Source organism: Abramis brama, assembly GCF_963993115.1.
Source record: "Abramis brama genome assembly, chromosome: 3".
Taxonomy (NCBI): Eukaryota; Metazoa; Chordata; class Actinopteri; order Cypriniformes; family Leuciscidae; genus Abramis; species Abramis brama.
In genome coordinates this window covers 11,549,766-11,613,974 of record NC_139965.1, presented here as the reverse complement: position 1 = coordinate 11,613,974, position 64,209 = coordinate 11,549,766, and the positions used below count along the sequence as shown (strand labels likewise).

At 38.7% G+C, this 64,209-nt stretch overlaps 3 protein-coding genes across 3 annotated transcripts; 2 read left to right on the top strand and 1 right to left on the bottom strand.

Moving 5' to 3' along the window:
* Nucleotides 1-3,502: 3,502 nt before the first annotated feature.
* On the top strand, nucleotides 3,503-11,676 carry six7 (SIX homeobox 7). The gene is made up of 3 exons (XM_084108605.1): nucleotides 3,503-4,144; nucleotides 8,748-8,911; nucleotides 10,156-11,676. The coding sequence occupies exons 1-3, from the start codon at nucleotides 3,737-3,739 to the stop codon at nucleotides 10,358-10,360; spliced, it is 777 nt and encodes a 258-aa protein (XP_083964731.1). The 5' UTR covers nucleotides 3,503-3,736; the 3' UTR covers nucleotides 10,361-11,676.
* Nucleotides 11,677-14,577: 2,901 nt separating this feature from the next.
* On the top strand, nucleotides 14,578-23,919 carry LOC311079580 (actin-related protein 2-A). The gene is made up of 8 exons (XM_084109142.1): nucleotides 14,578-14,777; nucleotides 15,389-15,499; nucleotides 17,337-17,625; nucleotides 18,846-18,982; nucleotides 19,674-19,823; nucleotides 20,801-20,946; nucleotides 21,720-21,852; nucleotides 22,179-23,919. Exons 1-8 carry the CDS (start codon nucleotides 14,730-14,732, stop codon nucleotides 22,347-22,349), a joined length of 1,185 nt encoding a protein of 394 aa, XP_083965268.1. The 5' UTR covers nucleotides 14,578-14,729; the 3' UTR covers nucleotides 22,350-23,919.
* rin1b (Ras and Rab interactor 1b) lies at nucleotides 23,446-53,738 on the bottom strand. The gene is made up of 11 exons (XM_084109134.1): nucleotides 53,373-53,738; nucleotides 38,767-38,892; nucleotides 38,159-38,261; nucleotides 37,130-37,202; nucleotides 36,936-37,027; nucleotides 35,562-35,932; nucleotides 33,628-34,129; nucleotides 30,547-30,852; nucleotides 30,326-30,457; nucleotides 28,292-28,458; nucleotides 23,446-27,828 (listed from the first exon to the last, which is right to left on the bottom strand). The coding sequence occupies exons 2-11, from the start codon at nucleotides 38,890-38,892 to the stop codon at nucleotides 27,511-27,513; spliced, it is 2,190 nt and encodes a 729-aa protein (XP_083965260.1). The 5' UTR covers nucleotides 53,373-53,738; the 3' UTR covers nucleotides 23,446-27,510.
* Nucleotides 53,739-64,209: the final 10,471 nt, after the last annotated feature.

Below are 64,209 nucleotides of genomic sequence, written 5' to 3'. Positions count from 1 at the left end.
AACAGCAGCCAATGGCAATCTGTGGAAAGAAAACTGGCATCAGTAGGCTGTTCCAATTCATTAAATGACAATCTTATATTCATGTTTGAAAAGTTACATCAAAAACAGCTTTACCTTGTAAAGTACCCATGTACCCATCAAACGAATAGTGCGACTACAGCTGTGGCGCTAGCACACTAGATCAACATGCAGCGCTCTGATTATAGCTTTAACTTTTACACATGACAGCGATGTCACTCATGTTTCAGCCCTGGTCGCGCATTTGTTTTGCATGAGTTGGTCTTCCGCGGTGGCGCCGTTCAGCTATAGCTTTCCAAGCAGACGATAGCTGCGACATACATGTAAACAAAAAAGGTCAAATGTGAGACTGCAGACGTTTTCCTATTTGTACAGTAATAATTTGATATGAATACAATGTTATACAAACCTTAATTTCATTTTATTTACATTCAATTTAGTTTCTCCTCAGGACGTTTTCTCTCAGAACAGAAAACAAAATGACCGTTGACAAATGTATCCAGTTCTAACCGGTTTGGCACAGAAGACCCAACATTGGGCTAAATTGACCCAGCGCTGGGTATGTGAAGGGGGTTTGCCATAACTGGTATAAACAGTAAAAATGACCCAGCAGCTTAGTTACAGAAAAACTACCCAGCACCTGGGTAAAACTATTAATAATAACCCAATAAAATTAGCCAGCAGGCTGAACCCAGCATTTGGGTAAAAAAAAAAAAAAGAAAAAAAAAAAGAAAAAAAAAAGCATTTTTCAGAGTCACCCAGCACATGGGTACAAATAATAAAAAATAACACAATAAAAGGCTGAACCCAGCATTTGGGTTAAAAAAATAACCCACCATTATATATTTTAACATATATATATATAACATAATAACAATTAACATAAATATATATATTCATATTTTTATAGCCAAAAAATTAAGAATTTATTGAATTTAAAAAATATATATTAATTTTATATGTATATGTAAATGTGAAGAAAAAAATTAACTGCTGAAAAATGCAATTCAATATTACATAGTATTACTTAGTAATACTAATAGGACTTTTTGAGTAGCCTATTATCATTAAAGCATTATTAATTAGGGGAACAGTCTTGTAAAAGTGTATTAGCTGTGATGACTGTTGCTGATTTACTACAGGTAACAGATGTTAATGGACGTCTCACTGAAAGGCATAACAAAGGCCATGACAACAAACACTCATAACTTTCAGAATACACAAATCCCCCCGAACCCCCCCTCCCCATAATGACAGATCAATGTAAATCTAGACAGATCATTTTGTCCTCAGATAAAACCCTCTAAATCTTGACATTCACCTGACTGCAACCTTTATTAAACAGTCTGTATGAAGATTTAACATCGTTTGCCCTGAGAGCACATTTTAAGTCAGCCATATGCAGTCTGCAGCAACGGCTCAAGTGGACAAAAGCTGACTGAAAAAAAGCTGTGACCTCGTCCATACCATAAAGATTTTTTTGGTTTTTTTACAGCACAGAATATTTCAAGGTTCTGCAAAAATCTGCAGTGTGTTTCATAGGTAACGTCAGAAAAAGAGTGTTATAAATGCATAAATTGTGTCACAAAAATGTTAAAATATGTTGATTACAAAACAAAATATATGACAAAGGCACAAAATAAAATATCATTGGTCCTTGAAGAGTTCACGTCAGAATGACATAAGACATTTATTCTATTATAATTTATGGAAATGTACATCATTTTAATTGGGGAAGTGTTATGATGATAACAGGCTAAGTGTTTTTAATAAAATATGTCCACTAAAATCTTTTTTTTTTTGCATATATAAAATTTTAAAGTATGTGCATATTTGTTTGTTTGTATGTATGTATGTGTGTGTGTGTGTGTGTGTGTGTATATATATATATATATATTGTTTTTAAATATTCTTGCCACAGCTTTATTTTTAAGAACAGCACGTCTATAATCAGCCTCAGCCAGGCATATTTCCAAAATAAGGGTAGTTACCCATTTGTTTAACCAATTTGTTGACAGATGCTTATTTTAAAGCGGATTAATAGTAAAATTGTCTCCCGGAGGACTGATTAATGTCCAGAAGATCTCAGGGATGAATAGAGAGAGGGGCTATTATTGTACTACAGTGGGGCATCAGGCGCTCAGACCTGCTCCAAGGTCACAGAGGATACGGTATAAACGTGTCCAGATTAATTAAGGAGGTATTAGTCAGTCGGGATTCTGAAGCGATTTAGGCAACATGCATCTCAAAACGTCTCCTCGGACCGGCATGCGATAGTGATTTCCATGGCCTAAGCTCCTCGTTCAGATCAAATCCCAATTAAAGGCGGTACGACAACACCGGAGACCTTTGGTCCATTTACCGCCTGACTACATGAGCCCGTTCATCACGACAGCGCCTGATCGACGACTCAGATGTCAAAGAGATTCTGAAAAGACAAGGATAAATGCAGATAAAAATTGTGTCAAACTGACTCAACTAGTCAGAGGAAAGTGAGAAAATCTACGATCAGTGTGAAGTGTAGACACTCAAGTTTTGGTAAAGGAGGCCACTATTATATCTTTTATAACCGTTTTGATTTTCAAATGAAGTTTCTACTGACTTTCCACCCAAAAGCTGCAGGTTTTTAGGGATTACAAACAATAGATAGATCAAATATTACTCCTAAATATTGTTTGTAATCCCCAAAAACCTGCAGCTTTTGGGTATTACAAACAGATAGATCAAATATTACTACTAAATAGTGATAGATTTTTTTTTATTTAAATTGTTAATATTCTTATTTGACCTAGACACAAGTAAGCGATATGATCAAAAATGATGGATAGTTAGATGATATGCAGAGAGACAGATGATGAATGGATGGACGGACGGACACAGACAAACAGATAGATAGATAGATATGCAGACAGATAATTAAATATTAAATCATTATTATGCAACTGTTTTCTTCTTAGTTTTTTCTGCATTATGTTTATCAATGTCATCATATCTTTATACCAGCGGACATTTTTAAGTCGCAATTTTAATCTAGTCAGATGTGAATCTGCAAAATGAATGTATTTCTGCATTCTACATGATAGTTTCATCTAGCATAAGAGTGAGTTTATATCAATATGAAATGTAAATGTTGCATAAACTATTAACCCCGTCTTGATGACATTTCATTATCTTATAGCCTACTAGTAGCCTAGTTAATATATAACTTCAAACTCGCATCACTTGGCAGATAAAACTCTCTCACATATGCATTAAACCACGACTGTTTTCACTGACAGCATCATGACTCGATCTCCCAGTATTTATCCAGCAGAATGAATTAAAGTCGCTGTCCTGACAGTTAGTTAGTCTAACAACCAGTCCCTCCGCGATCAGCAACCCCCCGCTAAGTGGCTAATGACCGAGGCGTATAATCCTCCTCAAAACAAGCACAAAGATGCTAATTGAATCTCTCTATAAATAGGCTTGACTTCTGCTGCTCCTCCTTTACTAGAAGCGGCACCGAAAACGCCGGTGTTCCGCGAGATCACGCAGATCCTACCGAGAAATCAGTCGGTCAAGAGCTACATTACACAGGTGTCTCCTCAAGTCAGTGGGAGTTTATATCGCTTTACTCGAACTGAATCAGAGAGACGCGTTTAGTGGATCCAGCGCGCAATGGTGAGATAAGGAGGCGCGCAAACTTTTAAATCACAATCCCTGACAGACAAACCTAGTCATGTTTCCTCTGCCGATGTTCACGGCTGAGCAGGTGGCTCGAGTCTGCGAGAATCTGGAGGAGACTGGAGATATCGAGCGCTTGGGCCGGTTCCTCTGGTCTCTGCCCGCCGCCGTGCCCGGCTCGACCGGGGAACTTCTCAACCGTCAAGAGTCGGTGATGCGTGCGCGCGCGATCGTGGCTTTCCACGGCGGGAATTTCGAGGCTCTCTATCAGATCCTGCAGAGTCACCGGTTCACGCGCGAGTCCCACGCGAAGCTGCAGGACCTGTGGCTGGACGCGCACTACCGCGAGGCGGAGCGGCTGCGGGGGAGACCGCTGGGCCCGGTGGAGAAGTACCGAATCCGGAAGAAGTTTCCCCTTCCTCGAACCATCTGGGATGGCGAGCAGAAGACGCACTGCTTTAAGGTGAGAGCCTTTTTCAAAAGACTGCGATGATGACGTGTTTTAACGGTCATCAGCATCGTAAATCCTGCAAAGTTTTTTTATATTGTCCTTTTAAAAAAAAATGTTTGTAGCCTACATTTATAATACTAAACTTAGTATTATATTACATTTGCACCCTAAATAATAATAATAATAATAATAAACTAGTTAACTATTAACTGACGTGTTTTGACGGTCATCAGCTTCAGTTTTTTATAGTTAATTGTTTTTTGTTTTTTTTTGAATGTATGTACATTTATAACACTAAACTTAGTATTATATTAGCCTATTTGCAACCAATTAAAAATAAACTAAAAAAAGTTAACGCTGCTGGATGAGTGATGTATAGTTCATCTTTCATCTATTCTTTGTTGTGAAAACACTACTGTGGCGTTTTTCTTTTGCTATTTGTGCAAATGGGAACACAAAAAAATATATATATTTAATGTAGTCTCCCTTTAGAAGTTTACCCAACTATGACGACTTCCGGTTCTGAGAATCCCGGAAATGTGAAAAGGGTCTATTGTAACGTTATTGATGACTGAAGGAAGGATAGTAAAAGTGACACACCCACTAATGCCGCCTTGGCACAGTAATATTTGTACGAAAACCTTGAAATGACACAAATAGAAAGATGAGAGTTATGTAGTGGCCATAGATTTTAACCCCTTAACTGCTTTGTTAAAGGTTGAATTGAAATCAATTACTGCCAAACGTCACTGAATAGGATGTCTACTTCATAAATAGTATGAACATTGTGGAAATATAGATCACTCAAACCATATTTGAAAATGGAAGATTCCTTTTATGGTCACCAATGGAGTCTGGTTGTCATTTAGTGGAATATAGTTTGGTACTGCGCCTAAACAAAATCTTACTGAAAGCTCATTTTTTTGAGAAATCAATCTCAGATTTGTTTAGATTTATGGCTTTGGTTTTCTTGCCGTTTTAGAGTAAAATGTGTTTTATAAAATATACTATTTTATATAGAGTAAAAATAATTATATTTTCACATTTTACATTTTCATAAACAAAGTTTTTGTTTACTTCACTTTCATATATTTTAAGCTACCAAGTGTCTCCTTTAAAAAGTAACCACACTTAAGTCTGTGCTTCAAAGTATCCAAGATTTATAACAATTGTTAAGTCAGTTTAGAAGCACAAAATATATCTACAAATCTAATTTCAAGCACTGACTCATAAACATTTGAAAGATTTTTAAGATTATAAGAAACAAATTCAGTAAAGTGTGTCCAACATTTGACTGAAAGAATCAAGTGATACTGTATCTAGATACTATTAATTTAGTAAGTTCAGACAACCTATAGTTAATGGATAATGCACAATTTCTGTTTTCAAATATGACTTTCTATGAATATAATAATTTTTGTAATATAGTGAATTTTGTGTAAATATTATGTAAAATATGCCACCCTTCTCTCGTTATCAACCACTGAAAATTACATATCAGTAGACCAAATCCATATATATATATATATATATATATATATATATATATATATATATATATATATATATAACACACACACACAAATACATGCATATATATAAAACACTAATTTATCTGTTTAAAAATGTAGCATGTATTCATTAAAAACTCAGTTAAATATTAATTAGAATGCATTAATCAAAGCCTTAAAGTCTAAAAAACAAAAGCCTGCTAAGAGTGCAATACTGAAAGGAAATCAGGATTTGTATCTGATTCACTAAATGTTTTTGGTCTTGTTGTAACATTGTAGATGAATTGGTTAATTCAAGCAAAAAATATAACTGGTTGCACTTTATTTTAGGCCTAAAGTATGTGTACTTACAGTGTACTTACCTGAGAAAGTACTGGTTATATAAGGTAACTACATGGGTAAAGAGGGTAGGTTTTGGGTTAGTACTTAGCTATTACCCAGTTATTGCAATTCACAAGTACACTTGTACATGGGGAACAGGACTCTAAAATAAAGTGCTCCCATATAATTCATTTCTACTGAATCAGCCTGACTACATTAAGTAACAACAAAGTCATTTGAAGGGTCTGAAAACAGATCTTTGGGTCACAACTGCATTTTCACTTTTAAAAGTGCAAACAAACAGGGACTTAATTACGCTGCATTCTCAATGCGACAATGTAAACACATCATTAAGCTCCTGCACCTATGATCTCATGCCGAGCGTCTCCACGCGTCAGGATGCTTGTATAGAGCGCACGGCGCATTGAGACGTCGCTGTCGGTCTGTGTGCAGCTTGTTTTAAGCCTCTTGAGCCGAGGACCACCTGTGGCAATTAAGCTCTCTTTCCGCACAGATGACTTTCTACCTTTTCACCCCGCTCCAGACACTAGTGCTCAGATTAACTAACAGCTAAACAAAGCTCTCATAACGAGTCCCTCATTGTTTTTGCAGACTGGCCGAATGTGAATTGCAATGGAAAGTGGATTTTAATACGTGCAGCGTGGCGGCTCGGGTGCTGGGTCACTTTACAGTAGTTACTACCGCAAGGAAATGAACCTTAATCACTGGCCAGTCGACAGATTACTCCAGCAGACGGTAAATGAGATCTGATGGCTAGCTCTTTAACACACAAACTAGGATTGACTTCACAAGCCCTGATCCAGGAACAGTGCTTTAAGCCTAATGCCAACTTCTGTCCTTCTTAGCTCGGGTTTCCAAGGACATTATGATGGAAATATCTACTATTGCGTGACTACAAATGCATCTAGTGAAGCTAATTGCAGTGAGTCAACACTATAAGCAGTGGATTTGATTTCTGACTTGAATACAACCAGTTTTTTGGGGGTCAGACAAAACATTTTTGCAGTGAAATGAGCTGCAGGATTGATCCTCATTAGCAGACAAATAAAAATGTGATATATAAATACATCCCACCCAGCAGTTTTGAAAAGTCCCACTTTTATTTGAAAGTCCCACTGTAGTGAATCATTTTATCCCTTAAAACTCATCTTTGATCACCAACATTACACATTTAAGCGTTTTTTCTTCATGCCCTTGCCTCATTTAGTATACGCGGTTCTATGAATATGCAAATGAGCCCCGCCTCCACTCACTCACTCAGCTCAGAGATCCACTCGTTGACGATCACACTTTGATCTGATTGGTTACAAGGTAGTTTGTGACGTCAGAAACACCAGCGATTTCAAAGCGTGTCTTTGGTTCACTGCAGTTTTAAGCAGAAAATACTCAGCAATGGTGTCGACTCATAGCCTGGTAATACCAAACTCTGCTACTTCGCTTTGCTTCGTAGACAGAGTCTGGCATGGCATAATTGAAAAGCGTTTTATTTCTCGCGGGGGGGGCTTGTCTGAAGTTTAAAATCATTGGTTACCCGTAAGCCAATCACATAACGTTTGGTTATGGCGTGTGTTAAGCGCATGCTCAGCCGCATCTAACTTCCACTGTAAACACATGTATGATGCGAAAACAAAACCATCGAGCGAAATACCGGAGTGAACATGCCTGTGAACGACTTTTGCAGATTATGTGAAGTAAATCTACGCATCCACGGTACAATCAGCGTCTACGTCACGGCTCTCAGCCCGCCCTCTGTTCGTTGATTGGCCGGCTGTTTTCAGGCCGGAGGAAAACGGAAAGCTCTGACTCTGTCTCAGACTGAGTACAGAAGCGAAATGAAATTGAGCGGAAGAACGAAGTCTGACGTAGTCAGGCTAGTCGACTCATGGTTTGTCCAGACACTTGGTTTGTCTTAAAACGTATTAAAAACAGCACATAGACATATAAAGAACATTAAAAGCCTGATTTTCACCACAGGGGGACTTTAAATGTGCTATAATAAGATATAATGCTATTATCCTTCTTGAGCCTTTTAAAGGACTCCAGTGAAACTCGCAAGGTTGGCCAGAAAGGTTATTATAGGTCAGTGTTTCTTGGAAACGTGAGACGTTATTTCTGGATACGTTATTTCTGGATACCCACAAAATAGCCTTAAACTAATTGGAAAAATTAGCTGAAAAAAAAGGAAGATGATGACTTTATGATTCAACGTATGCACTACGACTTCTTTAAAGTTTGGGTTAAAGAAAATTACTTTTACTTAGTAAAGTTGCATTAAACTGATCGAAAGTGACAGTAAAGACATTTGTAATGTTACTAAAGTTTTACTTATAATGTTACTAATCATCATAGATTACTGAAAAAATAAATGTTTCACGGTTTCCCCAAACATACAGCAGCACAACTATTCAACATTGATAATAATAATAATCAGAAATGTTTCGTGAGCAGCAAATCAGAATGATTTCTGAAGGATCATGTGACACTTAAGGCTGGAGTAACGATGCTGAAAATACAGCTTTGATCACAGGAATAAATTTACATTCAGATAGAAAACTGTTATTTTAAATAATAATAATAATAATAATAATAATAATATTACCCAATTTACTGTATCCTTGATCAAATAAATGCAGCCTTGGTGAGCAAAAACATAGAAAATTGTACTGACCCTTAATTTGTAAATGTTAGTGTAACTGTGAAGTTAGCAAGAAAAATTATCTTTTTGGACTGAGTAATAATGGTGTTGATTCTGTGTTTTCCAGGAGCGAACCCGTAGTCTCCTAAGGGAATGGTACCTGCAGGATCCCTATCCTAACCCCTCCAGAAAGCGTCATCTGGCTCAGGCCACCGGTCTCACTCCCACACAGGTGGGCAACTGGTTCAAGAACAGACGACAGCGGGACAGAGCGGCATCTGCTAAAAACAGGTACACAAACTAACATACAGTATCACAGGTACACTGGAGAAATGAATCGCTGCACGATTAATCGTTAAAACATGGCGATCTCGATTCAAACACACACCATCTTATTCCTAAATGACAACGATTCGCCTGTGTCTAGCGAACAGTCAGATCTGTGTTCATGCTGCCCCTGAGACAGCTTCACAAACTCTTTTCAGTCACGCAGCATCATTATTTCTGTGTTATACATATAGAAGAACTGGGATAAAAGTGTAGTGCGGATATAAACACTGATGTCTACGGTAGTGATCAAAATAGACCTTTTGAAAGTAACTTGACGCTTCAAAAAAAGACTGTATCGATTACATCGTTACACCAGTAGGTGGCGACAAGCGACTGTTAAACATGTGTTTGTCATTGAATCATTCATTCAAGAGATTCGCTCAAAAATGCCGATTCATCCAGTAGTATTTTATGAGCGAGTCATTGAATCATTCATTCACTATTTAAAATTAGAGATATTTTTTAAATAGACTGCAGCAATTAACATTTTGCCTGAACCTCTGGTAAATTACATTTATTTTGTTCAGTTGTCTGTTCAGATTCCTGGGAGAATTGAAGAACGATTCTTTAGACGTTTCTTTCGCCTAGGAAACTAACTGAAATAAAGAAGTTTAAGTTGAATTAAGCTGAATAAATTGAAATTGTTGAAATTGAAGCTATATAGATTTTTTTTTTAAAACTAATAAAAATGACAAAAGCACATAACAAAATTCCTAAAACTTAAACTAAAATGAAATATTAAAAAAACTGATTTAAAATATTAATAAATACTATAATATTATACACATAATATGAAAATAACTTTTTTAATTAACTAAAATCAAATATATTTATGTTGACTCGAGCATAGAGTTGCATTTACTTTAATATTCATCAATATTATTGTTCTGCCTGCACTGACACCATTATATGAGAACTGAACTGAGCTGGACGATGACAACACGCTTTTCCCCAGAGCGGCTATATATATATATATAAATTAACTAAATGAATAGCTTTTTTACAACAAAAATGATCCATCACTGAACTTACTTAAGCTGGACGATGATGCTATTTTCTTCTGGAAACAAACTTTGTTGCATTATTTTCCTGTTATCTCTGTAAAGCTCCTTTGAAACAACAATCAGTATTGTAAAAAGCGCTATATAAATAAATGTGACTTGCCTTGACTAGAGTGAACATTCTTCTCTTGTTTTTCTCCCCAGACTACAGCAGGATTCCTCACTCCTTCCCTCCGGTAGCTCTCCCGAATGTTCCTCCTCGGATCACCACACGCTCCTCCAGGGCTCGTCCCCGCGGCGTCCCGGGAGCCCGGAGAACAGCGACTGCAGCTCGGGCACGGGGCCGAGGGGGACCGGGGCCTCCACGCCCGACATCTCCGTCAGCAGCGACAGCGAGTTCGAGTCGTGAGGAACGCCTCGTCTGGATCCCGGCAAAGCGTATAGATGCACTTAAAAGAAAGACTGAGAAATCAGCTTGTGAATGGACTTCCAGATTTGACAAAAAAACGCTCCCTCGTTCATGCTTGGTCTGTCCCTGACCGAAGAGGAACTACGATTTCAAGACTTGAAATTGAACAGACTGCACCTCTTAAAAGGCATGTGCCAAATAAATCTCTTCGGGATCATTGGCTTTTTTTTAACCATTCAGATACTCAGGTGGCACAAAATATGAGATGTATCAAACACAGGAAATATTATGCAAATTTTGTACATGAAGTCTAGTCTAGGTCCTCCCTTTCGTAGCACTACACACGTCTGTCGAAACCGCGAAAGAGAAACGGTCCGATCTGCATGTCCATTGAGAACGGAAGGTAGAAATAACTTGCTGCTCTATGTTTTCATTAGAATATAGCGTAGAGTTACTTGCGCTAACATTGCGTTGTTTTGGTTTTTTTGCTGTTAAATGAGGATATAAAACACTGGAATATAACGATGTCACTCTTAGAAGAAAAGGTTCTATATGGAACCTTAAACAAGGGATCTGTCAGGCGTTACATATTTAGAACCTTTGAATATGGGATCATTCATTTTCTTCTCATCCTTTTTTAATTTAAATTAAATGTTATGAATTAAACAGTTTGTACACGTACTTTATCACTGAAAAAAAATTAAATAACCCATTAAACATAGAAGTATTATGCAATCATTTAATACATTTCTCCTTATATATAAAACCTTTTTGGCATTTAGTGTTCTTTAAAATTAAGTCCGATGTAGAATCCCAGACAGCAACATAGTGTCGGCCCAGATCCAGCCCACATCTGGGACAAGCGGATTCCACACATACCAGATGTGGGCCGACAGTTGCATTCTGGGTATTGAACCTTTTTTTCTAAGAGTGTAGTCTGAACGAACATAGATTAACTGGCATGTCATGGAATATTAATGCTGCTGAACTTGAAATATGCTATGACTTCTGCGCCAGCAAAACTGCGAGGTTTTCCTCGACACTAAGAGAAAGTGTTTTAGTATCGTAGAAATGACACACATCACCTTTGAATTAACCTATGCATACTTTCTGTACGTTTTCATTTCAACGAATGGCATTACTTGTCTCGGTCATTTTATGTGCCTACACTTTGAGGACGACGTCAGACTGTATGATCGTCCGCTGTTTTTCATTTTCGCACTCATACTCACCGAAGTTACAAGAGCGGGATTGTTTTGTTTTCATTTGTCTGTTGTTTGCAATTTTTAAATAAATGAAATTATTTTTTAAGCAAAGAGCTGTGTGTTCAAAACCTCCTTTGTGCCCTTTACGGCACTTACTAACATCAACTAAATGAGCCATTGATGAAATCATAATGTCTTTACAAAACCTCAATCAACATTTCAAGAAATAATTTAACAATAAAAGAAAATGTGTCATTACAAACATGTACAACCTGCTTTTTCTGTAGAACACAAAAGCAGAAAATCTGACCTCTAAAAAAATCATTTCAACTATATTTTATTCTAAAATTATATGTTTTGCACTGTTAAATATATTTTCTTCTGTAAATGATAAGGAAACTCATAGCATATATTTTACTGTAAAAGGTAGGTATTAATTTGTTAAAAAGGCTATACATTTTCTCAATTATGAAGCAATTCATTCTTTTATTACCTCATTTTCAACATATTTTACAGTAGAAAAGTCCCCCTGCAGTCAATAATTTTGTACCTTAAAACTCATCGTTGATAATCAAAATTACATAGGCTATTTAAATATTTTCATATTTTCAAAATTATTATTTTTTTTCCTGTGAATATAATTTCTTCCTGCCTTAAAATAGCTTAAATGTTACTCTAGTCTACACCCTTGCTTCATGAATATGCAAACTAGCCCCGTCTCCGCCAATCACGGCAGCCCAGATTACCTGATCCACTCGGTAGTAAACACTACACTTTAAGTAGAAATATTGGTTTAATTCAGATATGTTAGAACCAGAAACAGATTTAAAAGAAGTCAGTAAATTACTGTACATTTTTGCCATTATTCCATTAAAACTAATATTTTCGGAGTGTAACAGTAATATTAGTGCAGTCAACGTTAACGCGAACATGCAAATCATTATTTCCAGTTCAATGTGTTAAAACATTTTACGCTATTAACGCAGCATCCGTTTTTTTCTGTCATCCTTTAAGGTAGCGTTACATTAGCTATATGATCACGCTCTTATTCATGCAAATGCTTTTAAACCATCCAAGCGCGATAAGACAAAAGATACCGCGCTGTCTGTGAATGTCCTGTCACAGAAAGACGCGCACTAGTAACTTATGGAGTTCTCTTTTGTGCTTGAACAAACAATAAAACAGTCCCCCCCCCCCCCCCCCCCCCCAAAAAAATTTTTTTTTTTCTGACTCGTTAGTTTAGATCGTATTTAGATATAAAATGTATGACAAATAAGGGCGTGGTTAACTTTGATTGACAGCTTGATTGACAGCTTAGGCTGCGCCAAGGAGAATGACAACATAAGAAGCGCCATTTTTTAACACAGTTGAAATATAATACTACTGTTTCTGTATCATGAAATGTAGTTTTAAGAGTTTTTCAGGCGAGAATGTAGTTGTTTAAAGCTCAAATCTGTGGTTTATTTAAAGATTTATGAAAATTTTATCCAATTGTGAGATCCAGCGATGACCGGAAGCTCGGCGTCATGTACCCCGCCTGGAACAGCCTTTCCTCGGCTAGTCGTTCTGAGGTTTGCCGCTGACTCTGGCGTCTCTGTAGTGGTTAAACGAGATATAATTCGTCTTGTCTATATCTAATGGGCGATTTTTGGTCTTGTGAATCTATAATTTGTTCTCTGGCCAATCGTTTTGGCTGAGGGGAAGTTTCATAACTTTATAAGCTATTTAACTTTACCGTTGTATGGTTAGACTAGAGCGCTGACTTTGTATGTTTGACTGAATTGTTTGCTTTATTTGTATAGCTTCTTTTACCTTTTACTTATACTTTTATAATGGCTAATATTGATAAAAGTGAAATTTAACAAAAAGAGACCGGTTTGAGTTTTGTCATTTTAAATTTTAATACAACGAAGATGATCTGTAAAGTTGTTTACTGCAAAATCTGTTGTTTAGTACAAATGCACATATTGCCTGGACCATATTAAAATGTTTAATATTTTTATATTATATTTAAAACGAAAAGAGGCAGGTTTGTGTTTTATATTTTGTTTTTTATAAATAGGCAAACGTTATATGCAGTGAATATAATCAATACGCATTGCCTGAACCACATTTGTGTGGCTATAATGTTTTTTAAATGAAAACGAAAAGAGTTAGTATGGTGTTTTATAACATATTTCGTTGCCTAAAATATACACAGAGATAACCGGAGTAGCAGAGCGAGCTGAGTGACGCGCGCTGCGTCAGAAGGTGGGCGGGGTTAGGATTTCCCAAGATTTTCCAAGATGGCGCCGCCCATACCCCCCATAAACGGCTTCAAAACCGTTCTTCAGAAAGTCTATGGGTGACGTCACAGATGCTTTGTCCATTTTTTTAAAATTTAATTAATCAAAGAACAAAGGGAACAGAGAAAATTACTCACTGCTCTTGACTAAAGAACTTTTGTAGCTTCAATAAGGATTAATCTATATTTAATTAATAACTTACGCAGTGCAGACTGTTTGATAACTCAATGTCTGTATATTTCCTGCCTGTTACAGAAGGGGAACAGGTAAATATGACATTTATTATGGGGTTATGTGAGTATCGTTTTAAGTTCACTTAAATGAAAAGTTTTTTGAAGCCTAATAAATGTTAAAAATTGATAGCTTTCAATAATACTGTAATGTTGAATAGCTATAATGTTTAAAAATAGGGGAAAAAAATCATTTTCATTTACACATCAGCAGCAGTGATACCGGCCTTTGGAATTCCACTTTTTATTTTACTATAAAATTATATGCATTGCTTTATTAAATAGGATGTACATATTCTCAATTGTAGGGTAAGCAATTATTTTTATGCATAAAATTTCACCATATTTACAGTTATTTAAATAGCATGTATTGCCTTTTAAAATGTAACTGTATGATATAAGGTGACATATAATGAACAGTTTTTTACTGTAAAAATGTTTGCTTTATTACATTAATTGATATATTTTAGTAGTGTAGCTCTGTTTTTTTGTTTTGGGATTCCTCTCCTCTCAGTGAACAAGGCGGAGTCCCTCTGTTCCTCCTCAGGGAAACCGGCCCCTTTGTTTCTGACCTCACTTCAGCAGAACAGCCCAAGTGTGTGTGTGTGTGTGTGTATGTGTGTGTGCACAGCATCTGAAACACTGCGGCATGGACAGCGACGGGAGGAAAGTTGTCGTGTGTGACAATGGCACTGGGGTAAGACATTCACAAAGTATTCTGGAAACGTCATTCATAAGAGGGCTAAAACTGTATATAAAATTGCTGATTGAACATTTATGGAAGAACACCATTTGTGGTTAAATGAATGATAAAGGGAAGATGTTTTGATTCGAAAACTGTTTTAATCGATTTGAACTCCATTTTTTAAAAGTTAAAAGAGATCTAAGAAATCAGTCTTGCGTCTGCAGGCGCTGAATGCCTGACTTGCGCTCGTGCAAAGACCTGTTGCATTGCTTCAATGCTTCAATCTGTCTGAACACGTCTGGCCAGGAACAACACTTACTTCACCTTAAAAGGTGGCAGGGCAAAAGATACACGGTTATTGGTCACAAATGAGGAAGTGCTTTAAACTCGCAAACTGCAAAAAAGCAAACTGATGGTGTGCTTTAGTGTGAAGGTTCCTGACCTGAAATGAAATAGGGAAGTTGAGAGGGAGTTGGGGAAGATGCAGTTCTTCAAAACGGCTTCTCTCAAATAATTCAGTGCAGTCATCAAATAAATGTCCTTATAAACCTGAAATGTAAAGCAGAGCTGAGTTTGATCTTTTCTTGCTACTCACTCGTCATCTTCTCACACACTGTCTGCAGTTTGTCAAGTGTGGTTTCGCTGGCTCCAATTTCCCCGACCACATCTTCCCAGCCCTGGTGGGACGTCCCATCATTCGGTCAGATATAAAAGTTGGGAATATAGAGATCAAGGTGAGTTATCCGGTCAAAACAAAAAACAATATAGGTTCTGTATATATGTACACACACACACACACACACACACACACACACACACACACAGTACGTATATACACACATGAAAAACGTAATATTAAATGAAATGTTGTGTTACTAACTAGCTGAAATAAATTTATGTTAAATAAAAAAGACTAAAACTGAAATAACACACACACACACACTCACACTCTTACACACAACCACACACACTCACACAATATATATATATATATATATATATATATATATATATATATATATATAAACCTAAAAGACAAACATGAAATAAAAATATGAAAAGCACATAAAATAACTGAAACTTCAACTAAAAATTAAAATCTAAAATAAAATAGTATGTAAGTAAGTAAGTAGTAGTTAGTAAGTAGTTTATTTCAGGAATACATGGCCTCTCAGCCCATAGTTCCAAAGTTACAATAGCATGACAGATGCTCTTTTTTTCATTCCATGATATATGTACAATGCTAATCTCCATGCATGCTTTGACTCACAAACCTGTGACACATCAACACAAACATCACCAACAAGTGTGAGATCACTCAGATATTTCTTACGCAGATCCAAAGAACAGTCATACAAAAAATGCTTCTCATCTTCAATCGCAGAGATATTAGTTAGTTTACAATAACTACAAATTCTTTCTGTCATTGGTGTATTACTCCATCTACCCGTTTCAATAGCCAAACAGTGTCCTGAGCATCTGAATAACAACAAAGATCGTAACAACTGTATGTTATATACATGCAATGTAGCTCTCCTGTACCACCACTGATTTGCATTGTGAATATATTTTCAACTTATTATTATCTAAGACTGATGTGTACCATGCATTCTGTGCTTTCTGAAAAAAATAAAATAATATAGTATAAAATAGTATATAAATAAGAAAATAACACTGACAAACACTTTCATTTAACAAGAAACCTGTAAAAACATCTCTCATTTATTTATTAATATTTTCAAATGATTATTTAAGTTATTTCTATCCCTCAGTTGTATCTTTTATTTAAGTTCCTTACTCTAAATAATCTAATATATATATAGCAGTATAATATAATTAAAATAAATAAATAATATTAAATATAAAAATATAAACACTGCCATTATGAACTACTCTAATATAGATTTATAGTTCCCAAATATATAACATAAAACTTTAAATTCTTTAAGATTGTTGATAGCTGTACAGTTTGATCCGAGTAAGATTCATTATTTTTGCTGCAGAAACTGTACTCAGTCTCAGAATATACAATTAATGGAATTCACAGATGAATTCTGTTTTTAAAGTAAATGTTTAAAGTCCCCCTGCGGTGAAAATCAAGCTTTTAATGTTGTTTATATGTGGTGTTTTTAATATGCTTAAAGACAAACCATGTGTAAATTCATAAGTCGACACCATTGCTGAGTATTTTCTCTTTAAAACTGCAGTGAACCAAAGACAGTCTCAAAAACACGCTTTGAAATCGCTGGTGTTTCTGACGTCACAAACTACCTTGTAACCAATCAGATCAACGTGTGATCGTCAACGAGTGGATCTCTGAGCTGAGTGAGTGAGTGGAGGCGGGGCTCATTTGCATATTAATACAACCACGAATACTAAATGAGGCAAGGGTGTCGTGTTACATTCAAGCCGTTTTAAGGCATGAGGACATTTTTCAGAAGGAAAAAACGCAAAAAAAAAAATGATTTTGGTGATCAAAGATCAGTTTTAAGGGATAAACTGATTGACCTCAGGGGGACTTTAATATAATTTGTTCTTGTTTAACACTGAAGTCGCCCCTTTGCCTCTCAGGACCTGATGGTGGGCGACGAGGCGAGCGAGTGCCGCTCCATGCTGGAGATCTCGTACCCCATGGAGAACGGGATGGTGCGCAGCTGGGAGGACATGCTGCACCTGTGGGACCACACGTTCGGCCCGCAGCGGCTCAACATCAGCCCCCCCGATAGCAAGGTCCTGCTGACGGAGCCGCCCCTGAACCCGGTGAAGAACCGGCAGAAGATCGCAGAGGTCATGTTCGAGACCTACCAGTTCCACGGCATCTACATCGCCATCCAGGCCGTGCTGACGCTCTACGCTCAGGGTAACGCTCAGGGTTACGGGCCCTGTTTAAACCATCTAAGCGCATGGTCTAAAGCGCAGGGCGCATATTAAAAAAAAAAAAGTCCAGCAAAATGCACTACCAGTTTAGCTACAGCGATGTTTTTGTTAATCAATAATTGAACAGCTATCCACATTCATAATGCCACCTCCACATTTATTCTTAATTTAGACAGTATTATTATTATTATTATATCTCGCAGTTATATTGTGTCTATGAAAGGAGCAAATGTCAAACGTTGAGTCTGCCTCATAACATTTTTTTGAAACTTTCCCCTCCAAGCGATTGTGTGGAAGGCATTGACACAGGCTGATCATTTACGCTCTCTTCAATTGCAATAACACTGTTTAGATAGAAGAAATTAATCTGATCGGATTCCAGTTGGATTTGCATAAAAATCGGATTTGGACTGACAGTGGTCAGAATCCACTTTTGCTAGTTTAACGATGGGAAAAATGGTCGGTGCTCCCGGCGCATGGTCTAAAAGTGTTGTCCCTATTCTCCTAATGAGTAATGGGTGTGTTTTGGGATTTACGTGCAATAAACCAATCAGAGTCTCATCTCACATTCCCTTAAAAGCCAGGTCGCTATTTACATGGCGGAATTTGATAGTGGAAAGACTGAACGCGTCTCCGGAGAGGAAATGGATCAGCTCGTGTGCGAGGTTAAAGCGCGCAAGCAAACCATCTACGGGACAATCCGGAATCCACCATATCTTTATGTACACAATAATAATCTTTTACATTGTAATCCTTTTATTTTTGATAGGCTATTTGGCTAGTTTGTGTGCTACTGCACGTCCCAGTGTGTGTAATAAGCAGAGTGTATGCGCGTTGTGGACCCGCCTATAGGCGCACATTACTAACGCGCTCTTTAAATAACAAAAAAAAAAATACTGTTCCATTGACTTTAGACCAGGTTTCAGTCAGTCAATGGCTCAGTTTATTTCAGTTGCCTCAAAATAGCAACGCGCCAACAATGCGCCAGAACACACCTCGTTTTCAGACCAGCACCAACAGATGGCGCAAATGCATTTGCTATTTAAACGACGTGGCGCAGGAATTGAAAATGATAACTGTGTCGGGCTGAAACTATCAAAAAACACTTGCGTCACCCCTGACGCTGTATTGCGCGGGTGTATGATAGGGCCCTCAGTGTTGAAGATGAACATGTGGTTGACTTGCGCTGTGTTCCTGCGGCAGGTTTGTTAACCGGTGTGGTGATCGACTCAGGAGACGGTGTGACTCACATCTGTCCCGTGTACGAGGGCTTCTCTCTGCCTCACCTTACGCGCCGGCTCGACATCGCAGGACGGGACATCACGCGCTATCTGATTAAGGTGACATTCTCCTTCTGTTATCACCATGGAAACTGAGGAATGAGCAATGTAACAGATTCAGCACTTAGTTCATTCCAAAAATGACATCATTTTTTCACCCTCATGAAACCTGTTTGATTTTTTATACTTTGAAAAATGGCCATACAATGAAAGTCAATGGGGTCCGATGTTATTTTGGACACCTGTGCTTTTCAAAATATATTTTTAAGTAAAAGCAATAATATTGTGAAATATTATTACAGTTCTAAATAGCTGTTTTCAATTTGAATATATTGTAAAATGTAATTTATTCCTGTGATCAAAGCTGAATTTTTAGCATCATTACTCCAGTCACATGATCCTTCAGAAATCAGTCTGATATGATCATTTGATGCTCAGGACACATTTCTGATTATTATCAGTGTTATCAAAGTTAATATTTTTGTGGAAACTGTGATACTGTCATTTTTGGGTGAACTAACCATTTCAACTTGGCTAACATTTTGTTAAACTGTCTATTTTGCAGACTCATTTCTTAAAATGGATCAAAAGCTAGATATAGAATTATTGTATTACTTAAGAATAAATAAAAAGATCAATCAAGAGCAAGTTGTAGCAATTATCAGCTGTGGTCTGGTAAAAAAAAAAAAAAAAAAAAAGACCAAAAAGAGTAATCTAGAATTGTTGAAATGCCGATATTCTGTTTATTCAGCTTTTGCTTATGCGAGGCTACGTCTTCAACCACACGGCAGACTTCGAGACGGTGCGGATGATGAAGGAGAAACTGTGTTTTGTCGGCTACAACATCGAGCAGGAACAGAAACTGGCCAACGAGACCACCGTCCTGGTGGAGTCCTACACGGTAATGCACTTACAGCTCATGAAAATTAAGCCAGAAATAAGTCACACAAAGTACACCTATAGACAGGTTGCATGAACAAAACTATGCAAAGTTTGGTATTCTGTGTTTCCATTTAAAAGTATTGAGGCAAAACAAGCTGACAACCGTTTTCTATTGCATGTGCATTACATTTTTTCTATTGTCAATCAATGTATCCTCCTACTAGTGATGGGAGAAACGAAGCTTTTCGAAACACTGAATCAATTGAACCGATTGCTTTGCAAAATGATTCACTGATTCGAAGCACTCGAAACGCCACACGCCGGCGACACCTGCTGGTCAAAACTGTGTAAATGCAGGAAAAACAGCCTCATAAAAACACCTTTTACAAACCAATCGCAAATGTTTTCTTGAAAGATCTATCAAGTGGAATATACAAATCATCAAATACCATTAAATATGAAGTGTCTGTATTAAATGTGTTTTTGTGTGTGTTTTATAGAGGTTAGTCAGGCCAATAAAAGACAATCAACTCTACTCTTCTTTTTTATCACACAATGTGTCATTCCTCATTACAAATGTCTACAACTTTATATAAAACTGATCAGAGATCAGATAAAAACCTTATAGTCGAACCATTAAAATGTAGAAACTTTCGAAGCAGTTATGAATTAATGAAGCCTCGTTTACTACCTTGTAACCAATCAACGAGTGGATCTCTGAGCTGGTGTGAGTGAGTGGAGGCGGGGCTCATTTGCATATTCATAGAACCACGTTTACTAAATGTAGAGTTACATTCAAGCTATTTTAAGGCATGAAGAATTTTTTTTCAAGGAAAAAACTTTTAAATGTCATTTTGGTGATCAAAGATGAGTTTTAAGAGATAAAATGATTGAATAAAGGTGGACTTTAACAGATTATGGAGAAAATGTGGACTTAAAACTTGACTGCCTTCCTCACAGCATATAAAAGATTTTACTGACCTTTCCCGCACGCAGTTACCAGATGGACGGATGATAATGGTGGGAGGCGAGAGGTTTGGAGCGGCGGAGGCTCTTTTCCAGCCTCATCTCATTAATGTGGAGGGAGTCGGTGTGGCCGAGCTGCTCTTCAACACCATCCAGGCTGCAGACATCGACCTCAGGTCAGAACAACTCAACACCGTCACTAGTGTCAATTAGGAGATGTTTAATGCCTGAGCTCTGAGCAAACCTTATAGCCAGTAATTGGCCAGATTTTTTCTGCAAATGTTTTTCAACTAAAAAGTTAGGAGACATTTTTATGGAAGCTTGTTTCTGCTACATTCTGACTTTTTTCCTCACAATTGAGAGTTTACATCCGAATTGTGCGCTATAAACTCGTTGCTGCTAGTTATAAAGTCAGAATTGCGAGATATAAACTCAAGATTGCGAGAAAAAAACGTCAGTCTTTTTTCCTTTAAATCTCGCTTCTGTGAATTAAGATCTCGGAATTCTGAGAAAAGAATTGGGAGTTAGTCTGAAGTCAGAATTGTGAGCAAAAAAAGTCTGAATTGCGACATAAAATTTGCAATTATCTTTTAAACTGTTATATACAAAATATTAAATAAAAAACATTATCAGACTAAAATATAGTACAATCATTTCGTAAAAAATAAAAAAATTAAATTACTCAAAGTTAAGAATGTTTCGATACTTGTTCTGGAAAATAAGACAAAAACAGTACGGATTTTTTTTTTTTTTCTGTGCAAGACCTTTTGGAGAGACTTTACTCAGCACAGTTATATTTTTATTACAGGAATATTCCAGGTTAAAGTCATTTCTTCTGAGGTCACCTACGGCATGTCACAGTTGTTTCTGATAGAAATTAAATTGGTTTCCACCTGAAATGTTCCTTCAAGGGTGTCTGTGAGCTTCATGTCTTAATGTCCGTCTGCAGGTCGGACTTCTACAAGCACATCGTCCTGTCCGGAGGAACCACCATGTACCCGGGGCTCCCGTCCCGTCTGGAGCGAGAGATCAAGCAGCTGTATCTGGAGAGAGTGCTGAAGGGAGACACTGACAAACTCTCCGTAAGCCCTTACGCTAATGCTAACTCCTATGCTAGGATTTCTGTTCCATAATTGGTTGACCTCTAGCGAAGGCACTTTTCCAAAACTCATTTTTGTGTACAAAACATTCCTACATGAGGCTCCAGGTGACCAGTTTTACATCACAAAGGCCTTTGAAAAGCAAGAGAGTGCTGGTACTAACATGTAAAGGAACTGGCACACATTAAAGTAACCTTTAAATATTGTGTATTCAAAATAGATACATGTTACATGTCAGAAATGCAACTCTTGAATTAGTTTTAAATGATTTTTTCTTCAGTCAAGCTGCTTCTTCTCTCCCACCACAGAAATTTAAAATCCGCATCGAAGACCCTCCGCGCCGCAAACACATGGTGTTCATGGGTGGTGCAGTGCTGGCCAACATCATGAAAGATAAAGAGTCTTTCTGGCTGTCGCGAGCCGAGTACGAGGAGAAAGGCCTGAAGGCGCTGGACAAACTGGGAGCAGTGCTGCGATGAGCGTCGGCACCACAACCAGTCACACTAACCTCTTCATGCATGTTCCCTTTCATATATATTGCTATTAATAAAATAAATAAAAAAAACATTTTAATTACTACATCTAATCCTAAAAAAGACTCACACACTTAGCTGCTGCATCTAAATAAGGCCATATCATAGTAGTCTGATGCGTTTATATAAGGCTTATTATAGGTTTGGAGACCTTTAGTGACGTTTATTCCAGCAATTTAGCCCCCAATGTACAGATAAGTAACTAAAGTCGACATGAAACGCAAGTTGCGACAGTCTTTTCTTCCCTATTGTGACGTATATCCGAGTGAAAACGCTTAACAAACAAGAACAAATGTGGGCAGGGCTTGATTTTGTCTGTGGGGAATTGAATGGATGGGTGTGGTTTGCTATTGGTGGATCTCATGTGATTGACAGGTTGCCCCACCCTCATCATCAGAGAAGAGATAAATCATATTATATCATAATATACGGCAATTAAAAGATTAAGTATTGTCAATTTTGATTTCATGGTGACTTTAACTAGCTATATCTAAATGGAAATAGATACTAAGATGACATACTATAGACTTGATATCATATCTATTATTTTAAATAAGTTTGAACATTATTTACTAGTCTCACCTTCGCTATTTATGAACTATTAATCCCTCCGAACAAGTTTCCCAGGAAGTTTTGTTTCCCAGGAACTAAATTCTGGGGACTTTTATACAAAGCAAATTTCTCCTCCATGTATAAACTTTGAAACGCATCATCTGCACACACAAATACAAATATATATGAAATAAATTGAATAAATTTAAACTATAGAAATCAAGATATTTGACTTGGCTTATTTTACAGATCTTTTTTTTACCTGTTAACAGACTAAACTGAATACAAATCATGTGTTGATAATGAATATTTCTACTATTTATTAATTTAACTGTTGATCCAAAGCAAGAAAAGAGCCTCAAATCAACATTACATTTCATTACTAAGTTGCTGCTGCCATCAAGGACTACAAACTTACTAATGTTCAGGTCAATGTGAGTGTGTTGACACGCCAAAAAACAAAATAATAATCCATAATCGCCAGATAGCATAGCATTCATATAGGAGTTTAATTCTGCATGTCAGTGAACAAGCGTACAGCACCGTTCCGTAGGCAGTAAACATTCAGAGAAATTAATCTGAGCGTGATGTCATATGAAGCATATCGTTCATTCATGCATCACAATGAAGCGCATCACAAACGAAGGCATGCATCGGTCAAGAGTTCAACTGATCCAGCAATAAAAAGCATCAAAACTCAACTGAAGTCATAATCAGAGCCCCATGTAGAATAAGCATTACATTTATAGTTATACAATTCACTGTAGAAAGAAAATAGTTCAATGTCACATTCAGAGTCAAAGTGAAACCGGTGAAATAGCATTTGATGGAACAGTCGTTTGGCGGGACATTCGCAGGAAACGCTGCCATGTGAGTCTTTTACCACAGGAACCTGTTATATGGGTTATAATTACTTTTATTTAATTATTCATTAGTATTAATTATACATCGGACACTTGTGCACTTGTGCACCTGTGACATATACATATATACATATATATATATATATATATATATATGTGTGTGTGTGTGTGTGTGTGTATCATTTCTATGTTGTAAGGCACACAAAACTAGTGATAATACCAACATTTACCAGAATTATCTATATTATCTATTCATTTTAAAAGTATAGATACTCCGTGTAACATGGCCCAATTAATGTAGCCTTTTACGGTTACAGTTGGTAACAATAAATAACATTTGTACTTTGGAAAGCTGTAACCACATATTTTACATTGGGGTAATAGTTTAAAGTGCCCCTATTATGCTAAAGACTTTGTTTCCGAGGTCTCCTACAATAATTTTCTCATAATATACAGAGTAGCATCAGTTCTCTCCTCACAGTGTCTGAAACGCTTCGATCGAAGATTCGGTCTCTCTAAACCCCGCCTTCCCGAGAGCTTCCTCTGCTCTGATTGGTCAGATCTGTTGTGATTGATTGACTGCTCACAGTGTGTGTCGGACACCATCAACAGTGCAACAGTCCGGTTCTGGAAGTAAAAACGGCATTCGTTTTCTTCATAAGGAAACAGATTTTTAACTTCTAAACCTTAAAACCCCTACTGTGAGCTACGAGTATTTGCTTCTGCTGTATTATTTCAACTTAGTTTTAAAATAATCGTGTTTAACAGCACAATTTGTGGTGAAAAACTACATGGGATTGATACACTTCTGATACGAACAGTAATATGGCAGTGCTTTTACCGCGAGCCTTAAAGTGCCCCTGTTTATGGTCAATATATTATGGTATTTTGTTTTGGAGTCTCCTACAATAGATCCTACATCCAAGGTCAAAAAACACAAATTTTCTCGTAATATATATTGCATTATCACCACTTTCTCACAGTGTCTGAAACAGTTCGATCAAAGATTCAGTCTCTCTAAACCCCGCCTTTCGAGAGCTTCCTCTGCTCTGATTGGTCAGACGGCTCAGTACGTTGTGATTGGTCGACTTCTTAAAGCACATCTGAATTTCAGATCTTCCTCAGCACTTGACACACAGTGAAATGAACAGTAAATTATGGCGTCGTTTTACCGTATCATTCTCATCTTTTGGAATCGCGTCTTCTCGACATGAACAACACGAACCAAACTCTTCCAGTCTCCGCTGCAACTACAGTGTTTGAGGGCGGGGCAAACGAGACGACGTTCTCCGGCAGCCAATGAAAACCATCCCATAGTATTATGCAATTTTTATTACAAACCTATGTAGGTTCAAACAGGAAGTAAGAAATTACGATTCGTTTCAGACACTTCAGAATCAGTTTTTTTCTTTTAGAGAAAATAAACTTTGCTGAACTTTTACATTCACAAACAGCTAACCATAATACGGGCACTTTAATAAAAAAATCCTGAATTTATCGGGCACAAATGGCAGCGTTTTCCTGCTTGAAACTAAAACCTCTCAATGAAATACTCAAGTCTGACACTTGATGGCCATTTTGAGAATCACCCTCCTCTCTTCAATCCAAGAGGGAAATTTTTTCCGACTTAACAAAATTTGCTTTCCAGTATGAGTTGAATTGTGGGCAGCCATAACTCAAGCTCCTGACAGTGTTTATGTGCTTATCTGCCCACCGCGAGGAGAAAGCAGAGCTGTACATCCAGCGAGCGTGACATGATACACTTCTGCAAAACACAACCAGCTTGTTTCTTTGGAGTCTATTTACATGAAGTATTCACAAATGATTATGATGGCACATGTTCACTACATTCTTCAAACACTGAAATAGTCTGCTTTCTGAAGGATATTAAGGAATAAATCAAATAAACACAAATATCAGGCCAGTGGTGATTCAATGATGAAGTCCACGATGTTCATTCAGTTAATGTTCAGCTAACGAAATAGCCAGTGCAGTTCAAGTAAAACTCATAAGAGTACCACAAGCAGACTGTAGTACAGCAGTGTTACCGCAAAACTCACAATATACTCAAACCTTCACACCCCATACTTACACTGTGTTTACACCGGAAGCGCGTCTGTTGTCTACACTGGAAATGTCAAAGCTGCACATCGGCTCATAACGAAATAAGCTACAGTATATTTGCATTTTGTTACATTTTTTGTTTATTAAATACACACTAGCGTTCAAAAGTTCGGGGGTCAGGAAGATTTTTTGGAAAAAGGACGCATTAAATTGATCAAAAGTGGCAGTAAAGACGTTTACGATGTTAAAAAATATTTCTATTATAAATAAATGCTTTTTTGAGCTTTCTATTCATCAAAGAATCCTGAAAAAAATGTATCATATTAGCTGTTAACTCAATTTTTTTTTTTTTACTGTTTTGTGTTTTTAAAATTAATAAAAATAAGAAATGATTATTTATGTTTTTACTGTGTTTTTGGTCAAATAAACGCCACCTCTGTGAGCTTCAGAAACTTCTTTCAAAAACATTAAAATGCCAGAAGAAAACATTAAAAACCCTAATCCGACCCTCAACTTTTGAACTGTAGTGTATACAACAAAAATTCACTGCTGTAAAATGTACTAATATATATTTACATAGATGATATGTGCCTATTTTTCTTTATTAAAAATATATTAATCAGCATTACAATGAAGTTTTGCATGTTATCAAGCACAATTTAAGTTGTAATAGAGCTTTACGGCGCTTCACATGCACTAATGTGCTCATTTTGCTGATTAGTGGCTTAGAAAATGGATAAAATCTTTTTTTATTTTTTTTATTTTACATCATAACCTTACATATATATGTATGTATATGTGATGTTTTTTACATTTATATTTATTTAAATATATTTTTAATTGTCGGCATGATGTGTCGGAAGCGGGACTTTTATTTTGACAGCGCTACGAACGTGCCACAGAGCTCCCATTTCCTTCTTCATTAGTTTACGGTCTCGGTTTAACAGTTCTGTCTAATACTTTATTATTATTATCGGCTTCACCCTGCATCGGCCATCAAAAAAAATCAATATCAGTCGAGCACTACTTTTGGATCCTACTGTAAAATTAAATAAAATGAACAGCAACCAATTCAAATACGACATTTATATATCTAAAAAAATAAATAAAATTCAGATGAACAAAAGAAATAAAGTGGCTGCAGTAACGTGTCAAAAACAGAAGGTGCATCGCGACACACTTCCAGTGCAAACGGCTCCAGTGATTATAATAGGAGCAATTTAATGCAACACATCCAGTGTAGATACAGTGTCAATACTCAGAGCATGTGTACATATATGATTGTTTAAACATATATATTTTTATTAGGTTTTTTGTATTATGTTCAACACTTTGGTATTACTCTGCAACACACACCTCTGCAAGCCAATCAATAATTGATAGCTGAATCCCAGCGTTTCCAGATCTCCTGTTTGGCAGATATTGCTTTTTGCATTATTACCAAGTATCTCCCTTCTCGCTTCAATTAATTGGAAATACTATTGTGCTTTCTGTTTACACCCAACACAAACGAAAATAATCACCATCATCCATAGAACTGAACACATATACAGCATTCAAATACTGTGTGACATCGAGCCACGATTGTGACAAAAAATTCTAAAGTCATATTGTGCACCTGCTTCTCCTCACTCCTCACACACAGACTCTCCCAGATCCACAGCGCCTCCTCTGGTGAGTCTGCGCATCTTGCTGAAGTCGTGATCGCAGCGCAGGAAGGACAGGGACGCTCCCTCGTGCGAGCCCAGCTGATGGGGCTGAGCGTGGGCCGGCAGAGGACACATCTCCCCTTCACTCCTCCAGAACAGACAGTAGTGCTGCGGCTCGCTCACGCCGAACACACCGGCGCAGGACTGGGTCAAAGCCTCGACGCTTTCCCCCGCTTTCCAGAGGAGAGTCCGCACTGCACTGCGACTCTCACCCTGGAACAACACACGGATGAACCTCTGCACACACACAGGGAACAAGAAGACACACAAACATAGTTGGGGCTGGATTTGGTTTCATTAAATAAACAATAATTTGATTTAAATAGATAGATAGATAGATAGATAGATAGATAGATAGATAGATAGATAGATAGATAGATAGACAAGTGGATGGATGGATGGATGGATGGATGGATGGATGGATGGATGGATGGATGGATGGATGGATAGATAGATAGATAGACAAGTGGATGGATGGATGGATGGATAGATAGATAGATGATAGAAGATAAATCTGTGCATACCATTCAAAATGATTTTTAAAAAAATAAAATAATTAAATTCTTAATGTTTCTGCTTATGTAAACAAACAGAAAAAATATTAATTTACAATACGTAACTTGACATGTTTTAGCCGTTCATTGTACACACACATATTCACAGTAAAACAATCTGTGTGTGTTTGCATGTTGTCTTCAACCTGTTTCTGCTGACTGTCCTTCTGGGTCTGGGCTTCTTGGCCCCGCCTCCTGCTCCACTCCCGCAAGTACTCTTGAGCCTCATTGGTCAGAGTGCAGGTGGGCGTGGTCCCAGGCTTGTTCTGGATCAGGCATAGGCTAGCATACACGCTCGTCAAATAGTATCCACCTACAAACAAACAACCATGAAAACTCCTCAGTTTGGGGACGTACAAACAGCCTGTACATCCCGTCTCTCTTATACTTATAAACTCAATTTTACAAAATCTGCAAAAAGACAATGTACTTAAATTACTCATCCCATAAACCATTAAGAATGATACTATACATGATATATATATTATACATATATATATAAAATATCCAAAACAATTGACCTTTTTATTATAATGTGACAAATATATATTGTATGTATAAATCTGTATATAAATAGTTTTAGAGTGTAGGTAGATCAACTCGATTACATAATTCATAAAACTGTGTGGGTTTCCATGGTAACAGCAACTTCAGATTGCTGTTGCTCTGTTCAGGTAGTGTAGTTCTTCACTGGGAATGTGGCTGTTGAAGTTAATGAAGATAAATGATAAATGAAGTGGAAATCACACTCACTTGTGGCTCAGAGCTCATGGTAGATCTTCTCGCAAGATTTGTATATTATTGCTAAAAGTCAAGATTAATTTTTTTTGGTTAAAAGGTTGATTTTTCAATTAAACCATTTTGATTTACAAATGAATAAAATATTTGTCATTTATAATAGCATAGGAATTTTCCTCCCAGTCTTGTCTGCGATTCTCATATCTGTGAAGGATACATGTGATACCTTTTATCTGACAAGTTATCTTACACAGTAGCATAAATGTGCCACCTAGTTTTTGACACAACCTTCACGTTAAAAGTAACTAGAGTTTTAAAAGAGGCCATATTATGCCCTTTTACAAAGTCTTGATGTTGTTTTTGAACTCTACTAGAAGAGGTTTTCATGTTTGAATGTTCAAAAAAACACTATATTTGAGATTGTTGCAGCACCTCTTTTCCCAGTCTGTCAGTAACGCCCTGTTTAGTTCCAGTCACTATGAAGCCCCTCCTTCTAAAAAGCACAGTGTGCTCTGATTGGTCGGCTGGACCAGTGTGTTATGATTGGTCGGCTGGACCAGTGTGATGTGATTGGTCGGAAGACCAGTGTGTTGTGATTGGTCGGCTGGACCAGTGTGTTGTGATTGGTCGGCTGGACCATTGTGTTGTGATTGGTCGGAAGGCCAGTGTGTTGTGATTGGTCGGCTGGACCAGTGTGTTGTAATTGGTCGGCTAGACCAGTGTGTTGTGATTGGTCGGCTGGACCAGTGTGTTGTGATTGGTCGGCTGGACCAGTGTGTTGTGATTGGTCGGAAGGCCAGTGTGATGTGATTGGTCGGCTGGACCAGTGTGTTGTGATTGGTCGGCTAGACCAGTGTGTTGTGATTGGTCGGCTGGACCACTGTGTTGTGATTGGTCGGAAGGCCAGTGTGATGTGATTGGTCGGCTGGACCAGTGTGTTGTAATTGGTCGGCTAGACCAGTGTGTTGTGATTGGTCGGCTGGACCAGTGTGTTGTGATTGGTCGGCTGGACCAGTGTGTTGTGATTGGTCGGCTGGACCAGTGTGTTGTGATTGGTCGGCTGGACCAGTGTGTTGTGATTGGTCAAGAGCATTGAGAGTGTTTGGGAAATGCCCCGCCTCTTACCATAATCGCGAGTTTCCACACACTACGAGTTTCAACACACTAACTCAACCAGGCCCCACCCCTTTATTTTGCGTATGAATTATTTAAATGATGAATATTGTCCGGAAGAAAACTCAAGACTACAATGGAGGCGTTTCAGGGAGTTGAAACAGTGACACTGATGAAGAGAGTAACTCCCGCTGGAGGGACTTTGTATTTGTTTCATGCTTAAACAGCAACATAACACACTAAAGAAAGATGAACATGTAAAAAAGCATAATAGGTCCTCTTTAAACGGAGTCTGTGTGTTTTTGTTTTTGAGGAGAATTCTCCTTTACCCTCTCCGGTCAGCCATGACGGCTCAAGCAGCTCCATCATGTACTCCGTCTCCAGCAGCAGTTGTGGGACATTACACTGAACAAGCACGTAGGACAGTGCCGGTAGGAAGTCCTCAGACCCCACTTCCTGATCTGCAGAGGAAATGAGGAAAAGTCTTAACTTTAACGTCTTAAAGTTGCTCTATACCTAATGACAATCCATTTTCTGAATCTTTTCTCACCCGGTTGCGTCTCCATAGCCTTGTACACACTCTTGCACACCTGCAGCAAAAGCAACACCTTGTCAATGGGCGAATGGCTGCGCTGCATCAGCGTGAGCTTAGCCTTCGCTCGGTCTATACCGCGGACGTCCAGGACTCCCACTCGCACAGCCAGGCGCTCCAGCGCCCCCTCCTGGTAGGCCAGCATGCTGTCTGTGATCCTCTGTAAAGAGCCGTCCCGAGTGTGGAGAGATACGAGCGTCTGGTACAGCTGAACCTTCAACGGCTTCAACACACAGCCAAACAGAGCCTTTTCCAGGGCTAGATCTGTGGGTCACATGACAGGAAAGGAAAGTGCACTTTAAAATCTGATATAATATTTCTAAATCAACCCTGTGAATGGTTTTTCAGGCTCTTTTTGGTGTCCTTGTGCAATTTACAGTGTTGAATTCAATTCAATTCACATTTATTTGTATAGCGCTTTCCACAATACACATCATTTCAAAGCAGCTTTACAGAAAATGCATGAGTCCACATTACAATTTAGAGTGATCTGTTATCAGAGGGAACTGTCTAAGTTATGTATTTCAGAAATGTACATATACAAAATCACAGTTAGCGAAAAAAAAGTATTCATTTAAACAATGTAATAACTGAATGCAGAAACAATAAGCTCATTGAAGTAATGAATACTTGTTTGTTAACAAATTATATGACATTTAGAAAAATGTTGTATTGGTGCATGTTGATTCAGATTTTATTACTGGCTTTATATATATGGCCTTGAATTGAAATATTGCTTTGTAATGTAACTTTTTATAGTCAAGGTTGGTGATTTTAAATGATTCCCACACAAAGTGTGTCTGTGGAAGTGAACATACAGCCACTGAGCAGCTTGGCGAAAATAAACAAGCTCTGTTCAATGGCAAATTAATGTTTTGTACAGTAGAAGAAAGAGCCAGACACATTGTAGCAAAACAGGAAAATTTGTGCACTGTGCAAAATCACCTCCCCATCCCTCCTTCTATCTCTTCTCTCTCTCTCCACACGCTTCCTAAAGTATGCGTGGGAATGTGCAATGTGCTAATGATAAATGCAAAGTGGAAAATGCGAATGCCTCCACCAACATCTGAAACGGCATCCATCCCCAGGGATGTGGTCGGATTTCTTGCTTTGATTTGGGGGAGATATCTCATAATTAGCTCATAATCCCAGCTATGCAGGGTTATGAAAGATTGGATGTTTTTATTTGAGTGACGTGATTGTTCTGCAGTGTAAAAACAGATCTACGGTAACTTAAACTTGTGTCTTAACCAACGCCGCACTGCATGTGCTGCATACACGTGAACATATTTTTTAAGGAACATATTTGGTAATATATAAGACTTTATCTTATAAAGTGCATCAGAGAATGGGAGTTATACTTTTACAGCAAAACTGCTTTACATCGGTGTTAATAAAAGCTGTATGTACTGTAACAGGACAATTCAAACATAAACACTATTTTACAGAAATTCAATATATCAAAGGATTCTAGGAAACCAATCACATCTTTTATCCACTCTAAAGGTTTTAGAGTTTATAAAAAACAACTGATTGGATTCAGTGATGCAATCCACAGCGTTGAGTCATTTCCTTCCTGTAAAATCCTTAGTGGTGTTTGCCAAGTCAAGCATCAATATTAATATTGCTCAAACTTAGGGTTTAATAAACTTAGTTTAATAACTCCTAGTGTATTCTGTTGTATTAAACTCTTCTTGTTTGTTTGTACTGTAAACAAGACCTGAATTATGATTATCAAAATCAGACTTCCTACATTTATTAAAAGGAGGACCCGAGTCAAATGAAAAGACTAGGCTATCTTAGGCCGCCTTTAAACACTGCAGGTCTTAATGCCAAATTCTGATTTGTTGACTATATCCAATTTTTTTGACATCACGCCCATATCTGATATCTGCATTTACACTATAAACTTGGCGAAACAACCCAAGGTAGACGTACTGACCCTGAAAAGGCCGATAAGGAAGTAAAAACAGCACGATTTACAATGGATGCAGACGAAATAATACAAGCTTTTGCTTTCGGCACCGTCTTTAAAGGTCAGCAAAACATTGGGTGGAGTCTTTATCCTCCATTGTGCCACTGAAAAGAGTCATGTGATCACGGTTGGTGTCCACCTGAGTTGACGTCATTCGCCACAATCGCTTTTTCAATGACACACGACTCGCATTTACAGGGAAACATCCGATCTGTCCGCTTACATGGCAGATGCACGTATCTGATTCATATTTTATTTCCACATATGTATGAGGCCTGAAACCGAACAGAGAATATCCGAATCCATGTGCTTTTTTCCCGCTTACACGTTCGTAGGTTATATCGGATCTGTGCCACATGGGAGGAAAAATTATGTAAATGCGTCCATAGAGGGCAATCATCTACAAACCACCCAGGGAATCCTAGCAATGTTCTGCCAACCACTCACAAAACCTTAGCATTGTGGTGCTAACTTGTGTAATTACCAGTAACATTTTCTTCAACAAAAATAAAAAAAAGGTCTATTTTCATTAATGGTGCTCTAAGCGATGTTGGGTGACGTCACTTCTTTTGACGTTCAAAGTATTGTCAAACAAAACGGAGGCTAGCTCGACCCTCCCTCCTCCTCTGGAACACTGTTTGCTATGTTTCGTGGTCCAGGCTGGGCCAGTTTGTTTTTCTTGCCGTTTGTGGAGCCTGGGCTGTCTACAGAGACCACATTTTTTTACAGTGTGTTCAGGGGACAGGCAGCTAGCGGATAGTGAGGAGATGTTTGCTGTATGTGACAAAAAATGTTTTGGCCTAAAAAACGTGTGACATCGCTTAGAGCACCTTTAATATTTACTTCTATATTACTGGTTAAAAATGGGGGCGTTGTGGCCTAGTGGCTGCTGTGCTGGAGGCCAAAAGTTTGGAGGTTTGACTTGCACTGCATGCAAGATATACACTTTATAATTTCATACACTGAACTTAATAACCTTGGCGTTGCTAGTGTCTGCACTACTGTTTGAGCTAAAGGAACTACTGTATCAGCAATGTGCCATTGATCAAGTGATGCCTTTTTACCTTTCTCGTTCTCAGGCACCAGTGTCTCAATTGGAGGTTCTATTTCTCCTGCTTCCAGAAGGAGATTTTTGGCTTGGGACAGAAATATCCTCACGCCCTGAAGCAGCTCCACAGCAGAACTATACGTCGAGGCCTCCATCTCCTGCCTCTGTTTCTCTAAGAAGTCCTGCACCAATGACCCAAACGTGGAGCGTTTTTCATGGGAGAGTTCGTCCACCAGTCGGGCAACCCGGCGCTCAGGAGCAAACACGCATACAAAGGCAGCGGTCATGCGGCGTAGAGTCGAGGTCGGGTTCGCCGAGGGGAAACGGGTCCCACGTGCCGCAGGCGGCCATTGGTGGGCGAAGTCCTGGGCTTCCTCCTCCTCCAGGCTGCTGAACGAACTATTGCTGTCCAGTTCAGCGAGGGAAGGAGCTCGGGTTCTTTCCAAAGCGAGACACACCTCACCATCTTCAGTGTCTTTGTCGAGTTCAGCGTTGTCTCTTTGGGGTAAGGAGTTACTCTAGAGAACCACATGATGTGGAAGGGGGTAAGGTAAAAATAAAATTAAAAAAAATGTTAATTTTAGAACATGGCACTACTGAAATATTTTCAAACAGGCATCACGATCACGACCTTCCAGAACCACAGTGCAGTGTAGGCACAGTATGTGGAATATCATTATATTGCTTGTAGGAGGCAGTTAACTAGTAAAGGTTATATTTGTGCTGACCTCTCTCCACCCGCGCTAACTTCAGCACAGTTGTGTGGAGACCATGATTTAGCCAAGTAGGATGTGCTCCTGTTACATTTTTTGTTGGCCCCCTGAAATGTTATTGTACATCGAAGACACTCATAACCCTTCCCATATGCCTAGAACTATTACCTAGCCTTAACCTGACAGGGAAATGAGGGGTTGATAAGAATTTTGTTCGACCCCATATGCCAGGGGTAGCCAACGGTGCTCCAGGAGGGCTACCATCCGGTAGTTTAGCACCAACCCAAATCAAACACACCTGAACCAGCTAATCATGCTGTTCAGGATTACTTGAAAATTAACAGATAGAACTGAAGTCTGCAGAAAAGTAGCCCTCCAGGAGCATGATTGACTAATGTCATATCCCATCCCAAAGCCTAAATGAGGCATGTCCAATCCTGCTCCTGGAGGGCCACTTTCCTGCAGAGTTTAGCTCTAACACACTTGTCTGAAAGTTTCTAGTGATCCTGAAGACCTTGATTAAGTGGTTCAGGTGTGTTTAATTAGGTCTAGAGCTAAATTCTGCAGGAATGAAGCCCTCCAGGAGCAGGATTGGACACCTCTTGTATAACCTCTTACAAATACCTAAAATCTAACTGGATGATTGGTCCAGTACGAACAAGAACACTGATCCAGAAATGTGTCCTACTATCAAAAAGCATGGAAAGTCACATGGGTATGGTGACTGATTTAGCCAATTAAATGTGCCAACCCTAAGCTCAACCCCAACTTTAACCATCAACAAGACCAAAAGTCAGAGGGAAATCTTAAATTGATTATGTTGTTTAGAGCAATGGTTCCCAAACCTGTCCTGGAGTACCCCCCAACACTGCGCGTTTTCTTTGTCTCCCTAATCAAACACACCTGATTCGGTACTCCAGGACAGGTTTGGGAACCACTGGTTTAGAGATCCCAATCCAGCTGTGTCCAATCCTGCTTCTGGAGGTCCACCTTCTAGCAGAGTTTAGCTCTAACTCTAATTAGACACACCTAAACAAGCTAATCAAGAGCACTAAAACTTCCAGGCAGGTTTATTGGAGCTAAATTCCCTTCCAGGAGCAGGACTGGACACGCCTGTCCTAATCTCCACCTTTAGCCAAAACCTAAACCTAATGTTTTCCAGGACCAGCAAGTATGTTGGTTCAGAAGTATGCCCTACTAGAAATAAACTCAGTCAGCCAAGGGTCCACATACTTACGGGTGGTATCTGTCCCAACATCTGTTCGTCCTCCTCTACTGAAGTGGGAGTGAGTGCCGGAGTCCTCCTGAGCACGCTCAATCCTCCTGTGCGTTTTGGGCCGCCCTGGTTGGCAATTTGTACGTGTGCCTCTCCCTGGGTTAGCTCCGACTCTCCACCTGACAGGCTGAGAGAGGTTTCATTGGACACACGGACCCTGAGGCTGCGTTTGAAGCGGTGGCGTTTGTGTGAGGCGGTTCTGCTGGGTTGGGGAGGCTGAAGGAACAGGGGATTGACAAAACATGGGCTGATCAATCTGGATGTCCGGTGGGGCGCTGAGGGCGGAGGGGGACCGTTAGGAAGGCCAGGGGACATCTGAGAGCTCCAGAACTCTGAAAGAGCCATGGAAGGTTGCAAAGAGTGAAAATTAAGTGGAAAACACAATTGCACATGAACCTTTTAGAGCTAAGAATTGTAGAGTAGTCATAGCTTTTAGATCTATTGAAATGAAAGCTTTCAATGTAACATGAAAACATAACATCACAACTTTTACAACTTCCTGAAACAACATCTATTTGGTGACTTGGCCTGGCCAGTTATGGTTTGATAAGGATGCTATTTGGCATGCTAGCTGATTTTGCTTAGCCAGCTGGTATATGCTAGTTGGAATTTAACTAATAATCAGAGTAAGATGTTGGGAAAGTCTGTCACTCTTGTTTCCAGCACCAATAATATATATTTATTGATTACGCATCCTCTGAATGAGTACAGAATATCTGGATCAAAACACAGACAAAAAAAAAGGAGCAGAAACAAGCGATAAAGGCATTGCTTATGCAAGTTTTAGTCTTTGTGGAAAAAAACACACAAGTTTCTCAGCCTTTTGTTCAAAATGTTGCATTTTTATGAAACTTACACACATTCAAGTGTTGATAAAAAAAAAAAAAGAATGCATGAAGGTAAAAAAAAACAAAAAAACCCAAATTATTATATATTGCATGTTCAGATTCTAGGGGCTATGACGTTTTTGTGAAAGTTATCAAAACACTGGTGGTGGCTGGCAGATGTTGGTGGGAAAACAGTTAAACAATATCCCTGAGTTTTAGCAGCACATTTCAGTGCTAACTGATTTTGTGATCCAGTCACAAGGACATGCTAACTTTGTAAAGGGGCTGTTATAGAAGGAAAGGACAATTAAATACTAAAGTGGATAAAACCGCAAACCTGCAGGTTGGTGTAAGCATTGAAAAGCGCTGCATCTGAATATAAGAGGGTGTTAAGGATACTAAGTGGGTGTTTACATATAACTGTTAAAGGTACAGTAGCAAAAAGGCTAGTTTAGTTTGAAGGGTCGGTAAGGGGGTGGAAATGGTCGTGAAAAACAAGTATTCTTGCCTAAGCCCAGATGCGAAATGCTTTCCAGCTGGGTGTGTGTTGTGGCCTGTATAATTGCTTCTGGGAGATCCAGTGGGAAAGGTAATACATCTCTGTTGAACACATACACAATTAGCATAAATTACATAATACATTATAGATAAAACACTTGTTTAATGTACATGAATCCTATAATGTTTGTTGGTTTGACATACCTGCTAATAGTGTAAAATGCCACTAGTCTGCAGAGATCAGGGAAGCTCAAGGCAGAACTTTCTAGAGAAAACGCTAAATGGTGACAAAGCAGATGTAAGAATTTAAGATATAAAAATGTTACCAGACATAAAACCAGGTTTACCAGCCTTAGCTGTTTATTAATCATGAAACTGTGTGAGCTGGTCTCATTTAGGAGTAGGCCAGTTAGACATTGTTTTGTTCTAGTAAAGTTTTCAGCGGCAGGTTTTGTTTTCGTTCCCAGAACGTTTTCCAAAAAGGTAGAATAACATTCAGAACTAAAATCTTTAGTGATAAAATTGTTTGTTGATCATATTTTCTCTTGTCTTTTTCACCATAACAACTGTTTTATAAACACACATTTACAACAGCCAGAGAAAAACTAATGTTAAAAAGTCAAGGGTCAATAGCCCAACTAAAGCAAACACTGATCACCACAATGGTGAATTCAAATGAAACATTTTCAATAAATCATCAACATCTAAACCTCTGTTAACTCTCAATAAGAACTTCTGTAGACGTATGACAGAAATAAAGTCAAACTGGTTAGTAATAAGTGAAGCAGGTAATGTTTGTGAAGCTGACCATGTCCAGTGCCGGCTGGGAAACTTCCCGCTTAAACCTTCATAAGAATGTTAGGGGATAATGTTCTATCACTAAACATTTTCAAATATAAAACTTTATTTATTTACTGAAAACATAACTAGAGCAAAAAAAACAAATTAGCTGGGAGGCTACCATATAAAATGCATGTCAAGTTTTGCTATAATACCGGTGACTAAAAATATGAAGAACCAAAAATAGACTAAATAAGATACCAGTTAAATACCAGTTGTTATGGATTTGCATTAATCTATAGTAACCATAATTGACTTACTAGCACAATATGACAACAAATATATGTTGTGGGGACCCAAGGTTAATGTGTTAGGCTTAATGGATAAAAAATAGCATAAGCTCAGTCTTAAAACTAAGCTAAAGTGTGTGTATGCGTGACGTGTTAAACTCACTGGAGTCTTCCTCACGGATGGGATACTGTGACACACCTCCCTCCTGCACTCGCACACACAGAACCTTCCTGTGGGAGGCGCTACACTTACACACCAGAAACGTCTATGGACAAAGAGGGAAGATACAGAGTTCATTAACCCCTTTATTAGATAGATATGATAAAATATAAAATGAAATTGTACAATATTATACATATGTCCAATTATTATATACAACAATAAAGTTGAATATGTATAATAAAATGAAACCATTATTGAGAAGTCAGAATCAAGTACACAGTATTGTGGCGAGGGGTGATTGCAAAATAAAAATAAAAAGTTGTTCAAAAGTGCTTCTTCTAAGAAAATTGACAAAATTTATAAAAAGAAAAAATTGATCCAATAAAGTAAGAACCATATGAATGTAATGCAACAGACTGCCTCTGTGTTTATTTGAAGTGTAATTGGTTGATTAGCTGCTAATTACATCAGTCTTACTGGCTATTGTTACGCAGGCAAAGTTATACAGAGATACATCACTGCATGATAACTGTAATTACGACTTATATTGTGAGCAATAGTGAAAAACATGATGATTTGATTTCAAGTGGCGGTTGGGATTCTCTCACCCCGACTATCTCTCGCTGCAGGATCTGGTGGGCGGAGTCAGGGTTGATTGACAGCTGCAACCATATGGAGTGTGTGAGGAGAAGACGATCCAAAACACTTAAACTCCTCTGGAGAGACGCGTCCATCTACGACGCAGAGGACAGGGGTCAACAAACACAAAACCAGGCCAACAAGGTATCTGAGCTCACAGAAAGTCTGACATTCGCAAATTTCTATGCTTATTAAATATATTGGTAAGACTTTACAGTACGGTTCCATTTGTTAACATTAGCGAGTGACACACAAACCAGCCTCTCCTCACTCACTCGCTTCATTTGCTCCGGATAAATATTGTTGGTTACAGGGCTTGAATTTCAGCGTGGGATTGTGCAAATTGCACATAATTTTACTCATTCCCGCAGATTTTGTGCTTAAACACCCAAAGTACACTCACATAAAGCTGCCTCTCATTACTAAACTGAGAACGGAATTCAAATACACACAAAAAAAGACCAAAAAGAGTATTCACATAAACACAGTTATGTTTTAAGTGAACGTAAACAGTTGAGAAAGAAAACGCACGTGTATCAGTATATTGAGTCGGTGCATTAGCGCTTGAAGTGACAGAAGCCTAATATACCGGTTGTCAAATTATGAGATAATATTAAAAATATCTATATGCCATTTTTTCCCCATGGTATCGATGTCAAAATTGTGGCCAGTGAAAATGCTGAGTGGCTTGTACTTTGGAAAACCACTAGTCACAGTCAAGCTTTTAATGTCAAGCATCTCTAATTTTATTCTAAACTGTTCCCAATATATTATATTTATTAAACACTTGTGATACTGCTTTCAGTTACCTACAGTTCTCTCCACTCAGTTTAACATGTTTTACCCTGTTTGCAGATTCTGTCTGGGCCTACATGAAACACGCAGACAATGAACCGTGCGGCAGTCACTGCTTCAAACGCTCGCTCGCTCTCGATCTCGCTGCGATGACACTGTGTGGGCAGCCCGAGAGGATGCTTATGCATAACAGCAGATGGTTGTCATGGCAACAGATGCCTACACGTCCTACCAGGCAGTCCCACTCATCCACGGACACCTACTCACCGAAACACACGCACACACACAAGGCAGACTGCGCTTAAAAAGGCAAGGAACTGTTGGCAAAGTAGAGAGGATGTTTTTTAATTCCTGGTTCTCGTGCCCTTTCTCTCTCTAGCGGTGTCAGAGAGCTCTCCGGCACAATCAGGGCTCTTTGCGATATTTTTATCTAGTTTTTGAAGCCCACATCCCCTACTCACACCGTTCTCATCGTCAGACAGGTGGATTCAGCTGTGTTTTACACGCTTCACAATGAAGAAAGCCCATTGATGACATGAAAGTAACCACGTAGCTGCTGAAACTGTGCTAGAGCTGATTGAGGGTTGGTTTTAGTGATGGGCTTTCACCCTTTTGTCACAAGCACAATCTACACTCACTGGTTTTGTAGATAAGCAGCTTCCAAAAAACATAAATGTGCATGTAATTGCATTCTTGTGTCGAGTGTCTCTACAGAATTTACAGAGCAAGTACAGAGAGGTTTGCCAAGCACACACACACACACACACAGACACAAACACTCACACATGCACATTCACTCACTCACTCACTCGCAGACACTCACTCACTCACTCGCACAGACACTCACTCACTCACTCGCACACTCACTCACTCGCACAGACACTCACTCACTCGCTCACTCACTCACTCGCAGACACTCACTCACTCACTCACTCGCACAGACACTCACTCACTCACTCACTCGCAGACACTCACTCACTCACTCACTCACTCACTCACTCGCTCACTCACTCACTCACTCACTCGCACAGACACTCACTCACTCGCACAGACACTCACTCACTCACTCGCAGACACTCACTCACTCACTCGCAGACACTCACTCACTCACTCACTCACTCGCTCACTCACTCACTCACTCGCACAGACACTCACTCACTCACTCACTCACTCGCAGACACTCACTCACTCACTCACTCACTCGCTCACTCACTCACTCACTCGCACAGACACTCACTCACTCACTCGCAGACACTCACTCACTCACTCACTCGCTCACTCACTCACTCACTCGCACAGACACTCACTCACTCACTCACTCGCACAGACACTCACTCACTCGCACAGACACTCACTCACTCGCACAGACACTCACTCACTCATATAGACACACACACACACACACACAATCAGAGTTTGTTAGTGTTAACATACATCAATAGATGAATTGTGTTGGCCATGCATGTTTTCTTTATTGGTAATTCCCAGAAGACCTAAAAATGCCAGGAATTAATTAGCACATCAAATTATAATTTCTGGGTGACTCGCTCAGTATGTGTGCCTTGTGAATAAAATGATAAATGAACAGAATTGAACTCTATTACAGTAAAAATGTTTTGTGGTTAAATGTCCTGGCAGGAACATCTGATGGCTGAGCAAAAAAAAAAAAAAAAGAAAAAAAAAAAAATGTTCTTTAATATATATATATTTTTTCCTATATTTATCACCCATAGAAATACAGACTTAAAGAACTTGTACATAGGACTTATAATACATAGATAATACTTATAATACATATATAATACTTGAAAATAATCAGAAATGTTTCTTGAGCAGAAAATCATCATATTAGAATGATTTTGGATCATGTGACTCTGAAGACTGGAGTAATGATGCTGAAAATTCAGCTTTGATCACAGGAATAAATTACATTTTACAATATATTCAAATAGAAAACAGTTATTTTAAGTTGTAATAATATTTCACAATATTACTGTTTTATTGATCAAATAAATGCAGCCTTGGTGAGCATAAAAGGCTTCTTTCAAAAACACACACTGAGTCATAAACCTTGACATTTCCATCCTGCTATGCTGCTTTTTCCCCTCAAAAACGTTGAGATACAATAATAAAAAATAAAAAAAACATTCTTGACCTTCAGACATTGAGTGTGAGGAAACTGAGGAAAGCAGTTCAATGGTTTGACTGGCATCCCAATATATCATACCGACACCATTCAGCAGCACAATCGCAGCTATTATACCTCAGCACTGCTTTGTTTATTCAGTGTGGACATTGTAGGCCTACAGTATAACACCCATCTGAGGCTTTATTACATAAACATCACATCATCGGCCCGGATGACTTTCCCACCCACAAACACAAGCACTAAACCACTGCGAGAGAATCTGAGAGCGAGTGCCATCAGCACACACACAACACTGACGGGTCAGAAACCTTCACACCGCAAACCCTAACCAGAAAACATCTGAGGAGAGACAGATGATGTCCGACTGCAGCGTAGGCCTCCTTACATAAAGCCCTGAACAGCCTACACACACACACACACACACACACACACACACACACACACACACACACACACACACACACACACACACACAGAGTTATGCAATTAAGCATCATACAGGGAGAAACACGAGAAGAGGAAAGTGAAAAGAGAAAAAAGAGGGAATGAGTTTGATTTAAGCAGGTTTCTCCTCTTGAAGAACTTTTTTTCTTTTCTTCACAAGGCTATTTCTGAGTCTGAGTTCAGGAGGATTATAATTATGAATCAAGGAAGTCGTGCATTTTTATCAGCACATAAAAGTGCAGTTTCAAGATTCGATGCCTTCTGAATACGAGTTTTTAATTGCTCTTCAGGTTGAGACATTTTTTTTTTAGATCTCTCTAAAGCAAATGCAAGTGAGATTACTGTGAGCTTTTAACAACAGAGATATTATTAAAGGAAATCTGATTTATGATTTTTGGTGTATGATTCACTTTTTGAAAAATAATTCTTACTCAGAAATTGGTGGTAAATTTCACAAATAACTACAAAGTAATGGCAAGTAACACACTGAATTTATTTTATTTTTTTGCAGCAGAAAGTCCGTAAAACATACTCCGATAAACTTCATTGTGTCTACACAACAGGTTTACATTTATCAAAGGTAAAAAAAACAGTTTCATTTTCTCATAATATAGATTGCACATCACCACATTTTTCAATGATTCTCAAATGACTTTTCGGATAAATCAGTCTCCCAAAATCCCTCCTTTCCGAGAGCTACTGTGCTCTGCTCTGATTGGTCCAGTCTGTTGTGATTGGTCTACTCTGCTCTGATTGGTCAGATGACCCAGTCTGTTGTGACTGGTCTACTCTGCTCTGATTGGCTCAGTTTGTTGTGATTGGTCCAGTCTGTTGTGATTGGTCTACTCTGTTCTGATTGGTCCAGTCTGTTGTGATTGGTCTACTCTGCTCTGATTGGTCCAGTCTGTTGTGATTGGTCTACTCTGCTCTGATTGGTCAGATTACCCAGTCTGTTGTGATTGGTCTACTCTGCTCTGATTGGCCCAGTCTGTTGTGATAGGCCTATGTCACACTTCCTGCTTCTGGAACGCGGAGTAGGGATTCAGAACTTCCGGTCAACAGTATTTCTCGATAAGGATTTAGATTATCAGCCATAATGTCTAAACCATCCGAGGTAGACTGACCACGAGCTATGAGGTTGTGAAACGAAGGTTTTTGCTCCTGTAGAAGCTATAAGTTCGTATGAAATCAACCTTGTTTTAAGAAAAACATGTTTTATCCGCGATCTTATGAAAAAAACTACACTACCCACAATCCTAAGCGTAGCAGCAACGTCTGCTGATTGGTCCAACTCGCTGTTACCATAGAAACATTTACCTTACTGGCTAACGGCCCGCCGCTGTTGTTGTAGTGTACCGGGTTGCTCTGCGTCAGGACGTAGACAGCCATACCTCAGCTTTCACGCTTTTCCACTTGAGAGTTTTCATTTACCATCCGAACCACATCGTCATATGTGACTTCAGGCAGGTTGCGGAGAGATTTGGTCCAGCGGTATCTATCGGACTTCGCCATTGTAAAAAGCTAACCGGAAGAGCCGTATCCCTACTAAAAGACGTACTTCCGGTCTTAAATTTTTCCGTGACATAGGCTTATTGGTCCAGTCTGTTGTGATTGGTCTACTCTGCTCTGATTGGTCCAGTCTGTTGTGATTGGTCTACTCTGCTCTGATTGGTCATATGACCCAGTCTGTTGTGACTGGTCTACTCTGCTCTGATTGGCCCAGTCTACTCTGATTGGCCCAGTCTGTTGTGACTGGTCTACTCTGCTCTGATTGGCCCAGTCTACTCTGATTGGCCCAGTCTGTTGTGACTGGTCTACTCTGCTCTGATTGGCCCAGTCTACTCTGATTGGCCCAGTCTGTTGTGATTGGTCTACTCTGCTCTGATTGGTTAGATGACCCAGTCTGTTGTGACTGGTCTACTCTGCTCTGATTGGCCCAGTCTACTCTGATTGGCCCAGTCTGTTGTGACTGGTCTACTCTGCTCTGATTGGCCCAGTCTACTCTGATTGGCCCAGTCTGTTGTGATTGGTCTACTCTGCTCTGATTGGTTAGATGACCCAGTCTGTTGTGACTGGTCTACTCTGCTCTGATTGGCCCAGTCTGCTCTGATTGGCCCAGTCTGTTGTGATTGGTTTACTCTGCTCTGATTGGTCCAGTCTGTTGTGATTGGTCTACTCAGCTCTGATTGGCCCAGTCTGTTGTGATTGGTTTACTCTGCTCTGATTGGTCCAGTCTGCTGTGATTGGTCTACTCTGCTCTGATTGGCCCAGTCTGTTGTGATTGGTCTACTCTGCTCTGATTGGCCCAGTCTACTCTGATTGGCCCAGTCTGTTGTGATTGGTCCAGTCTGTTGTGATTGGTCTACTCTGCTCTGATTGGCCCAGTCTGTTGTGATTGGTCTACTCTGCTCTGATTGGCCCAGTCTGTTGTGATTGGTCTACCGCCTACAGCTCTTGTCGGGAACAAAACACCCATTACTATAACTGAACTTCAGTCTTCCTCAGTCCTCAGCGATTGTACACACTGTAAAGACAGTAACGATGACGTCGAGTTTACCATATCAATCCGAGCGCGAGTCCGATGATGAAACATTGGAAGAACTAGTTATGACGACTTGAGCAGGACGTTTCTCAGTGATGCGCTACTCAGTTTGAGGTACATTATGAGATGTTTCAGCTGTAATTCCTCATCATCAGCATTAACAAGAGTATGTCCATCAACAAACCCATGTGTATATTTCTAATTTATTGCGGTGCACATGCGGGAACTGTATCAATAACAGTGCATACGTTAGCAGAGCACTAACGTGAATGACTGAATGTACCTTCCCCGACTTCCTAGGTTGTCAATGAAAGCATGTAGACAAAATTTTTATGTGAAGGACTGGGTCGTTTTTGCTGTGAAAATCAAAAGGATCTGACGTTCACAAGCACTCCTGAGAGCCTCTCTTCCGTTCAGGATAATGCTGATAGAGCCATTCTGTACTGTAACGTCAATATGTCATGCAAAAAAAAGGGATTCATTCAAACTATAGTCTCACATAGCCAGATCTAGTCTGTAGTCTCAAATACACTTTATAATCAAACTATCATAACAGTGTAATTTTAAAAACCTCATCTGTCGGCATGATGCCGGTGAATCGCAGAGCAGGTGCAAATATTTCCACATCGTTATGATCAGATGCTTTCTGAACTGCTGTTTCCTCACCACTGGCATTTTTGTAGTTTATTTTGTTATTGAGAGGAAAGAGCAGCACATTTACATATTCATCTAAACATCGCTCTCAACAGTGTGGGCGGCGTCTGGATGTTCGCCAACAGTATATCACAGGAAAGGTATTTACGACTTATTTTTTACATCTAAGCGAAGAATGAAAAAGACCTTCGCCGTGTGCATATCGGCGTATTGAATCACGTTCAGTCTCTCATGCACGAGCAATAAGGTGCTTGCTGCAGTTCACATACCGGCCACCGGTGTCGCTAATAACAAGGGTTTCTGAATTCTACATATAGCTCCTTTAAGATGTGTTTTCTGTGAATAGTAAAATGTAATTTATTCCTGCGATCAAAGCTATATTTTCAGCATCATTACTCCAGTCTTCAGTGTCACATGATCCTTCAGAAACAGAATTTTGAAAAGAATGAGAATGAGTAAATAACAGAATATTCATTTTTGAGTGTACTCTCCCTTTAAGGAAGTTTGACTGTAAATTAGATTTGAGAGTTACAGCAGAAGAGAAGATTCTGAGAAGAGCTCAGATTGATTTTTTGCAATGCAATTTCATTTTAATTATTCTTTAAAAGGAAGAATCCAGATACTTTTGGAGGCCACTGTGAAACACAAAACTAGTAAGCCGTGGAGCAGGTGGTCTCTGCGTAAATGAAGAAGTGAACTTCAGTGACATGAGGACAGTCTGTCAGACAGCTCTCAACATTTCCAGTAACAAGCACAGCGATGGAGAGAAAGAGAGGACGAGGAGTTAGAGAGACACACAGAGATGGTTTCATGAAGCCGAAGTGTGGGAGACTAAACACGAGTCGCAGCAAAAGCCTGCTGAGAAACATCTCCAGGGACAGAAACGAGAGAGAGAGTAGAGGAAGTGAGGAAAGACAGGAAGCCTTGCAGAGGAGGAGAAGTGCATCTTCAGCTGTCAGAATAATGGAGATCAGACCCAGAAAGTTTCAGGATGAGATCCGGTTGCTTATGATAGTGGCAGGCCAGATTTTGAGAAGGAAATGTTGGACAAATGTCACACTGAATCACTCCAGAACCTGATCTTGTGCCAAAAAATCATGTTAGTTCACAGTGCATTAACTAATGTTAACAAATAGCCTACAACTGATTTTAATAATGTATTAGTAAATGTTGAAATTAACATTAACACAGATAAATGCTGTAGAAGTGCCTTAGTGCCTTAAGATTCCTTAGTTTATATATACAGTGAGGAAAATAAGTATTTGAACACCCTGCTATTTTGCAAGTTCTCCCATTTGGAAATCATGGAGGGGTCTGAAATTGTCATTGTAGGTGCATGTCCACTGTGAGAGACATAATCTAAAAAAAAAATCCATAAATCACAATATATGATTTTTTAACTATTTATTTGTATGATACAGCTGCAAATAAGTATTTGAACACCTGTCTATCAGCGAGAATTCTGACCCTCAAAGACCTGTTAGTCTGCCTTTAAAATGTCCACCTCCACTCCATTTATTATCCTAAATTAGATGCACCTGTTTGAGGTCGTTAGCTGCATAAAGACACCTGTCCACCCCATACAATCAGTAAGAATCCAACTACTAACATGGCCAAGACCAAAGAGCTGTCCAAAGACACTAGAGACAAAATTGTACACCTCCACAAGGCTGGAAAGGGCTACGGGGAAATTGCCAAGCAGCTTGGTGAAAAAAGGTCCACTGTTGGAGCAATCATTAGAAAATGGAAGAAGCTAAACATGACTGTCAATCTCCCTCGGACTGGGGCTCCATGCAAGATCTCACCTCGTGGGGTCTCAATGATCCTAAGAAAGGTGAGAAATCAGCCCAGAACTACACGGGAGGAGCTGATCAATGACCTGAAAAGAGCTGGGACCACCGTTTCCAAGGTTATTGTTGGTAATACACTAAGACATCATGGTTTGAAATCATGCATGGCACGGAAGGTTCCCCTGCTTAAACCAGCACATGTCAAGGCCCGTCTTAAGTTTGCCAATGACCATTTGGATGATCCAGAAGAGTCATGGGAGAAAGTCATGTGGTCAGATGAGACCAAAATAGAACTTTTTGGTCATAATTCCACTAAACGTGTTTGGAGGAAGAAGAATGATGAGTACCACCCCAAGAACACCATCCCTACTGTGAAGCATGGGGGTGGTAGCATCATGCTTTGGGGGTGTTTTTCTGCACATGGGACAGGGCGACTGCACTGTATTAAGGAGAGGATGACCGGGGCCATGTATTGCAAGATTTTGGGGAACAACCTCCTTCCCTCAGTTAGAGCATTGAAGATGGGTCGAGGCTGGGTCTTCCAACATGACAATGACCCGAAGCACACAGCCAGGATAACCAAGGAGTGGCTCTGTAAGAAGCATATCAAGGTTCTGGCGTGGCCTAGCCAGTCTCCAGACCTAAACCCAGTAGAGAATCTTTGGAGGGAGCTCAAACTCCGTGTTTCTCAGCGACAGCCCAGAAACCTGACTGATCTAGAGAAGATCTGTGTGGAGGAGTGGGCTAAATAAATAGTTAAAAAATCATACATCGTGATTTCTGGATTTTTTTTTTTAGATTATGTCTCTCACAGTGGACATGCACCTACGATGACAATTTCAGACCCCCTCCATGATTTCTAAGTGGGAGAACTTAAAAATAGCAGGGTGTTCAAATACTTATTTTCCTCACTGTATATATATATGTGTATATATATATATATATATATATATATATATATATATATATATATATATATATATACACCTTAGTTTTAGCATTATATAAAGCTATTATATTTAGACTTAATTAAGCTAAAATGCTAAAGTATATAGACTTGAATATAACACAATAAATAATTAATTTATATATATTTTATATATACATAATTTTGTATATATCTATTTTACATTATAAATATATTAGACTTACAGCAATGCTAAAATTAAGAAATATATATATATATATATATATATATATATTATTTATCAATGTTATTTTTTTATTATATTTTATTTATATATTATATTATATTATATATATATATATATATTTAGCATTATATAAATAATATTTAGACTTATACAAGCTGAAATGCTAAAATATATAGACTACATAATTTTGTATCTATTTATTTTATATTATAAATATATTATAGACTTACATTCAATGCTAATATATATATATATATATATATATACATACATACTAAATACTACAGACTAATTGACTTACTGAATGCATTGAATAAATATAAGGAAATAGTTATTGTATTATTAATTTAGAATTAATTTAATCAAAATTTCATTTGAAATGTTCATTCAATTTATTTAAACAGCTTTGGTTAAATTCAACACAATTAAAAAGGTTACCGGTAGTTCGCCCAAAAAAAGAAAACTTGTCATCACTTACTCACCAACGTCATTCCAAACCTCTATGACTTTATTTCTTGTGTGAAACATTAAAGAAAAGTTTTGAAATATTTTGGGAATAAAATGCTCTAGTATTTTTTGTGCTTATACAATGAAAGTCAATACACCTCAAAGATATCTGGGTGAAGAGACTCTTTAACACAACATCTCAGCTCAACTGAACTCAATTAAGTTGAAACTAAACTCAAACTCATCTCAGTTCGACTCAGTTAAAGAGCACTATTAACCGTTAAAATCTCTCATTGATCGCGTGTCATCTGACTGTAATGTGTCTGAATGGGATTTTCATTATTAGTGCAGTGATGCTGTCATTCTGTATTTAAGCGGCTGATGAATGATGACACACCGCAGCCGTGGCGAATTGTGCTTGTGTCTAAAACAGGCCTAAAGTGACGGATAAGATGAGGTGGGATGTGTGAAATCAGGGGTCCTAATGCCAGCTGCCCACCGAGGTGCCGGAAGATAAAGCTGCCCTTCATTAAAACAGATGACGGAAGTTTTCAGTCAGATACGCACGCAAACAAACATGACACAGAGATGAAGAGCTATGAAAATGAGTATTATGGAGGACCGAGTCATTCGAGTATATTGAGTATCACGTGTTTTCTCCAGAGAGAAAAAAAACACGTGTTTTCTTCCGGAGCTTCAGAAGAAGGGCATATTTCTAACAAAAGTGAGCGGGGCACTCACTTTTGAACGCACTTTAATTGTAACCTGTAATTTCCTCATTAACTTCACCTGGGGATGTTCCCATAACAATGCAACATGGTGTCTATCAGCTGATTAGCTGTTCTCATGACAGAAATAACATAACTGTTGCAAATAAATATACATTTATATTAAAAAAAAAATGTTTTTAAAACATGCATTAGGCTATATACGTCTATGTGTGAGTGGGTTTCTCTGCTGTCAACTTTAAAACTTGCCGTCTCATCTGTGGACCCTAACACCGTGTCCTAACCAGACGCGATGCTATAAGATTCCAGCGACAAGCAATTTGCCTGTCCACACCAGAAGCGACGCGACTGCGAGATGCGTCGAAATCAATCAAAACCCACAGCCAATCAGAACAGGGTGTGGGCGGAGTCTCGCAAGAAAATGCAGCAGACTACATGATCAAATTCACAGATATAACACCATTTAAACATTATTTAAAATACATGATGAGTTACTAAAACAATATAACACTTGTTTGTTCACAGTTTGGACGTTCTTGTTTCCATTTGTTTAATTTCAAGATCTGAGGTGAATTATCCATTGTTGCTTTTACAGCTACAAAGCTGGAGCACTAAATGATATTCAAAGTCACATTACACGCTTTTAACATTAAATAACGCACATAAACAGTATATTATATTGTTGATTATATTTTTATATTTTCCATATAATAAAAATACACATGTTGTAAACTATATAAAAATATAATAAATAAACAACGATAAAATAAATACATTTAGTATTTTTATTATACTATATTTTTATTTAGATTTAATTGTACATTGAACAATATAACATGCACTTTCACAATATTTTATTACAAAATTTCATGGTATCTCGTTAAATATACATTTATTAGGGTTGTAACAATACCCTCATGTCACGATTCAATACATATCACGATGCTGAACTCAATATACAAAATTATTGAGATACTCCAAGACATATGGTAAAAGGTTAACAAATTTTGCCCAATGCACAGGACAATAGAGACACCAGAATACAAATATTTATGATTCAGAAACTGAAAATACAGAATTATTATAGACGAACATGCTTGCACTCTGTCACTGACTAGGTATATTTAAAATAATGTGTTTTTACTGGTAACATCAGACATTTGGCATTATCGGGACACACAAATATTCCCCCACTGCATTATTATACATTATATTCAATATTATATATAGCAGTTTAATGTAGTACTGACTCTAAAACTTTTTTCTCACACAGTATTTTTCATTTTGGGTGAACTATACCCAATACATAAAGTCACTATCCACGATACATATTGTTGCCGTTCTGTATTGCGATATATTGTTACACCGCTTACATTTATATATGAATTATGTACATAAACAACATACATATAATATAAAAATATAAACATATATAATTACAATGTAATATCATAATGGGTCACACTTTAGTTTAGGGTCCAATTCTCACTATTAACTACAACTTTTGCCACAATAAACTCCTAATTACTGTTTATTAATAGTTATATTTGCGATATTCCGATAATTCCGATATATTGTGCAGCCCTAGAACACACGACTCACATCCAGGGGAACTTTCTGAAACCATACCAGGAACCGACTAAAACTTAAGCTGGGACTCGCTGAAAATCTTCCCCTCCACCAAACTCTCTAGTGCACATTCACATTTATGTTTAAGGCTTTTATTCAAAGAGACTTTGATTGTATTTCATTAAAGAGCCCCTATTATGCTTTTTCAAATCCTTTCATGTAGTGTGTAATAAAGCTGTTTGTGAATGTAAAAGGTCTGCAAAGTTTCAAAGATCAAAGTGAACGATAAATGGAGTTTCTGTCTCCTAAAAGAAAGAGCGATTCTGAACATCCTGAAACGATCCAGTCTCACTTTCTACTCTACTCATTCTATGTAGATTTGTAAAAATTTGCATAATGCCAGCCTATGGTTTTCATTGGCTGCCGGAGAACAACGTCTCGTTTGCCCCGCCCTCAAACACTGCAGTTGCAGCGGAGACTGGAAGAGTTTGGTTCGTGTTGTTCATGTCGAGAAGACGACGTTTTCTTTGCTGCACTTCCAAAAGAGGAGATTTGATACGGTAAAACGACGCCATTGTTACTGTTCGTATCTCTGTGCATCAAGTGGAGGAAGTGAGGAAGATCTGAAATTCAGATTTGCTGTAAGAGGTCGACCAATCACAACAGACTGGGCCGTCTGACCAATCAGAGCAGAGGAAGCTCTCGGAAAGGCGGGGTTTAGAGAGAAGCTGAAGTTGCAATGTGTATAATGAGAAAATTTAAGTGTTTTTTTTACCTTTTTGTAAACCTACTGTGAGACTCCAAAACAAAATTAGTAACCTTTAAAACAGCATATTAGGGGCACTCATAATAAACTTAAAATCATTTGCATTGCAAGTGCCATTTATGCTTGCTAATTTGTGAGGACAAAATTGCATTAAACAAGGAAAAAAAAGAGAGAAAGAAAGTCCTACAGTGAAGGTTCGCACCAAAAAACTAATAATGGTGAGGGCGTTACGCATGTTGGCTATATCAGTGACAAACAGGATATATATATAGTGTTCACAATGAGCGATTATGACATGATAGAACAAATGACATCATTCTAATAGACTGGTTATTATAGCACTGGAAAACAAGATGAGTTTCATCCATCAGTCAAAGTGCTGCGAAACAAAGCCATTGCAAGTGTGAACAGACTGATTGCATGTGTGTATATGTGTGTGTGTGTGTGTGTGTGTGTGTGTGTGTGTGTTCTCCCAGGAGGCTCACCACCACACTTTTCACACTGCCACCCCCGCAGCCAAAGATGCTCAGAGCTGTGGTGGTTTTTCTGTCTAACTACCACCAGGCAACAAACCTACTGTACATATACTAAAAAAAAGGAAGATTTCCAAACCAAAATGTATAAATATAAACATTTATAATGGACGATATACAACTGAATAGTTCACCTGAGGTGGAGATCGACTTAACTCATTTCAGAGATCAAAAAGCAAGTGGACTGAGAAACAACACTGACTGCATCTGATCCCGACGGTATCATACCAGCACACATGATAATAACTATCGATTATATGAACATACTGTACATACAGTCTGCATCAAACATCATCTTATAACTTTACAGGCTGTATTGAAGGAAAATTCTACCAAAACAAAAAACACACAATGCTTCGTATGTAAATTTAGACATCATGGCTTCAGATTTAAAATATAAAATTTGACCTCTTACAAAACAAGTACCACAATACAGTGATCGCATCAGTTAGTAATACTATGGTACTGAATGGATACTATATCTCTATACCATGGTAACTATAGTCTATAAGTTGCTTCAAAGAATAACATTGTATTGCCATTGTACACATAAAAAAAGCATGGTAATACTTTTAAGTAGCCTACTTTTGCTTGTCTATCCATTTATTATTAATAAATATCGTGAAAGCATCATGTGACACTGATGGGATCATATGATAATGTGGTATTTTAACATATACTGTACCATGGTACTGATTAATCATACAGTATTTATATACAGTACCATAGTGATTCAAAGGTTATGATGGTACTACCACACATGGTACTTTTTGTTAGTCTATCTATCTATCTATCCTGAAAGTACTGTGGTGCTATATCATGTGGTAATACCATGGTACTGAATGATGAACATGGTAATCCAAAATACAAGACTAGATAGCCTACACTTCACATAATATCACGAAACATAGTAGGCAATATTTAAACAAGGTATTAGCATGGTGCATGTCCAAAACACGGCAATGTCATGAAGGAAAATACTCTATATGAATGAGTAACTTTACCTTCTCCGTTAATAGTTCTTCACCTTCGCGTCCATCATCATCATCATCATCAGGTTGGTGATTTCAGGCGCGCTTTCGGTTGAACATCGTTTGATCGGTTCAGCAGGACCGGGGCTGGTGATGATGTGTTTGATCTGATGAGATGATCCTTGTTCATGTGATATGATGAGTTTGATATCATTAAATGATCCTCCGTGTTCATCACATTCTGATTCACGCGCACTGGAGCTCCTCGCGCAACTTTCCCCACGCGACACAAACTCTTCTGTCACTATACGTGCGCAGACACACAGACTGAAAATAGTATCCTAGCCAAGTCGAGTCAAAATAAAATAATAATATAAAAAAAATGTGTACAAAAATATTAAATCAAATAATAAAACAAAAATAATTTATCTCCTCAACTGTTTTGCCATTGCCATTCTTTGCCGCGGTTATCAAACAGTAGGCTAAAATAAAATTAATTGAGAATGATATATAAAAGAAAGGAACACGTGAACATACAAACACTGAAATATGTTACTTAGCTTACGAATGAGACAGAAATCACGAGTGGAAGTCTTGAAGACGCAGCCCACGTGATCAGGCGCGCTCCTGCGTTTCACTTTATTACCGCTGGGTGTCGCTAGAGGAGAGAGAGACAAAGAGTGCGAGTGACATCAGACGACAGACAGACTGACTAAAACATATTTTAACAAAAAAAATGGTATTTAACCCATATAAATTGCTTAAAAGAGATTACTATAATTCCCAAACACCATTCGGTCCATCGCGGGACACTTTTCACTTCCATCGTTCCAGATGTAAGGTAATTACAATCTCTGTGACCTAGTGGTTCTGAATTAGTGGGTCATGTATGATTTTGCAGTTTTTAATTTAGATACTATTTTTCCCATTTACCAACTTAAATACGAAAGGAAAGTTGTACTAATCTCGCGGGTAGTTGAAGGGATGGTTCAAAATTGTAGTCACACAAATGTAGCCTACTACTTTTCGTCCTTGCTGTATATTTTCATGTATAAATATCATTTTATACACTCTAAAAAAAATACTGGGTTGTTTCAACCCATGTTTGGGTAAAAAATGGACAAGCCCAGCCGCTTAAAAATGTAAACCAATAGTTGGGTTCATCCATATTTGACCCAAACGTTGGTTTAAACAACCCAGCATTTTTTAGTGTAGGCTATGATGAAAAAATAATATATGTGTCAAATTTTACTTGGAAAATGTTTTCTATTCTCATAAGTTACGTTGTTTTTTTTTCTACTCCGGGTACTTTACTGTCATTTATTACTTTACTTTGTTTATTTAATCTAATGTTTATTGTGTATTTAAATATTTTATTATAGATTTATTTTATCCTATTTTATTTATTTGAATCATTTCTAAAGTATTTATTTTTCATTATTTTAATCAAATGGGTTTTTTTTTGTTTTTTTAATCGTATTTTTATATTTATTACTTTAACTTTTTCCACTGTTTTTCTCTAAACTTTTCTCCGGACCTCAAAAAAAAAAAAAAAAAAAAAAAAAAAACTTGTTCTATGGTACATTCTGTCCTTGATAACCAGAGCTTGATAACCCAGATTCATCTCGTTTGTTGAATAAAAAAAGAGAAGTTTGGTTTTCCTATGGGACATACAAAGTCATATGGGACATGAGATGACAGAATTCTCAAAAATGAGAAAATTGTTCCTTTAAATGGAATAAATGTAATCCTCACATGCTTAGCAAACATACGGGCCTACACTTATACACATACACTTTTCCAACCATTACATATTTCTACATCTTCAGTATCAGTTCTCTCCTCCCCTTTTCAAAGAACTGTTCTTCAGCAGCAAGAGGTTAAAAAAAGCAACACGCCACAATCTCCACGCGCTCCAATGCCCTTATCCTCATCCATAATTAGTGCCGAGAGCTGCGCCTCTGGCCGCCTCCATAGCCTGAGCGCGGTGGATGTTTCCTCATCCTCTCCAGCAACAGCCACTGGGCACTTTATTAAGGCATACAAGGACAGGGTCAATCCAAAACAGGCTAAGCTCAGGGATAAAAACATGTGATACGGAGTTCATTTATAGTCTCCAGACAGACTCTGGAGACGCGTCCTCGCGAAGAAATCATGCATGAGCCAGGAGCAAAATATGCTGCACTGTCACTGTGGTCAAATGATGTTATCAGGTCAGATCTGCATCTCACACTGATTCTGTCACTTCTGTCTAGTTTATATCTTGGTTTGGTGACAGAGCTCTGAAACTCCCAGTTTGTCATGTGTCTGTGTTATAGTGCTGTTTGTTGTGAGCACATAGCTTGTCATGTGTTTCCTTGTGCCATGCACTCTAAAATATGCTGGGTTGTTTTAACCCAACTTTGGGTCAAATATGGACAAACCCAAATGTTGGGTTAAAATGTAATGTAAAAATCTAACCCAATGGCTGGGTTTGTCCATATTTGACCCAAAGTTGGGTTAAAACAACCCAGCATATTTTAGAGTGTGTGCTCTCCTGTTTGTCTTACCCCTCCCATCTTGTTACCTGATTAGTGATTCATTTGCCCCACCTGCCTTCCCCCGTTACCCTCTTTTGTTTGCAGTCCTGTGATGGTTCGTCACTTTTATGTATCCTCGTGTTTCTGGTTTTCCTGCCAAAGTCATGTTTTGCAATGCCTGTCTTGTTTCCCCCTCTGGGTATTTTTGTTTTATTTTACCACTTAATTTAAGATCCTTCATTCTTGCACTTGAATCCTCGCTTCACTAGTATTCCACCCGTGACAGATTCGCTGCTCATTTGCATAAAGTTAAATTCAGCTTGTCACAGTAATTTGGCTTGTCGCTATCGCCCCATCTACAACAACCCATCTGCTGGGTTACACAGAGCGCAGGCTTTTTGCATCCTCGTCAAATTTGTTTTCAAAAATAAGTAATTTAATATTTAACTTTAACAAAGCAATTTTGTTTAACTGTAGAAGCTGTAAAATTGTTGAGTTGTCATTCTTTTCTGCACCTTTTTACTCATACACATGTACAGGTTTTAACGCTTTTTGTGCATTCCTGGGTGTTCTTGCGTATTAATAAATGTTCAGCTTTTGTTTATTACTGTTGCCTGTGTTGTTACTATAGTAATTCTAATTAAGTATAATAATATAGTGTGTGATGTAAATTTCCAAAGTATTTTGGGTTTATTTTTGGTAATTTTTAATCAATAGTTGAGTTCAATAAAAACAACCCAGCATGTTGAGTGAACATGCTGGGTTTGTCCAATTTTGACCCAACGCTGGGTTGCCAAATAACCCAAATTGGGTTGTTTTTAACCCAGCACTTTTTAAAGTTGAACAGGACAGCTGCTGTTAGTCGTCATGAAGATCATCTCAGCATCCACATCATCTAAATTCCCTTGGTTGCGCCCACAGAACCCATCCATCTGTACATCGCCCATCATACACCCATCCCGCCAAAAAATGTCCACTTTGCATGCAGATTAAACCGCTTGCCTCTCTTTCCGTCACATGCTGCAGATTTTCCACATGGAAACCCCCCCCCCCCCGAGGGATCTACAAGCGTCTGAATCATGCAGGCGGTTCGTGGCATCATCAACGCAGCGATGGCTTCATGATTCAGAGTCTTGAGAAAAGGCTGGAGGAAGTGACACTTTGTCAGCGCTGACCTGACAGTGACCCTCGCACCCTGCCGAATCAAGACCCAGAAGAGGCTTCCAGCAGAAACACAAATGCAGTAAGTGCTAAATCTACCCGATTTTTTAATAATCAACAGAAAAACATATCAGGATAACATGGCATCTCTTGAGACTGCCCTGCTGCAGTTTTAAGGAGAAAATACTCAGCAATGGTGTCGACTTATGAATTTACACATGGTTTGTCTTAAAGCAAATTAAAAACACCATATAGACATATAAACAACATTAAAAGCTTGATTTTCACCACAGGGGGACTTAAACTGAATAATTGATCTAATGTCGTCACAAACACACATGCTGGCATTTTTTGTATAATGCAAAAAGAGGATTTTTTTTTTAAATCTTTATATCTTCCATTCAAAGAGCAGTTCATAAATGACGGGATCTGTCAAGCTCCAAAAAGCACAAGATAAGTCATAAAACTATCAGAACAGGTCATATGATACTAGTCCACATTCTATGACTCATATGCTGCTTTTACGGTGTCCTTCATGGAGCTTGTCAGATGAACAAGGAAATTAGCTTTCAGTGACGACATTTCTACTTCTGTACGTCATGGAAAAAATAACTGCACAGATTTGGACTTGACATGGTATGAGTCATTTTTACATCCTAAATGTAAAAGAGACAATAGCTGTAATACATTAAGAGTATAAAACTATAAAATAAATGTGGACAGCAGAAATGTTGATATATTATGTTGATAATATGAGTTCATATTAAGATCTCTGACTGTTTTTTTTTTTTTTACAGACTTGAAGAAACATCTGACAAGGAGACTCGGGCAAAAGTCTTCATTTTAACCTCACTGCTGTCTGTAATTTTATGGAGGTTTAATGTGTGTGTGTATGTGTGTGTGTGTGTGCGCGCACACATGTACGTTCATGTTAGTCAATGAGTGTGAAACTGTATGTGGAGGGAGAGCATCAGGGAATATCTGCCTGCAGCAGGACAGTGTGTGAGAAACAGTAAGACGGTGTGTGTGTGTGGGTGCTGTTCAGCTCAGCCTGTGTCTCCATTCTCCATGTTCAGCTTTCACACTGTCCTCTGATAACACTGGTCACATCTGAGGCGCCTGCGGGGACCGAGCGCTGAGAGAAACATGCATCAATATGAAATAATCCCTAAACATCAGATTCTCTGTCCAGGGCTTCACGCCAATCCTCTTTCACATATATGTGTCAGCAAAAACACGCCGCAGTGTTACATAAGCAGCCCTGTGCCAGCTTCACAAACACACCAGAGAGAGAGAGAGAGAGAGAGAGAGACAGAGTGAGAGAGAGAGAGAGAGAGAGAGAGACAGAGACAGTGAGAGAGAGAGAGAGACAGAGGCAGAGGGAGAGAGAGAGAGACAGAGAGAGAGTGAGAGACAGAGACAGTGAGAGAGAGAGAGAGAGAGACAGAGACAGAGTGAGAGAGAGAGAGAGAGAGAGACAGAGACAGTGAGAGAGAGAGAGACAGAGGCAGAGGGAGAGAGAGAGAGACAGAGAGAGAGTGAGAGACAGAGACAGTGAGAGAGAGACAGAGGCAGAGAGAGAGAGAGAGAGAGACAGAGACAGTGAGAGAGAGAGAGAGACAGAGGCAGAGGGAGAGAGAGAGAGACAGAGAGAGTGAGAGACAGAGACAGTGAGAGAGAGACAGAGGCAGAGAGAGAGAGAGAGACAGAGAGAGAGGCAGAGAGAGAGAGAGAGAGAGAGAGAGAGAGAGAGAGAGATGGGCAGAAAGATCATGACAGTCAGAAATAAAATGACAGAAAGAAGGAAAAGAACGACAGACAGAAAGAAGAACAGACAGAGAAAGAATTAGTGATAGAAAGACAGACTCAAAAGAATGACAGACAGAAAGAAAAGACTGACATGCAGACAGAAAAGAACAACAGACAGGAAAAAAGGGAAAAACAACAGACAGAAAGAAAGAAAGAACAACAACAACAAAGAAAGAAGAATTGACAGAGAGAAAGAAGGAATGACAAAGACACGGGGACAAACAAAGAATGAAAAGAACGATGGAAGGAAAGAAAGAAAGAAAGAAAGAAAGTAAGAAAGAAAGAAAGAAAGAAAACTGACAGAGAAAGAATTAGTGATAGAAAGACAGACAAAGGAAAGAAGGAAAAGAAATTTGAGAACTACAAAATTTGAGTTTGTTGAACTTATCGGGTTTTGCAGTGCAGACAGAAAGAAAAGAAAAAAACGACAGACAGAAAGAACTGATCTGAGGAGAGAAATGATAGACAGCTGAAGGGGCGAATCATTGGCTCTGGCTGATGGTAACCCTTGATCTGTAGAAACTCATCTGTCACTAAAGGGTTAACAGGTTTGGATGAGGGTTAATCTAAACCAGGGGTGTCCATTCCTGCTCCTGGAGGGAAAAGGTTCGGGATTTCTCCAAAACACCCGCTGGACCAGAGGACCTGCTTCAGGTGTGTTTGATTACGCCTGGATCTCCAACTTCCTGAAGAGCTGAACTAGAACTGAGCAAGACCGGAGACCTTATGTTAACTCTGTTTGCAAGAACAAGGGTCACGATCTAACCAAAACAGGAAAGATGGGTCACTGGGAAGAGGGAAGGATGGATAAGTGCAGAAGGGATTGGTGGGTAATTGGAAGAAGGGTTTAGCGTTTGATGAGCGAACAGAACAGACAGAAAATGTGTCCAAAAACAAGACTGACACATCTGTTTAATCCCGTCACATCAACAGCCAAATTAATCACAGCAGAACGGTTGGACCGCTCGCTGTCTCACACACACACACACACACGCACATAAAACAATCACTCCGAGATATTTACTGAGAGATTACAGTCATAATCCAGCTTTTCATTCTGCAACAATCGCACCTTTTGCCACTTGTGCAAGACCATTTCAAATTAGATGACGTCTGTCAGATATCATTTAATCCCGGAGTTAAATCTGTCCATGAACTCATCAAGGCAAAGCTGGAAAAGAGCCTTTACATTTATTCACCGTGCGAAAGGATGAAACCTCAGTCTCTGACCTTTACAAACAGTTATGAGAGGGAAAACAGGGCTCTTGCATGACAGAAAGAAAGAAAGAAAGAAAGAAAGAAAGAAAGAAAGAAAGAAAGAAAGAAAGAAAATGAATGAATGAATGAAAGAACAACAGACTGAAAAGAAATGACAGACAGTAAAAAAAAAGACAGTAAAGGGATATGGGAAAAAAGAGGGAACCAGGAGACAAAAACACTGACAAAGAAAAGAATGACTGAAAGAAAGAACAACAGGGAGAAGAATAGAACGACAAACAGAAAGAAAGAACAACCGACAGAGAAAGAAAGAATGACAGACAGAAAGAAAGAAAGAAAGAACGACAGACAGAAAGAAAGAACAACCGACAGAGAAAGAAAGAACGACAGACAAAAAGAAAGAAAGAACGACAGACAGAAATAAAGAACAACCGACAGAGAAAGAAAGAACAACCGACAGAGAAAGAAAGAACAACCGACAGAGAAAGAAAGAACGACAGACAGAAAGAAAGAACAACCGACAGAGAAAGAAAGAACGACAGACAGAAAGAAAGAACAACCGACAGAGAAAGAAAGAACGACAGACAGAAAGAAAGAACGACAGACAGAAAGAACGACAGACATATAAGAAAAGAATGACAGAGAGAGAAAGAAAGAACAACAGACTGAAAGAAAGAACAACAGAGAAAGAACAACTGACAGACAGAAAGAAAGAACGACAGTCATAGAAAAGAGAAAGAGACAATAAAGGGATATGCGAAAAAAGGGGGAACCAGGAGACAAAAAACTGACAAAGAAAAGAACAACAGACTGAAAGAAAGATAGAAAGAACAGAACGACAGACAGAGAAGAAAAGAATGACAGACCGAAAGAAAGAATGAGACAGAAATAATGACAGACAGACAGAAAGAACGACAGAAAGAACAGAACGACAGACAGACAGAAAGAATGACAGAGCAAATCTTGAATGTTTATTGTGAGTGTAAACTGACAGAAGTCTTCAGCCTCTCTCACAAGCTCTGAGGGAATGTCTCTCGCTCGCAGAGATTGACCCGTTCACGAGCAGGAGCCGGTGGGACAGCAGGGGTTCTCCGGGGACCATCCGAGGGGAACAGACACATTCACACACTGTAATCCGATTCTGAGAGCCGTCGCTCCCTCGGAGGCCCCGTGCAGAATGCTCTTGATTTCAGACTCGATTTCAGTTCTTTAAAAACCCAATCCTGAAGCGGCTCGAGTTGCACATTTGCACACGCACAAAAACATCAGTTTCACAAATCTCAGATCCACAAGGGAAAACGACTCGGATTACCTAATATCCATGCACTTCATGTAGGGCTCGAGTTACAGGGGCTTTCAGAAGCACACAGAGCGAGAGGTATGGATTGGGGACGGGCTCCCGAGGGCCCCGGGACAGTATTGATGTTTAATGACGGCACATCTGCTTTCTCCCACTCGGATCTTTAGGAAAGAGCAAAATCATGTTCATCGAGTCTCTCGAGGGCATTAATCTCCAGACGGTCGATGCGCTTCACAAACTAATGAAGTGGAATTATTATCGGCAGTCTTTCCTTCTATCTATCTATCTATCTATCTATCTATCTATCTATCTATCTATCTATCTATCTATCTATCTATCTATCCACTGGTTTGTCTGTCCATCCATCCATCCATTATCCATCCACTGGTTTGTCTGTCCATCCATCCATCCATCCATTATCCATCCACTGGTTTGTCTGTCTATCCATCCATCCATCCATCCATCCATCCATCCATCCATCCACTGGTTTGTCTGTCTATCCATCTATCCATCCATCCATCCATCCATCCATCCATCCATCCACTGGTTTGTCTGTCTATCCATCCATCCATCCATCCATCCATCCATCCACTGGTTTGTCTGTCTATCCATCCATCCATCCATCCATCCATCCACTGGTTTGTCTGTCTATCCATCCATCCATCCATCCATCCATCCACTGGTTTGTCCATCCATCCATCCATCCATCCATTATCCATCCATCCATCCATCCATCCATTATCCATCCACTGGTTTGTCTGTCCATCCATCGGTTTGTCCATCCATCCATCCATCCATCCAACCATGGGTTTGTCTATCCATCCATCCATCCGTCTCCTTGCTCAATAAAAGTCTTCATTTCTGGTTACACTTTATTTTAAGGTGTCATTGTTACAGTGTAATTATATATTTAATTACTGAGTAATATTAAGCAACTACATGTTCTTACTATAGGGTTAGGGTAGGATTAGGGTTTGGTTGAGGGTTAGTTGCATGTAATTGTGCATAATTTACTGTTATTACTATGGTAAGTACATGTAACATATGTAACAAGGACACTGTAAAATAAAGTGTTACCGCATTTCTTTCGGTGTGATTTCAGCAATCCTATAAGATCATTACAAAAATGACATGGCTCTAATAAACTTGGGTACAACATGTATGGAGACTATACGATGATGACACCTGTTGAATCATCATAGGCTTCGACGCAAGTTAGAGTTGAAGAATGAAACGTCATTAGGATGCGCGAACAAACAGAGCAAGATCAATCACATTTTGGCAATTGTGGTTTTTATGTGCGCTGAAAAAAAGAAGAGGAAGCGAAAGAGGAGAATATGGACACGGTCATGGCCAGAGAAAAGTGTGCACACACATACATACACACTCATACACACTCTCACACACACACACACAGACACACACACACTCACAGATTCACTCATTATTCTAACACAGTCAGTACTTTCCATTGACTTATTGTCGTTAAACAGCGTTAACGATTTTAAGTTTCTAATTCCAAACTTAACATTCACAGTAACCTTTCTGCATTTTCAGTTACGCATTTAGTGTTTATCAAGCCATTTTCCTCAAAGGAACCGTTTACTGAAGGAAACGCACACACACACACTCAGTGCATTCCTCAGGGCCGCTGGTCTTATTGATTCTCCAGTGATGAGTTGCTCTCGATTGGCTGCAGGGTCTGTAAGAGTCTTAAATTATTCACCTCCAGCACCATAAATATTTAGTCTGTTGCTGAAAGATCAGCTGTGTGTTGTGGGCTGTTCAACTGCCAGTGTGTGTGTGTGTGTGTGTGTGTGGTACTGAAGGGCTTTAAATCTTTACTGCTTAGTGTTAAAATCTCCCATCATCCTTCCTCTGCCTCTCATATCTCCCTGTTTTTTATCTACTCATCTGTTTTTTCCTCTGAAGGGTCGTCTGCGCCCACTCTCTCGCTCTCACTCTCTCCCACACACACACACACACACACACATCTCCATCTCCACATTATTCTGCTCTGTTAGCTGGAGATTTCCTCTCAACACACCGTTTTTCCCCCTCTCTGTGGTCAATCTATGAAACTTGTGCGTTTTACAGTTTGTTCAATTCAATTCCATCAGACAAATCATGTGTTTAAGGGTTAATAATTTGTCTATTTTCAAGCTAAATTAATCATTTTTAATGTAGCCTACGTTAATAATAACGGTTCTTTATTGTCATGATGGTTTAATGAAGAACCTTTAACATCCATGGAATCTTTACATTCCACAAAAGGTTCTTTATAGTGGAAAAAGTTTCCTTAGATGATTAAAAAGTTCTTATAGAACAATATCGGTTATTTATCTATCTATCTATTGGCGCTTTTCCACTGCATGGTACGGTACGGTATGGCTCACTTCGGCTCGCTTTAAATGGTACCACCTCTGTTGAGGTTCCAAGCGTACCGTACCGATACTAAAATGTGACGTGAAAACACTGCAGATCACTGATTGGTCAAACAGAATCATCATCACTACCAGCGTCATTGTATTTACGACACGAGACACTAAACCCGCTAGATTTAAATAGCTAGTAGACAACAGCCAACGCTGTACCTGTTTTAAAAGTATTTGCTTTAAAAAAAAAAAAAGAAAAAAAAAAAAAGAGTATAAACTTCAAAAAAAGAAATGGCTGAATCGTGGTCAGTGGACGAGGTGTGGATGGGGAAACACGGAATTAAAAATTCGCATTTAATATGATGATGTCATGGCAGTAGAGACGGCAACTATAACGATCAGTCCCACCCACTTTGAAGCGGTACTAACTGCAGTGGAAAAGCAACCGAGCTAAAGCGAACCGAACCGTGCCGTACCGAGTCGAGTCG

What these genes read in the sequence shown, in the direction of transcription:
- six7 (XM_084108605.1), top strand. Translation starts at nt 3,737, where the DNA reads ATGTTTCCTCTGCCGATGTTCACGGCTGAGCAGGTGGCTCGAGTCTGC. An exon ending in AGAAGACGCACTGCTTTAAG is followed by an intron (nt 4,145 to 8,747) that starts GTGAGAGCCTTT and finishes TGTGTTTTCCAG; the next exon opens with GAGCGAACCCGTAGTCTCCT. An exon ending in GCGGCATCTGCTAAAAACAG is followed by an intron (nt 8,912 to 10,155) that starts GTACACAAACTA and finishes TTTTCTCCCCAG; the next exon opens with ACTACAGCAGGATTCCTCAC.
- LOC311079580 (XM_084109142.1), top strand. Translation starts at nt 14,730, where the DNA reads ATGGACAGCGACGGGAGGAAAGTTGTCGTGTGTGACAATGGCACTGGG. An exon ending in TGTGTGACAATGGCACTGGG is followed by an intron (nt 14,778 to 15,388) that starts GTAAGACATTCA and finishes CACTGTCTGCAG; the next exon opens with TTTGTCAAGTGTGGTTTCGC. An exon ending in TCACGCGCTATCTGATTAAG is followed by an intron (nt 18,983 to 19,673) that starts GTGACATTCTCC and finishes CTGTTTATTCAG; the next exon opens with CTTTTGCTTATGCGAGGCTA.
- rin1b (XM_084109134.1), bottom strand. Translation starts at nt 38,892, where the DNA reads ATGGACGCGTCTCTCCAGAGGAGTTTAAGTGTTTTGGATCGTCTTCTC. An exon ending in TGTTGGGACAGATACCACCC is followed by an intron (nt 34,130 to 35,561) that starts GTAAGTATGTGG and finishes GTGGTTCTCTAG; the next exon opens with AGTAACTCCTTACCCCAAAG. An exon ending in GGTGCCTGAGAACGAGAAAG is followed by an intron (nt 30,853 to 33,627) that starts GTAAAAAGGCAT and finishes TGTGACCCACAG; the next exon opens with ATCTAGCCCTGGAAAAGGCT.